Source organism: Gymnoscopelus braueri (genome assembly GCF_963280865.1).
Source record: "Gymnoscopelus braueri genome assembly, chromosome: 21".
Taxonomy (NCBI): Eukaryota; Metazoa; Chordata; class Actinopteri; order Myctophiformes; family Myctophidae; genus Gymnoscopelus; species Gymnoscopelus braueri.
In genome coordinates, this window is record NC_137623.1 from 29,745,497 (window position 1) to 29,805,254 (window position 59,758).

At 40.5% G+C, this 59,758-nt stretch overlaps 1 protein-coding gene across 1 annotated transcript; it reads left to right on the forward strand.

The window, feature by feature from the left end:
- Window positions 1–14,419: 14,419 nt before the first annotated feature.
- LOC308077305 (nuclear GTPase SLIP-GC-like) lies at window positions 14,420–39,150 on the forward strand. Its single transcript, XM_080417933.1, has 18 exons — window positions 14,420–15,365; window positions 24,895–24,972; window positions 25,089–25,122; window positions 26,121–26,208; window positions 27,828–28,059; window positions 28,340–28,603; window positions 28,824–29,036; window positions 29,141–29,319; window positions 29,479–29,572; window positions 29,956–30,049; window positions 30,162–30,283; window positions 30,468–30,811; window positions 30,925–31,042; window positions 31,320–31,428; window positions 35,004–35,137; window positions 35,484–35,565; window positions 35,720–35,828; window positions 38,081–39,150. Exons 1-18 carry the CDS (start codon window positions 15,120–15,122, stop codon window positions 38,502–38,504), a joined length of 2,964 nt encoding a protein of 987 aa, XP_080274059.1. The 5' UTR covers window positions 14,420–15,119; the 3' UTR covers window positions 38,505–39,150.
- The last annotated feature ends 20,608 nt before the right edge of the window (window positions 39,151–59,758 follow it).

Here is a 59,758-nt window from a genome sequence, read left to right on the forward strand (position 1 = left end):
TAAAGCCAGACAAAAAGAGGGGTTTCTGGCAGAGGGAGTCCTCCCCTGTTCTTGGGTGGCATTCAGGTCTCTGTGAACACTTAGCGCATGGCTGAAAACACTGGCAGCCTGCAGTCAATACAGCGGCACTAAAGCAGTAAAGCACTTCCAACTGTAAACAGACACTGACGGAGCTGGACCTGAGCTGAACCTCACATACCCCTCTGAAAATGCAGGAAGTGTGGACTGGAAGGGGGATTAAGTGGAATAGAATAGAATAGAATAGAATAGAATAGGATTAATGTGATATTGGCTAGAATCAATAAGTGATGACTTCTCTGGCAATGATATGACACTGCATTTGGTTACGCTTGAAGTGGCTTGCTCTAATCCATGTAATCAATTTGAGTTCTGGAATGGCACACACAGAGAGACACAGGCACGCACGCACGCACGCACACACGCACGCACACAGAAATAGTGAAAGATAGAATAGAAACATAGAAAGATAGAAAGAAACAAACTGATCCATGGTATAAAAGAGGATAGGAGAGAAGAGAAGAGGAGAGGAGAGGAGAGGAGAGGAGAGGAGAGGAGAGGAGAGGAGAGGAGAGGAGAGGAGAGGAGAGGAGAGGACAGGACTACTGGCCATGAGGAAGAAGAGAAGCCTAATTCTTGATATACTGTATCACTGCTTGAGTATGAATGGACACCATTTCCATGTCCAACTTTATCTAACTGCCGTAATCACAGCTGATTTAATACACTCACTTTACAGAGATCTTCAGATTACTGTAATGTACATAATTCGAGACCTGGCTTCCACACTCTGTGCACACACAGATATTAATGAGTAATTTGTGTGTAAATGTTGTGAGTGACCCTCAGCTGTTCTCAGGACTGTGTGAGTTGCAGCATCTGGAGGGATGTGTTCCCATGTCCCACAGTCAAAACACATGTGCTAGAAGACATTCCCCTGCTGCTGCTGGGAGGGGCGCCTAGGGGCATCTGACAATGACTCACTTGCAGGGGTGGACAGTAACGATTCGAAGTAGGCTACTTGAGTACTGTACTTGAGTAGAGGGGAGGGTAAAGCAGTTTCCCAATCGGTGGGTCAGGACCATTTTGCGGGTCTGTAGGTGGCGCACTGGAGTAACAAAATGCTTTTCACCTTCTGGTGGAAATTTGTTTTTTCTTGCCAAAAAGTGTATTTTAAGTGGAAGGTGGGGGGCTGAGAGTGTTCCCACCAAGGAGAGTAGGCTTTCAACACTTTAAACCCGTCTTTGTTTTGGTGTGTATAGCGAAAGTGTATTCTTTATTTTTACTAAAGTTGAGAGACTGCGCCACCGGCGGTATATGAATAGAATGCCTGAAGAGTCACATAGCGTTAAGGAGTCCTAACGCTATGGACCAGAGCTAGGATGTGAATAAATTTCAATTATTTCAATAGATTTTCAAAAAGATTTGAACAGAAGAAAACTGTTTTTCAGTAAAAAAATTCCATAAATAAAAAACAACAGCTTTTAAAAGTAGTGAAAATAGCAGATCTAGCAGGTCACAACGCATCACGATGCAACGCGTTGTGAGCTTGTAGATCAGCTATTTTCAGTAGTTGTGGTCCCAGGGACTCGGGGAGCGTTTGGGTTTCAAGCTAAAAAGTTTGGGAACCACTGGGGTAGAGGAGACGAGACAAGTCTTAATAAGATAAGACAAGATCAGATGAGAGGAACTGAAGAGAAGGGGAGTTAGTGAGGGATAAGCTGAGGATAGGAGGCCCAGAGCTTGTAGATCGGCTCATTTCACTATATTGGATCCCGGGGAAACACTGGGATATAGGTGAGACATGACGTGACGTGGCGTGGCGTGGCGTGGCGTGGCGTGGCGTGGCGTGGTGTGGCGTGGCGTGGCGAGACGAGATAAGTCGAAGAGAAAGGGAGTTATGTGAGATATACGCGGAGGACAGGAGGCCAAGAGCTCCGAAGAAAGGGAGTGAAAATGAGAGATGAAGAGACAGGGGGTGAATGACTTCATGTCTGGTATGAGGATGGGGGGGGGGGGAGATCAGGAAGTGAATGAGAGGAAGAATGAGAGCGGTTGAGGAGTATCACTCAAACTTTTATAGACTTTTATTTTTTTACATATTTTATTTGTTGTTTACACACGCCCCACTTAAAGACATGCACGCACACACTGGCCAGCACTGCACATGCGTGCACGCTTGGCGCACATGTGTGTACACGTAATACCAGCACACAATTATTATTATAGATGAAAGGAGGCCAAAGCTTGGTTGGATAAAAAGGTGGGAGGATAAGGATGATGAAACATGTTATAAGCCAGCGACCACATGGAGTTGGAAAAACACTAGGAAGCTAATGTATAGATAACAGAAGTGAGGAAGAGAAGATGCCAGGAGCTTAAGAAAAAGAAAGAAAAATGAAAAGCAGAGATGAGAGCATAGAAGAGGGCAAGAGTTGAAGAGAAAGAAAGAGATGAGTAGAATGACGAGAGAAAATGAAGAGGATTGGGACCACTCATTCACTTATTAAACTGACATTTTGTTGTATGTCAGAAAGACGATGGCCACATTCAGGGCAGGAATTTCATGGAGGCCATGAATACCATGGCCACCATGCCCCCTCAGTTAAGCCCTCATGCCCCAGCTTATTTAACCAGTTTTTAGGTACCAGTTTTTGTTGAGAGTCTGAATTCTTATTGGGCAACATCAAGTGAAATAATATGGCAATAGCACTGTGGAAAAATAACACAAACTACCTTGATGGTTGGTGCCAGCAATGTTATGTACATTGTTTCAATATGTGAAAAATGGAAATAACATGTACCAGAGATGTTAACTATATTTCATCTCTCTAATCATCAGGACATCTTTGTGTCTGAAAGAACAAGAATGCAAAGTAGGCTACAGGAGCTGAGAGAAAACCAACAAACTTACTGCAATACTGCCACTATGAAGAAATTAAAAACAGCTATCTGGCTGAAGAAGTGTCTGAAAAAGGTAATTTGAAAGCTGAACTCAATGCAGTGGTTGTGTGGAGAATTAACCTGGCTCTGCTAGATGAAAGAATCTTGCGACACACATTTTGTTTCACAGCCAACTTGCAGGGTGGTAGTGAAACTCAATACCGCCCTCATCTGGCAGGTCAGGTTAGTGGAGAATATCCAATGAGTGCAAACTTTGATTGATTGATTGATTGATTGATTGATTCGTTGAATACTTTATTTAGAAAGACATGGTAAAAGTACATGGAAGTACAATTCACAATACCAGGTCCTCTAAACTGGATCGCTCATAAAAGCACTTGGCTTATTTAAAATGAGATCCCTGTGCACTCAAATCATGATGACATTTAAGAAGACATACAAATATACACTACTATGCAGAACGTCATACAATCAGCTTACAGGTTACTGGTATGAAAAACAAGAAATATGTACAATAGACAGTTTTAGGAGGAGGGGAGGGGGGGGGGATAGGTTAAGACTTTGACAGGGGCCAGTTTGGAATTGCAGCTTCTTTAGGGCAGTTTTGAAAGTGAGTAGGGTTTTACACTCCTTTACTGTGGAAAGTGAACTGACTTTTCACTTTCAATTTGGGTCATGTTATCGTCTACTCAGGCTTTTGGGAGCACCCTGGACAGTTATTAAGATTTTTTGCATCTGCGTGGTCTAAAGTGGGTACAATGCCTTAAAGGTTAATAAATCCTTTCTAGGCTCTTTCATTTGATTAGCTGTGCATTTGATTGGTTCATTTGATTGATTGCAGCCGAGCCAGGGGTCACGCCATGCCAGCTTGGACATTTTCATTTATATTATATTTTTGCCACAGACATACAAAATAAGTGATCAATAATTATTTACCAGAAATACATAATGAACTCCTAATGTGCCATATTGTCTATGCCAATGTGCTACACATTTCGCAATGATAGTATATCTGCATTAACCACTGAGCCACAAAGAAATATAAGCCATTGTTTTAAAAGCCAATCTACAAGCTCATTTCATCATGATGATGTTGAGAGATTGTAGATCTGGTATTTTCGAAACATTTCAGAAATGTTTCTAATTATTTATTTACTTGGCCTATAAATGGGGGTGCCAGGATTAAAGAAGTTACCGATTCTGAAGAAAACCTTAAGACTGCCAGGAGGCTAAGACAGGCATTAAATGTGGCATGATGGAAGTCTATTCCGTATTTGGGATTTCAATAATTGGGTCTTAATAGTGCAGTGCTTCCATCACACATTACATGAGCAAAGGGCCATTTAGGTGCAGAGGTGAATGGGTGAGTGGGCCGTGTCATATGGTTATTGTAGAGATTGCTGGCTTTTCAGAGGACGAGGAAGATAAGGAACAATGGAAAAAGAAATGTCAGAGTCAAAAACATCATGCACCTGTATGTACATGATGAGTGATTAGATAATGATAAAGGGCATGACAGGATTTAAAAGAATACAGTGTCAAAACTACTTTAAAGGGGTAGTTCACCCCCAAAATAACTTTTTTTCTATTGATTACTGACCATCTGGAGCCTTGAATTCATAGATATTTTTTTGTTTTTGTCACATTCCTAAGCCAATAATTTGATTATAATAAATGTGTCCCCATTGATTCCGGTAGGAGACACAAATGCATTTGTGTCTCCTACCGGAATCAATGGGGCTAAATTTATTATAATCAAATAATAAAGGAAGGAATGCGACAAAAACAAAAAAATATCCATGAATTCAAGGCTCCATGGGGTGAGTAATCAATAGAAAAAAAGTTATTTGGGGGGTGAACTACCCCTTTAATTCAAGGGCTCCTAACTTTAATCAGAGGTGAGCAAATTTATAACTATAAGCTGGAGGTCTGATGGTGATTGTGGACCCCCAGGCTGTGGATCAAGGGTTTCCACTGATTATGATTGTGGATGTTATTATAGTTATATATTGTTATTTTTGGACACTTTAAAACACTTTCTCTCAACGGGTAAGATCTTTTTCAACAAAATGTACTTGTCCAGTTCTGCCCTCCTTTGCCCATCCTTCTGAACAGATCTGTTTTTGATCTTTTCCTACAGCTAAATTGTCTGACCACACCACATACAGTATGAATCCATTGTCTTAAATTGTTTCTCCAACAAAGGATTAAACACACATTTTGCTATTGTAACCAGGTAGATCTGTTACTATGGCAGCATCAGCCAGGTGCTCCTCGTTTCAAATTTAGGGTGGGGTTTATTGTCACAGGAGATAAAAGGGCTGAGGCTGCTTTCATTCAGCAGATCCCCTAGCTTGCTGTAAGGTTGGTGTACCTGAGGAGAGGAGGACAAGAGCTGGAAGGCATGGCTTTTCTAAATGTATCGGCATATAGGCCGCCTGGTAAATTAGTAAGTGGCCACTCACCTTTGCAGCTAAAAGTGGCCCTTTTGCTTCTGCAATGTAAGATGGAAGCACTGTCTGTACTGGTAAGGCCCAATTATTGAAATCCCAAACATGGAATATACTTGGACCATGCCACATTTAATGCTTGTCTCAGGACTGCCACCTGCCAGTATACAGTGGATAACTTCCCAGTCTCCAGGTTTTCTAAAGTAAAGTAAAGGCGAGCTAACCAACCTTGCCATTATTCACCTGTTTCCTAGGCTGTGTGTTTTCCACTTCCTGTCGATTTGATCCAATGAAACTGGTCAGATGTAGCCTGACACTCAGCCTGAATTTTCATTTAGTTTCACTCCATTATTAGTCCGGGAGTCATGGGGCTTAATGTGGTTTTGTCGGTTAAAGTTTTTTTCTCAACTCCTTTTTTTTTTTCTTTTTCTCAACTCCTTTTTTTCTCAACTCCTTCCGCTGCGTTCGCAAAAACACCTACTGAGCCCCGTCAGTAGGTCAGTATCTCATCTCCTTAGACCAATCAATAGTCTGATTAAACGTGATAATGTCCCATTCAGTGCATTGACAGCATCCGAAATGTCTCAAATATTTTTATTTTGTTTGGTTAATAAAGACACAAATGTAACTCCATAGGACCCCCCAAGTTTGGGAACCACAGGCCGACTATAACAACAACATAAAAAATAGCAGATCTACAAGCTCATAGTGACGCGCTATGAGCTTGTAGATCTGCTATTTTTTTATAGCTAAGGTATAAAATATATGGTTTAAGTGGTTAAAATGATTGTGACACTATATTATTGCTGGGGACCCCCCTGGGTGTTTCACAAGGGGGAGGGGGCTGTCACTCAGACTCCGAGTGACCAATGGAGAGGTGTCTTACATCTTTCAGTGTAGGACCAGGGGTCATCACCATGCCAGCTTGTGATGGACACTTCATCAATATTTTATTTTTGCCACGGACATAATAAGTGATCAATAATATTACCAGAAACACAAAGGCCTAGCCCTAAATGTATACAGTACTAATGGACTCTTGATGTGCCATAGTGTCTATTCTATTCCACTGCACTACACATTTTAAAACAAGCCAATTCTGGGAGAAAAGCCGATCTACAAGCTCACAACACATCACAGCATGTTGTGAGCTTGTAAATCAGCAATTCACCTGTTTCCTAGGCTGTGTTTTCCACTTCCTGTCGATTTCATTGGATATCATTGGTCATCTGACCTAGCCTGGCTCCACCCCCTGAATCCTTTGCCTAGCATTCAGGGTCTGGTGACGCTTTCGAAGGCGGGTGTTTCTCGGTTGAAAATCTGTACGACGAATCGGGATCGGGACAATCCAGTATGAACCAATGGCGTTGGTTCATAGTGGAGTCCCACTTTGGCCACGCCCCCATCTCAGAACTCCGCTGCATTGAGAGGGCTTTCAGACTGAATATAGTCCGGGAGTCAAAGGGTGATTTTTGGCTGAACGTGGTTGAACTGATTCTTGCTGCTGGGGGTCCCCTCTTAAGGATTCAAGAGGGTGCCCAGTGAAATCCCTTGGGCATTTTTTATTATTAACCCCTTAATGCCCAAAACACTAAAAATTCACCCAAAATAGACTTCTATGGTATTTCATGCAAAATACTTGATCTAAATGCTTAAATCTGGTGTATACAGTGTGTATCCATGTAAGTGGATGTGTACAGTGCATTAGATTTAATATTTATGCATTTTTTAATATTAACCCCTTCCTGCCCAGAACAACATAATCTTTAAACTGTGATATTGTACATGCACAGAAATCAAATCAAATCAAATGCATTAGATCTGCTTTCTACAATAGTGGAACTTGTTTCCTTTTGGATGAATGCACATTAACCCTTTCAGGCCTTCCATCTTGAGCATCCTGCACAAAAATATCTACAGAACATATTCCCCCCCAGGGGAATATGTTCTGTATGTATGTATATATATATATATGCCGTTATATATATGCTATATATGTTATATATGCCGTTATATATGCCGTTTTTATTAATATATTATCAATTAATAACACATTAATAGCACATTAATAGCACAAGATAAACACAATTCCTACATGTGTAACTTGTTCCTGCTTTTACCTAAAACTTTGGGTACCCGTGAGGCAGGCCCGTCCGTCCGTTCGGGCGGGCCTTGAGTTTATTGGTTCCGACCGGAGACGCCCCGTCCCGGGGCCAGAGCCCGAGGGGGGAAAGACCAGAGACGATGAACGCTGTACGCCCGCCGGGCCCAGGATAACACGTAAGGTTTACAAGGCCCACAGGCCCACCGCCCCCCACAGAGAGAGAGCGACGGGGCAGGACCTGAATGACGATTGCGGGATTTTGCGATGGCCGCGAACGGCCACCACAACCATGCCTGGGCTTCGGCTAGGCGCACGGACGCTCCTGTGCGAGTTCAACAAGGCCTTTGGGCCCGAAGCCGGAGGGGAAGGCGGCTCACGACACGGGCGATACCTAGCCCCCCGCGAGGAGGAGCCAGGCGCACCGCGCCACCGCCGACACCCGCCCGGCCGCGGACCGCATATATATAGCATATATATAACGGCATATATATATATATACATACATACAGAACATATTCCCCTGGGGGGGAATATGTTCTGTAGATATTTTTGTGCAGGATGCTCAAGATGGAAGGCCTGAAAGGGTTAATGTGCATTCATCCAAAAGGAAACAAGTTCCACTATTGTAGAAAGCAGATCTAATGCATTTGATTTGATTTGATTTCTGTGCATGTACAATATCACAGTTTAAAGATTATGTTGTTCTGGGCAGGAAGGGGTTAATATTAAAAAATGCATAAATATTAAATCTAATGCACTGTACACATCCACTTACATGGATACACACTGTATACACCAGATTTAAGCATTTAGATCAAGTATTTTGCATGAAATACCATAGAAGTCTATTTTGGGTGAATTTTTAGTGTTTTGGGCATTAAGGGGTTAATAATAAAAAATGCCCAAGGGATTTCACTGGGCACCCTCTTGAATCCTTAAGAGGGGACCCCCAGCAGCAAGAATCAGTTCAACCACGTTCAGCCAAAAATCACCCTTTGACTCCCGGACTATATTCAGTCTGAAAGCCCTCTCAATGCAGCGGAGTTCTGAGATGGGGGCGTGGCCAAAGTGGGACTCAACTATGAACCAACGCCATTGGTTCATACTGGATTGTCCCGATCCCGATTCGTCGTACAGATTTTCAACCGAGAAACACCCGCCTTCGAAAGCGTCACCAGACCCTGAATGCTAGGCAAAGGATTCAGGGGGTGGAGCCAGGCTAGGTCAGATGACCAATGATATCCAATGAAATCGACAGGAAGTGGAAAACACAGCCTAGGAAACAGGTGAATTGCTGATTTACAAGCTCACAACATGCTGTGATGTGTTGTGAGCTTGTAGATCGGCTTTTCTCCCAGAATTGGCTTGTTGTTTGTGGTTCCCAAACTTGGGGGGTCCTATGGAGTTACATTTGTGTCTTTATTAACCAAACAAAATAAAAATATTTGAGACATTGCACTGAATGGGACATTATCACGTTTAATCAGACTATTGATTGGTCTAAGGAGATGAGATACTGACCTACTGACGGGGCTCAGTAGGTGTTTTTGCGAACGCAGCGGAAGGAGGCGCGCGCAAGTGGAGCTTACTATGAAACCGTGCTCGGGTTGTGTCTCTGTGTCTCTGTGTCTCTGTGTGCACTGTGTCTCTGTCTGTGTCTCTGTGTGCACTGCCTGCGTGCAGCTCCTCTGAGATAAGTAAATGTCCAATTTAGACGTACCATACATCAAATGAAAGGTCTTTGAAAACTGAACACACCTGTCAAGGTTGCGTTTAAGCCCGCCCCTTCCCCCGGAAGCCACGCCCCGGAGAAGGCTCCTAAAAACTCCCCATTGAAACCCCATGTTAAATGAAAAGTGCCCGAATCGCTCCGAAACTTTTTCTACCCCCCCTAAGTGGGGGTCTACGAACAAATACTTCGGGCTCGGATTTTGGCTCCGCCCCCCGGAAGTGGGTGAAACAGGCACTTCAAACACTTTGTTGAATTGTTCAAAAACATTAAAAGTTTTTTTTTTGTGAATTTCTATTTTTCTAAGATGCTCATTTTAACGCAGAATTTTTTTGTATTTTTTTTGTATTTCTTTATTGGTTACTTTTTTTAAAATATTTTTTTTCATATTTATTTAAATTTGTTTGCGTTCGCTTCCCGCGTTCGCGCGTCTTACTTGTGTATAAAGTATAGTTTTGGACCGCGACGGGGGTGCGCCATCTTAAGCGAACTTGAGCCACGAGAGGCACCACGAGCAAGCTCGTTGCGGTGCCGAACGTTGCGAAGTTCGCTTGAGCCGACTCAGCGCCGTCCGAGTCATGTACGGATAGGCACAGAATCGTAAATCATGTTTTGGGGTGAGCGTTTGCCCCAACTTTCATCAACCCACAGAATAACGACAAAACACCAATCAATCAATAGTCTGATTAAACGTGATAATGTCCCATTCAGTGCATTGACAGCATCCGAAGTGTTGGTGCTATTGCACATGGTACCTGTACACACAATTGCATCAGGTGAAGACAACAAGACAGCTAAAATAAATGATTTCTATAGCTGCCTCAATTCCGTGAATATAGCAAAATGTGCTTTAAAAAAAAACATGTTTTTTCTTCTTTCTTTATTTAAGACAACGTAGAGTGTATGTGGTGTGGTCAGACAATGAAATGATCAAAATCAACGAAATGCGAGGGACCACAGAGAAAAAATGGGGCAGGAAAAGAGCAAAAACTGAAGGCATGTCATCTGTTCAGATTAGAGGTCATAACCATGTGTAACCCATATGGAATATGGTGTCACTAATTCTGTTGTTATTTTATGGTGTCACAGATGCATGTTGCTGTCACTATAAAGGGTTAACTTGAAATGTACATCAACACCTATACACATGTTGACCAGTAGAGGGCACATCTGCGTTGTTGTCACTCCATTCATTCTTCACTGATCCTCTCTAGAGTGAAGACAGACAGAGAGAGCTCCTGCCTGTTTGTTAAAATATAAAGAATTAAGCTAAAATTCTGGTAAATTCTTAACCAGAGTTGCAGTCTCTGAGCAGTAAACCAAGTGCTGCTTGTGAGAGCCCGGTTCCAGTGACGTTTTACTGTGTTCTGGTTGCTGAGAACTCCAGTAAGTTTGTTCTTTAGCTTAGCCACATGAAGGAAGCCATCTTGCTAACTACAATGAGTGGATTTTGTCAGAACAACAACACATAGTGTTCAGAATTCATACTAAAACCAATTGGAGTAATGTGATGTTGTTGGAGAAAGTTTACAGTTTACATTTTACATTTTGATAACTTTGTATTATTTGTGTTTATCAAAGAGATGTTTTGCTTAAAGTTACTGTGTTCAGCCCAATACAGTAGAACTTTATTCATGTCATGCTGCTAAAAGGGAATACTTGACTCATGTCATGTTGTTAAAAGGGAACAATTTATGCATTTAATTTATTTATTTGATACAGTTAAAAGTGTAATTCATTTTATTTCATGTTGCTTAAAAAGTGATCATTTAAGTTTAAAAAGATAAAAATCCTTTACTGGATGTCATTTATTTCATGCATTTATGATGTCATGTTTGAAAAAGGTGAAGCTGTTAATAATAACAATTAATTTGGTTTTGCCAATTAATACTGGACAAGACCGAGCTGATGTTCCTCCCGGGGAAGGGCTGTCCGCACCGAGACATGGCCATCACCATTGATAATGCTGTGGTGACCTCAACTCGGACTGCGAAGAATCTGGGTGTGACCCTGGACGATCAACTGACGTTCTCGGCAAACATCGCATCAGTGACAAGGTCCTGCAGATTCCTCCTCTACAACATCAGGAGGATTCGCCCCTTCCTCACGGAGAAGGCAGCCCAGGTGCTCATCCAGGCTCTTGTCATCTCCCGCCTGGACTACTGCAACTCCCTCCTTGCTGGTGCTCCGGCATCTGCCATCAGACCTCTGGAGCTTGTTCAGAAAGCTGCGGCTCGTCTGGTGTTCAACCGCCCCAAGTTCTCCCACACAACCATCCTTCTCCGTTCTCTACACTGGCTCCCCGTAGCGGCTCGCATCCAGTTCAAAACCCTGGTGCTAGCCTATAGGGCAGTGAAAGGAACAGCTCCTTCTTACCTCCGGGCTATGGTCGATGCCTACACCCCTGCCCGACCACTTCGGTCTGCCACCTCGGGGCAACTGATTGCCTCGTCACTCAAGGGTCCTTCTGGCCGATCCACACGGTCACGACTCTTTTCTGTTCTGGCCCCACAGTGGTGGAATGAACTTCCCACTGATGTCAGGACAGCAGAGTCACTGCCCATCTTTCGCCGCAGGCTGAAAACCCACCTCTTCAGGAAACACTACCCTTCCTCTCTGCCTGACCTACTTGTTGTTAACTAGTTGTACGAACGCTTGTTTTCTATTGTTGTATTGTTTATTGGATCTTGTTTAGTCGATACACTTATTTGTTTTAGCTCATGCTCATTTGATTTAGCTATTTTGTCTCATCTGTTTAACGAAATAGGTAGCTGATATATTGCACTTTTACCTTAGCGCTAGGTATACTCTTGGTTGCTTGTTTTTGCAGCATAAAGACTTCTGGTGATTAGTAGTTTTCGTTCCCTACCTATGTTGAATACTTATTGTAAGTCGCTTTGGATAAAAGCGTCTGCTAAATGACTGTAATGTAATGTAATGTAATGTAATGTAATGTAATGTAATACTGATGTTCAAGTCTAACAGACTTAAGGAGCACAGTGTGAACTGAACAGTATTCATAATTCATATCCATGAGTAATGGGTTTAAAATGAGTAACTGATTTGATTTCTAAAAGAAAAGTTAATATGGTACCATATGGAAGAGATTTAACAGAAAAAGTGTATTATAACTGATTCTTTCTATTCTGTACTGCTATGTGCAGATTGTTTTTTTGTGATCCTGGTGGAAGTCTGGTTTCAAACCAAGCTGAGTGAGATGGCGAGCTAACCCAGTGAGAAACAGCCTGCAGAAGGAGCGTTTGGATGCAGTGTGGCCAGCTGCATTGGTTCTGAGATTCTGCAGAGTGACTGACTGAACTTGACTGAGCTGACTTAACTGACATACATCAGATTCGCAAGTATTGAACTGAACTGAATCAGGATTCAAAGATTCTCATTCCTTGGATAAGGAATACAGTACACACCAGTGTCTGCTTTACTACCCGGGTAGATCTCATACAAAGACGATTTAAAGGACATTTCTTCCATTTTTATTTTATTCTATCTTTGATTTTCCAAACAAGAGAGCTCTATTTTATTTTATTTTTGGGCGTTAATTTTCAATTTAAAACCATACTGTTTCATGCTTTGTTGTATTTTGTATTTGTGTAATAAATATGCCAGCAGCTGTTCTGTGTTAAAAGTACTGAAGTCTCCTCGTGAGTATTTCACCCATACTGCTCAGAACCTAGAACTAGTCCAGTGGGCCAGCCTCTACTGTACCAGAGTAGGGGCGCTACACATGCAAGCTTGTGATGGACATTTCCATCAATATAATTTTTTTGCCATGGACATGCAAAACGAGTAATCCGTATTACCAGAATCACATAGGTCTAGCCCTAAATATATTGTCATAGTGCCATATAGTGTCTACTCTATTCCACAGCGCTACACATTTTAAAACGAGCCACTTATCAAATAAATATTATTTTAATTAGTTGGGGGGGGGGGGGGGGGCGATCTACAAGCTCACAACACATCACAGCATGTTATGAGCTTGTAGATCAGCAATTTTCTTTTCTTTTTAGCCTATACATGCCCAAAATCTAAAAATGGGATGTCAGGGTTAAAGTGGTTAGCTATACTTCCGCAAACCTGGAGACTGGGAAGTTATACACTGTACGAATACTGGAACAAAGGAAAATGGACTTGAGAGTCAAAACAGGTAATTACAGTACAGTACACAATGAGTGATTCATAGGGCATGGCAGGATTGAAAGTGTGGTATATACAGGACTTAAAGTAGATATTAAACACGAAAATATTAATACCAGGTTGTTTGTTATATCCGTTGGGTTATTAAAAAATAACTAGGCTGATTTCCCACTAAAACCTCACTGCCAGCCAAGAGGGGCTCAGTTTGCCTATAACAAAGGACTAGTCAGTCCTCACATTTACATTGAAAGGTGTGGAGGAGCTTCAGAGACTGAAACACTTTGTTAGGGAAAACAGATGGTGGCCACTAATGCAAATAGTACAAGTATGTATTCCTTTCCTTCACTGATTTCCTAGGGAAGCAGTTGTTGGAAGCCATAAAAGTAGTTTTGTAAGGAACATAAATAAGATATAATAGAGTTGAGTTCAGTAGCGTATGGTGGGTTCTAACGTTGACCAGGCCAGATTCTTAAGTCACAACAATAATGAAATGTGGAGCTATTTCTGGCCTCTCTTTATACTGTTTACCTGGCAAGAGAACCGGTTTGACGGGGAAACCGTTTTTTAATGGCCACTCATTAACAATTCGGCCGAATGCAAATAAGCCCGATTCGAAAACAAAGGCGACTTTCTGTTGGCTACAACAGAATAGGGTGAGAGCTGCTAACGTCGTTATGTTGATTTTTTTCCCCTGGGGGAGCTGGGTTTTACAGACCGGGCCATGGCCTTGTTGGCCCCAATGAGCGTACGCCTCTGGTTGAGTTGTGGTGTTTCAAAGCCAGGGAGAACCTGTTTTTCCCTGACTATGAAAAACCACAGGGCACCAGGCTTAAGAATTTGGCTAATGTAAATGAGTTTAGCCATTTTGTTTGCAACTTTTTCTAAGTAGATTCAGGAGAAACATGACTTCTAATACTAAATAATATCCTTTATTGTTTTCGTTTACCCTTCAAAAGTATTTATAGGAATTAGGTGAATAAAACTTAGATAACTTAAATAGTCATGGAAATTTAATTGGATATCATGCATAAAGTCTATTTTCATTGTAATCATTTTTATTCTGTTTTATTTTATCATTCTGGGTTAACATAACATATTTATATACTGTCTGGACATTTCTTGAAGTACATGAATTTTGGAGTAATGATTGAATTATGAGTTAAGTTATAGCTTTGCAAAATAACTGATGTAAAGATATTGTTATAAAGTCTTGTGCTAATTCATTCCTTTGAAAAACCAGCTGAGGTGAGAGGTGGAGTTGCAGTAGATTAGATGCAGTTTACCTGAAAGTTATTGGCCTGTGAGAAAGTAAAGGCGTGTCTAAGTCCACTGTTAAAGAAATGGAGGTATACCCTACTGTTATGTATAAGAGGTGTGTTTGGTGTAATGTAATTTGCGCTATTCTTATTTGAGTATGGAATGGTTTTGCCTCTATGACAATAAAGACATTGTTATAAACCCACTTCTGCAACTGGAGCTTTGTTCATCATTTTAACATTCAGGAGATAATATTGTTTTCGTTGGATAAACTTTGACCATTTACCACTTTTAAATTGAGTGACTGTCTGTAGGCTATTTACATTTTACTCTGCATGTAATCACGGGTAAACGGGCGGACAACGGGTCCATTATTTGACGGACCGGCCGGTCTGGTTCGTATTTTGAAATAATCACGGGTGACGGGTCGGTCTACGGATCTGATTATTGACGGGCGGGCGCGGGGGACCGTGCAGGACTCTGCCAGAGAGAAAACAGCAAGATGGAAAAATCTAATCCAAATCCTGCATCGACAAAAATTTCTGCTAAAGACCGGGCAAAGCAGTACCCCAATGTCTTGCACGAAAGTAGGGGTAAACTATTCTGCACACCGTGCAACGAAGTGTTGGACCACAGGAGAAAGTCGTCGGTGACGCGCCACTTAGCTAGTGGGAAACATTCGAAAATGCTTTCTGCTGCTGCGGACAAGAAAGTCAAACAACTCACGTTCACAGCTACAAGAAACGAGGTGAGTAGCAGTAGCCTACAAGATTGAAGCTGGTCAGATAACGAACGAGTAAATGAAAACAGCAGAATAAGGCGGAGGTGTGTGTGTGTGTGTGTGTGTGTGTGTGTGTGTGTGTGTGTGTGTGTGTGTGTGCGCGCACACAGTGGAGTAAAAGTATAGTATATTATACAATACTGTTACTGTTACAAGTAAAAGTCTGGAATAAAACATTTACTTGAGTAAAAGTACAAAAGTTTTGGTTTCAAAATGTAGCCTACATAAAAATTACCAAAAGTAGCCTACTCATTGTGCAGAATGTCCCATTGGAGAGCATTAGTTCGGGGGGCTGTACTGTGACGCAAAAAGAAAAGAATTTTTTTTAATGTTATGTAATTTAAACATTACAAAACACAAAAATGAAGTAGGCCTACACTACATAGTAATGCAGTAGCCTATACAAAGGAAAATATATATTAACAGCTTTGAATAAGTTGAGCCTATCAATGAGAAAGATACTGTACACGTGGCTTTATTTATTACATATTGTTTATGACGAGAGAAAAGCTGTGTTTTTCATCAATGCATAATATGGAAATATGGAATATGGCAACATTTTAACACCATAGACAACAAACACAGCATGACTCTGGTGTAGCCTACTGTGCAGAATGAAGTAAAAAGAATAATGAGAATCTGTTATTGAATGCATAAGAGAGCTAAATAACACAAATTCTCCTTAAACCTACACCTTATTCAAAGGAAGACTCAGAGCATAACAAAGGAAACTGTTGATGTGGGATTAAACAAAATAAATCGATATCAGGATTTAAGTGTTTCCATTTTAACTCGGAGACACAATGTGTCTTACTAGGAAAATATTACAAATGGTTGACAAGTTTGTGGTGTTACACTATGAAAGTATATATATTTAAGTACTGAGATAACAGGTAGTTGAAGTCGCGATATTGACGAACGGGAAAGGCTCAGGGTTGTATAGAGTCCGTTGCAGTAGCCTAATCAAGATGGGGAGAGACAAAAGCGTGCATGATTTTTTTCCAGGTCTTGAGAAGTGAGAATTGATTTTATTTTTCCAATGTTGCATAGATGGTAGAGGCATGACTGCGTAACTTTTTTAACATGGAACTCATAGTTCATCTGATTGTCGAAAAAGACACCCAGGTTCTTTGCTGTCTGTTTGCCCTTAGTTACCAGTGGAAAGGGACAGCCGGAATTGCATTATTATAGTTAGAATTAGAATAGTGGTGGCTATTCATAAATGGCAGATCTAAGCTCACTGCCTGCACTAAGTGACGCACGGCGAGCTTGTACATCTTCAATTTTTTATTAAAAAAATTAAGTGTTTGAGAATAATTGAACATTTGTTTGATTGATGTACTTTATTTAGTAAGACATGAGAACAACAGTACATGGAAGTACAAATTCACAATACATCTGCTATTTTTTATTAAAAAAATTAAGTGTTTGAAAATAATTGAATAATTGAACATTTGTTTGATTGATGTACTTTATTTAGTAAGACATGAGAACAACAGTACATGGAAGTACAAATTCACAATACAAGGTCTACTAAACTGGAAGACTCATTAAGCACTGAGCTTGTTAACACAAATCATCTCTTCTGGGGGTCCCTGGCACAAAAAAATCAGAAGGGGGTCCGCGGCCAAATATATATCAATTTGGGGGTCCTTGACAGGAAAGAGTTTGAGAACTACCAATTTAGAAGGCATTGGTAGAATGGCCTTCCCAGTTTAAGTGGTTAATGTGGATATTAATTCACCTGTATCATAGGAGAGCATATTGCAAATGTTTTGATGAATAAATAGATTATTTGCCATTACATTGTTATATAATATGACTTTATGAATTTATGAAATACATAACTAACTAAGACAGTGGTTATATTGTAACAAACCTGATATTTAGAAGTATTTAGAAGTGTTTTTTGTAGTGAGAGTCAGCTTCTCACTACAATTTTCTTTTTAATTCCTATTGAGAATCTGGCTCAATCGGTCCGTCTAAAAACAAGCTAGTTCATAGGCCTGATCACAGTTGTTTATACATCTCATTAATCCCTATACCCCTCTTTGATTAGGGGACTCTGATCCATTACATAACAATTTGAAATAGGTAAAATACCAGTAGATAATTAAAAAAAACCTGTTCATATAAGTACACTCCCTTGACTTTCTGTCATAAACAGGAATGCAGTAATAAATGCAAAATTCAAATTACATGACAAAACAAAACAGAAAACAGTCAAAGAAATAATCAATTAATAATCTTGCACTTCTCTGAATGCACAATCACAGACATAAGACTCAACCCCAAATTTCAAGTTCATGACGTTTATAAAAAACAGCCCAATAGCAGTTCCTCGTTTAACCCCTTGGGGTGTTCTGTCTGTAGATTGTGTATCCAAAGAGCTTCTCTCTTTGTAAGAGAAGCCTATCTCTGTTACCACCTCTCTAAAGGATGTACAGTCTCAATGCCTTGAAACCTCAAAGAACATACCTTGTGTCCTACTGAATTAAAGTGTCTCGCTACCGGGGATTTCTTATCCCTATTTCTAATATTTGATTTGTGTTCACCAATTCTTATTTTCAATTCTCTCTTTGTTTTGCCTACATAACAGAGTCCACATGGACATTTCAACAGGTAGACCACATATCGTTTTGCATGTAATTCTACTCTTGATATTAATCTTTTTGCCAGTGTGAGGGTGCAGCACTGTGTTACCTTTAATCATAGCGTTACATTGAAGACCTGAACATAACAAAATTACCTGTAGGTGGGTCTGACATAAAATGTTTAGGATGTACGTAACAGTCTGCTCTGACCAGTGAGTCTCTTCAATTTTGGGCACGTTTATGTGCAAACATTGGGGGCGTTTTAAACACGTGACCTATAGCCGGATCAGTAGATAGAATGTACCAGTATTTTTGGACAATCTTCTTAACTTCATTACAAATTGGAGAAAAAGTGGTAGACAGGACAATTTTAGACTCTCCTGCCTGTGGAGGTTTAGAAGTCAATAAACTGGTTCTGTTGATGTTACGTACCTTGTGTAAACAATCATTTAAGACCTTTTATTATAGCCTTTGGCATTGAGCAATAATGAATTTTACACCCCTTTGAGTTTTGACCCTACTTTAAAATATTCTCAAGAGACAAATTCTTTTTTAAAGAGGGCTTTTGATGACCAGCTTATATCAAAAAAATAATTTGGCTTTATGCGACAAGAGCATCCTGTACGCCCGGCCTGTATTCTACACTCTCCCTAAAGTACATAAAAGTTTAATTGAACCGGTTCCAGGACGCCCTATTGTGGCAGGGACACAATCTTTGACAGAACCTATGTCACAATATATTGATCTACACATCAAACCGCTGGTATCAATTTTGCCCTCGTTCTTGAAAGACACCACTGATTTTTTGAATAAATTGAATTCTATTCAAGATATTCAAGCGACAGACATTTTCTGCACTATGGATGTTGCTAGTCTTTATACCAATGTTCCCCATAAAGAAGGCCTCGAGTAGCCTGGTAAACCCTCCCTCCGGAAATCTCATTTCCATTTGATTCCACTCCTGAAATAAAATACAAATGAGATTTCTGGAGGGAGGGTTTTCAAATGTTTTGAATCAGAGAGAAGTACAGACTCCCTCGACTGAGTTTTTGGTAAACATGACTGAATTAGTCTTAAACAAAAACAACTTTAAATTTGAGAATGCTTTTTACTTACAGTGTCAAGGGGTGAGTATGGGTAGCCCGTGCTCACCCAACTATGCCAATTTATTCATGGGCAAATTTGAAGAGGATTTTGTGTATCACAATAATCCGTTTCCTCTCTATTTGAAATGTTGGTTTTGATATATTGACGATGTCTTCCTCATATTTTCAGGTACAACGGACCAGCTGGGGGGGTTCCGTTTGTACATAAATTCTAGAATGTCCTCCATAGATTTCACTTTAGAGTTCAGTCGGGAGTCTGTTTCGTTCTTGGATGTAATGGTTAAAATGGACGAACAGGTGTCCACTTCTGTATACAAGAAAAAAACGGATAGAAATAATTACTTGCACTTCTCCAGTTACCACCCACCTGGTTTAAAGAAGGGCCTACCCTATAGCCAGTTACTGAGGGTTAAGAGAATTTGTAGCACAGACACTGCTTTTGAAAAGCAAGCAAAGGATCTAAATCAATGTTTCAATGCCAAAGGCTATAATAATAAGGTCTTAAATGATTGTTTACACAAGGTACGTAACATCAACAGAACCAGTTTATTGACTTCTAAACCTCCACAGGCAGGAGAGTCTAAAATTGTGCTGTCTACCACTTTTTCTCCAATTTGTAATGAAGTTAAGAAGATTGTCCAAAAATACTGGTACATTCTATCTACTGATCCTGCTATAGGTCACGTGTTTAAAACGCCCCCAATGTTTGCACATAAACGTGCCCAAAATTTGAGAGACTCACTGGTCAGAGCAGACTGTTACGTACCTCCTAAACATTTTATGTCAGACCCACCTACAGGTAATTTTCCATGTTCAGGTTGTCTTCAATGTAACGCTATGATTAAAGGTAACACAGTGCTGCACCCTCACACTGGCAAAAAGATTAATATCAAGAGTAGAATTACATGCAAAACGAAATATGTGGTCTACCTGTTGAAATGTCCATGTGGACTCTGCTATGTAGGCAAAACAAAGAGAGAATTGAAAATAAGAATTGGTGAACACAAATCAAATATTAGAAATAGGGATGAGATATCCCCGGTAGCGAGACACTTTAATTCAGTAGGACACGAGGTATGTTCTTTGAGGTTTCAAGGCATTGGGACTGTACCTCCTTTAAAGAGAGGTGGTAACAGAGATAGGCTTCTCTTACAAAGAGAAGCTCTTTGGATACACAATCTACAGACAGAACACCCCAAGGGGTTAAACGAGGAACTGCTATTGGGCTGTTTTTTATAAACGTCATGAATTTGAAATTGGGGTTGAGTCTTATGTCTGTGATTGTGCATTCAGAGAAGTGCAAGATTATTAATTGATTATTTCTTTGACTGTTTTCTGTTTTGTTTTGTCATGTAATTTGAATTTTGCATTTATTACTGCATTCCTGTTTATGACAGAAAGTCAAGGGAGTGTACATATATGAACAGTTTTTTTAAAATTATCTACTGGTATTTTACCTATTTCAAATTGTTATGTAATGGATCAGAGTCCCCTAATCAAAGAGGGGTATAGGGATTAATGAGATGTATAAACAACTGTGATCAGGCCTATGAACTAGCCTGTTTTAGACGGACCGATTTCTGTGTTACACCCCGGTCCCCCTACTTAAATATCCCCAAATGTTTGCATTATCATACACACTGAAGAAGGCTTGATGCCGAAACGCGTCCGTGTGTGCTGTGTTGTCCGTGCTGCATATGAAATAAAAGTACCAGAAGGACTTCGGAGTGCTGGCTATTACTTTATCTACTGTGAATCTTCGTGAGCCGTGCACCTGTAAACCGCTTCATACACTGAGAGTGCTCGTTGTTATTTTCTATTGTGACTTTGTGTTTCCTACCCGATACATTAGCATCTTTCCCCCGGTAATCAATTATTGGCTTAGGAATGCGACAAAAACTAAAAAATGTCCATGAATTCAAGGCTTCATGGGGTGTGTAATTGATTAAAAAAATTGTAGGCCTACTTTTTTAGGTGAACTACTCCTTTAAGGGTGCAGGGATTAAGATTGGTACTACATTCTGACCAATTCATTAATTAGAATGATTTGATTTCTTGTTATGAAAAGTCTTTGTATCTGCCTTATAATTGTGCAGTATTCAATTTAGATATTTGCATGATAAGTTTATTGTAATGTCATGAGACGTTCATATTAGTTCAAAGGCATATTAAAATAATTTAGCTTAACTGATCATAATGTGATGTTTATTTTCTTTTTACCAGCTTGCAAAGCACGTTGGTCTAAGAAGAGACTGACCAACTAGTCATCCTCGACATATTCGCCGTTTTCAATCATTGGCTGTCCTTTAAGCCAATGGGGATACTTTCCCATACTCTGAACGGACGGTCTCGTCCTCCCAAGCTATGGTACTAGACACGCCTCTCGCCTCTATGGCAGTGTTGCCAGATTCTGCGAGAGAAATAAGCAACAGGTCTAAGCCAATGAGGAGCCACTAGCAGTGTTGCCAGATTCTGCGAGACAAATCAGAGAAAACAGAAAGCAAGCTGGTATACATGACTGAGTCATGTCTTGCTTAGATCAGTTTTGGACTTTGAAGAAAAGACCTATTTTGAAATGGCCAAAATGTATATTGTTTTGAAGTGGTTACTGTATGTTTTGTAATAATAATACAAATCTACAAAGTAACCACTGTAAGTCAACGTCACATGAAGGTGTCTTTTATTGGAAAACGAGGTACATTTACAGCAGGGGTGGGCAGCATTTATTTCCAGAGGGCCGTACTGACATCGATAAAGTGAGTGAAGGGCCACACATTTCACAACAATAATCCGTTCCATAGTTTTGGGCACTTGAATGTGGCTTGTTTTCACCAAAAAGCAAAAGAAAGCAGAGAAATTAGTTTTTTATAAATCATATAATATTGAACGAAACCAGCTTCATTTTGTTGTGATTATGTGATTTCTGGTTGTACTCTTCTTGGTTGATCCTGGGATCATTCACAGGCTGCGGAAGAACACACCCTCTATCGTAAACCACTGAAAACAACACATGACGAGAATCTCGTCATTGACGGTCTGAGCCTTGAAGTGAAATGATGAGAAATCTTGTCATTGGCAGTAAATGAGTTAAGACCTTTTAATACCAAATTGTCAAATGTTACTTAAGAAATTAATTAATTGTGAAAATAGCTGAACTAAAAGCTCACAACGCCTCGCACTGCGGCTATTTTCACAATATGTAGCTGTGGCACCGAGTCAAGCTAAATGTAATGCCTACAATTCCAAGTGCTTGTCAGCGTGGGGGGTCCCCAGTTAAAATATGATTATATTGGGGGGTTGCGGCCTGAAACTTATGGGAACCCTTGATGTATTCAAGGGTGATGTATGCTGGAATGTTACTGTATTGTTTATTGGTGCCTCTATTACAAGGTAATGTCGACTTTATTTGTGTTGAGTGGATTGGCCACTAGGGATTTTGTGAACAGTTGGTCAAACTGACCCAATAGACATATGGCACAATATACAGTACATCTAACCAATGAAGGCTCTGTTCCATTTGGTGTAGCAGTGGATCTCAAACTTTTTAATTTCAAGGACCCCCATAACTTTGGTTCCATTTGTATAATCTTAGAGTTACACAGCTGTAAGGGGCCATTTGGAACAACCCTCATAGATATTTGTGGTCCACGATTTTGAGCCATCAGAAATCAACTGTGCTTTGTGTGCTTCCAGGCCCACCCAACTAGAAAGCTATCATGTTTTGATTATAAGAGTTTTCTGCTGCAATCGTAGGAGTTTCTTAGCTCTCATGTCTTGCAGGATATTTTCCTAAGCCTGAACTCAAACACAGTAAAATCCAAAATGTTTTCATTTCACAGATTTTGTCCTTTGCAATTGAAAACATACACTATACGATTATAAAATAATGGTGTTGTGCATCTCAATCTGCATAATATTATTAATATTATTTTGTGAATTGTGTTGTTTTCATTTGCTTTTAACTAATAATATTGAGGCCTTGCCTTTTGCCAGGCAACAATTGTAAATAGTTAAACAAAGGTTAACCAAAGAAAGGGAAAAGGAAAAAAAAGATTATTATCAAAGAATAGAGATAAAGGAGTGCTGCGTGGGTCCGTGATTATACCATAATGGAAACAGGTGCTCTTTGGAGAGGGTTGAATCATATAGGTCAAAAGCATTCCTTTCCTTTATAAACATGCAACAACTGCAGTGCTGAGCACCAGCAGCAGGCTGTCGGTAATGAACCCACACTGACATTGTCAGATCATGATAAAAACTTTAAATGATTATGATGGGTTTTAATGGTTGTAATCCGACTACTATCGGAATCGGATCGGGAAGGAAAAAATGGCATCGGGACATCTCTAGCAAATTGCAAATAGCGCACAATTAACAGAGCAAATCCTAAACCTTCAATGAATTAAGGACATCCAAATAATGCAGAAACTTACTGTTGACTTCTTCTTATTGTTAAGAGCTTGTAGATCGTCTATTTTCAAATGACCAAAATGTATATAGGGCTGAAGTGGGTAATGTATGTTTTGTAATAATAATTAAAATCCACAAAGTAACTAGTAACTAAAGTTTTTAAATAATTGTAATGGAGTAAAAGTAAAATATGTGCCTCTGAGATAGTGGAGTAGAAGTAGCCTACTGAAAATTGAAAATACTCCAGTAAAGTAAAAAATACCTCAAAAATATACTTAATACAGAAGTAACCTATAGTTACTTTACACCACTGGCTTTACCTGATGAAGGTCCAAGCGACTGAAACCTTGTACCTCTAATAAACCTATTGTGGCTGTAAGTGAAGACACTGTGTGCGGGATTCCTCTTTTTGCCTTTATCAAAATATACTTAACCCATTAAGACCTGAGGCCGATTCTACAAATGCCTTCTAAATCGGTAGTTCTGACTCTTTCTATATATGAAAATAGCTGATCTACAAGCTCATTTTGTGGTTAATGTTTGTTTGTTTTGTAATATGTGATGCCCCACTATATTCTACTTGTCATGGAAGTGTCTTGTCTACTAAAGCTAAAAGTATATTGTAAAAATGAAAATACTCTCCAGGAAAGTAAAAGTACCTAAAAATGTTACTTGAGTAGGCCTACAGTACTTGAGTAAATGTACTTTCCACCACTTCCTATTAATGTGATTTACTCTCAACTGCTCCGGTGCCATTTACAGTTTCTGTTGTGTGTACCAGAGTATTGGGAATTCAACATGGGGGGGATTCAATCAGTTTAACCACTTTAACCCTATGTGTACATTGGCCTTTTCTTTTCTTTTAAAGACGATCTACACGCTCACTACGCGTCGTGTATCGCGTATCTTCAAAGAATATTGGAAAAAAATTGGAATATTTTTAAACTAAAATCTTGTATGGGGTCCATGGCACAAAATCTTTTCAGATAGGGGTCTGTGGCCAAATACATTTCAATTTGGGGGTTATTGACATGAAAACGTTTGAGAACCACTTCACTAGAGGACTGGGCATTATTATGAGTGGGCACTGAGAACAGGGCACTTTCACGAAGTGGGGTCACTGGAGAACTGGCTTCTTTTACAAAGTTCTTTATCTTAACTAAAGTAAAATATACCTCGAAATTGTGCTCAAGTACAGTACTTTTAGTAAATTATTAAATAATTTAGTTGCTTAGTGTTTTTAAAAGCAAGTACTCTAGTACTTGAGAGCAACTTTTTAGTTGAGTAATATTTGAGCAGGAGTATCTATACTTTGACACAAGTACTGCAGTTGAGCACTTTGTCCACCACTGCTAATGAGTGCTATCCTGTATGTTTGTTTTGTAGTTTCAGCTCAAGATGGCCAGCAGGGAACCGTCCATCGCAGGTCCATCGCTGTCCACAGCCACGTCAGCAGTGCCAGTGGTATCTAGTCAAATTCCCAGATAAATATAATGAACAAATATATAAATGTGGATACAATATGCATATATACTTTCGTGAAATGCTCAGTTAACACCTGTGTTTACTTTCACATTCAGGCATCTTCCTCTACCTGTAATATTGAGGTTCAAGGTAAAGACCCTCATATATCTTCTCAACAATACAATATCAAAAGTTACTCACTAAGAGCTCTGTTCTAATTGTGCATGTGGTGAAATGGGTTGTATATTTGGGTGTTTTGCAGGATGGGAAAAATGTGGGACTCAGGTCGTAACTTTTCTGGAGTAATAAAAATAGTTTTATTAGAAGAAGTTTACAGAAGTTACAGATTCAATCTGGCTCTGTTACAGTTGTGGACATCATGGGGAACCGGGGGAACAGTGCAAAAGTCCTTTATTGCGAACGCGGAAGGAGGCGCGCCTCCGGCGCGCCTCCGCCGCGCCTCCGCCCAAGTGGAGCTTACTATGCAACTGTGCTTGGGTTGTGTGTGTGTGTGTCTCTGTCCGTGTGTTCACACTCTCATTGGCTCGCGCCCCCATGTGACTCACTTGCGTGCACTGCCTGTAAGCAGCCGCCAGAGTGCGCCAGAGTGCACCACCAGGAATGTAGACGATGCTCTGATTAAAATACACAATAGCCTGCAACATGCCTAAACCAAACACATTTCACAAACTCTTCTGGCGGCCCTGTTCTCACTAATTTCACTGTACCACCCACTTCTCTACAATTGCTCATTCCTTTCAATTCTTCTTATTGTTATTTTCGAGCTGCGTTCGCTTAATAATAATTAGGTCCAGGTCCAGGGAGGGCAATGTTGGCTCATAGTTATCTGATTCTTCTCCTTCTTCGTTGAAGGGGGGATTAATGGTGGGCTCAGGGGAGTGTGGTGTTGCTGTAGGAGTAGGATATTTCATCGTACCTGGCCCTTATATCTACTGTATGACTTCCTCTGCTGCCACTATCCATCCTGAGCTCCTTTTAGTTTGCTGTTGTATGTGCAACATTGGAAGCACATAAGCAAAGGTGTACCTACGCCTCAAAATTGTACTGAAGTACTGTACTTTAGTACATGTACTTAGTTACTTTCCACCACTGGCTGCTGCACAACTCAGGTTTTGATTCCTTTACAGAAAATGTATTAGCTGAGGTGAAGGACATCATGAATGATGTTTATAAGAAACTCAATCATCAGAAGACAGAGCTCAACACATTTCTAAAGTGAGTATACTCCAACTAATGACTCCTTTCCACTACAAAGGGTTAACCCAGAACCTTCCATTTTCAGAGCATGTTTATTTTATTGATCAATCAATCAATTGTGTTCTGGCTTGGATTAATGGAACTAATGTAATATACTTTAAGTTATTGTTCAGCTACGGAGCCCCTGAAGGGACATTACTAGGTAGATTGTTTTAAGGGTAGGTACATTTTTTTAAAGGGTCACTTTATATTTAAAAGCTGGCGGTTTATGTTTTGTGGTATGGGGGAAAAAATCGTAGGTTGGCAGAAAAAAAGAGGAGGCTATTAAAAAAAATGTTAGGGGGTGACATTTTTTTTAAAGGGAAGGAATTTTTTGGGGGGGGTTACATTTTTTTTTAAATAGTTGCTTTATTATTTAAGGGTGTATAAAATAATCTTTTTAGAGAATGACATTTTTGTAAAGAGGGATGTTTTTTTTTATTTAAGGAAAAAAAAAAGTTTTTTTTCCAGTTTTTTTTTTCAAAGTGAGTGTTTTTTTTTCAAAGTCGTGCGCACAACCTTGAAAGTCGTGCGCACGACTTTGAAAAGGTTGTTTCATCTTCAAAGTTTTTTTTTTCAACGGCCGGGAGTCCACGGGGCTCCCCGTGGCGGCCGGTGGTCCACGGGGGTCCCCGTCTCTACACACCCTGGGGTGCGCGGGGGTCCCGGCGGAGTTCCACGGGGGTCCCCATGGACCACTGGAGCTCCCGACACTCAGCTGCCCGACCCGTCCGAAGGGCCACTCTTCTTGGGTACCAGATGGGACGAGTGCCCCCCTCCCAGCTCTGGAGGTGTGCCTCCGAGTACTGCCTCTGAGCACCATCCCTGGATGTTCCATCAGAAAAGTAGAACATTCTTCAAAGTGTCGGGAGCTCCAGTGGTCCGCGGGGACCCCCGTGGAACTCCACCGGGACCCCCGCGGACCCCGGGTCGTGTAGAGACAGGGAGCCCCGTGGACCCCCGGCCGCCATGGGGACCCCCTTGGACCCCTGGCCGAACCACGGGGACCTCGGTGGAACCCTGGCCGCCACCCCCACCACGGGGACCCCTGTGGACCCCCGGCCGTTGAGAAAAAAAACTTTGAAGATGAAACAATACTTAAATACCTAAAAAAAAGAAATGGAAAAAAATCTCCTTTTGAAAGAAAAAAAACACTCACTTTGAAAAAAAAATCTTTGAAACAATTTTTTTTTCTTTGAAAAAAAGTCTAATTTCAAAGTCGTGCGCACGACTTTCAAAAAAATCTTTCCCCTTTTAAAAAAATGTCACCCCCTAAAATTTTTTATAGCCTCCTCTTTTTTTCTGCCAACATATGGATTTTTTCCCCATACCACAAAACATAAACCGCCAGCTTTTTAAAAAAAAGTGACCCTTTAAAAAAATGTACCTACCCTTAAAACAATCTACCTAGTAATGTCCCTTCAGGGGCTCCGTAGTATCACAATGAAAACTCACTTTTCAAGGTTATAAAGAAAAAATATGATACATTTTTAAACATATTTTTTGTTTAGATATTAATGTTCAATTAAATGACAAGGTACATTCAATTAAAAGTTTAAAGTTTTTTTGTCTTAGTTTTTTTGTGTTTTTCGCAACAGGGGAAAATTGGAGAAGAATTGGGAAGATTTGGAGAGCAGCAAAACGGAGCTGGTGGGTGTCTTTGGTAAAACAGGAGCTGGGAAAAGCTCTCTGATAAATGCCATTATCGGTGAGAAGAATCTCCTGCCTTGTGGAGGTGTCGGCAATGCTTGTACCTCAGTCATGATTCAAGTGCAGGCAAATATGACAGACAAAAACTACATAGCAGAGATCGAATTCATCCCAGTAAAGGTAAAAATTAACATGTCCTTTCCTTAGATAAAGCATGATATTATGTTATAAGCATTGGTTGGCAAAGTATACTCACCCCCAGTACTCGAGTCAATAGTATAGATAGCATACTCCTGGTCAAATATTACTCAACTACAAGTGAAAGTTGCTCAGTCAAGTTTGTACTTGAGTTAAAATACTGTACTTGCTTTTAAAAATGGTAACATCTTCATTTGTACAAAATGTTGCAACAGGACTGCAACAGATTTTATTGATTTCTATCTCTCTTTAAAAAAAATAGGAATGGGAAGAGGAGTTGTGGTATTTCAAAAATAAATCTGCCAATGAGGAAGGTGCATGCAACGATGACGACGACGATGACGACGATGACGGCGATGGCGACGATGGTGACGACGACGATGATATTAAGGAAAAGTTCTCAGCACTGTATGGAGAAGAAGGTTTTAAGAACTCTGCAGATGTTGAAGACTACATGACCGACAAGAATTTTAGAGATATTCCAGAATTTCTCCAATCCAAGCCGAAGACACTTATATGTAAAAACGTAAGTTGATTTCTGACCTCAACGCCAGAGTGAAAAATGTTGAGTGTTATGGTTGTACAGTAGATAGATCATCCATCCAATGTGGTTGCATTCGTTCACTGTTAAAAAAAGATATTTTAAAGGATGAATGAATGAATGAAATAATAAATAAATACACAAATACACAAATAAATACATACATTAGTACATAAATGTTCATTCACCTGAATGTGTGTTACAGTCCTCAGCGTTATCTGAAGAAATTGTAAGGTACACAAGGCATGTACCGGAGGAAGACACTCAAGACAGTGACGGAGGAAGACAGTATTGGCCACTTGTGAAGTGTGTTACCATTAAGGTACCAAATGCCAGCAAACTGCTTCAGCGTTTTGCACTTGTGGATCTTCCTGGAACTGGAGACTGTAACAAGAGCAGAGATGAAATGTGGAAAAAGGTCATTTAAATTATAAATGCAAATCATATCATGAGAATGTATTCATTTAAATACTATATACAATATGTATAGCTGTGTAAGATTATTCAAATATTTTCTCCTAGATTGTTCGAAATTGTGCTGCTGTGTGGATTGTGAGTGTCAAAGATCGAGCCGTTTCAGCGAAGGAACCATGGGAGATCTTAAACGAAACCATCAATCTCATTGGAAACGGTGGAGAGTGTCAAAGCATCTGTTTCATCTGCACCAAATCTGATGTTCTTGGCGATTCAGACGAAGACTTGTGAGTTTCTTTTTTTGCGCGCAATGTACCTTTCTTTCTGAGAGGGTACCACATTGTTTGCTAAGAATGCCTCCCTATCAAAAACATATTAGATTATAGTTTTCAGTGGTAAAGATGAAAATGTGTTATAACCCAGTACAATTTCACATTTTCTTCCAGGTCAAAACTTGATACAGCAGTTCGTATATTGCGAACCAACAAAATAGTCAAGGACAAACTGCTAAAGACATTTGAGAAAAAGTCGTCCATCAAGGTACGTTTTACAGACATTAAATAATAATAATAATAATACATCAGACTTATGTATATAGCACTTTTCTAGTACCCAAAGCTTTACAAAACAGCTTAAAAACTATTTTATTAGGAGCAAAAGAAAAGAAGAAAAAAAACTTTAAAAGGCCAAAAACAATAAGCTAAGAGGAAGAAAGGGAGATTTGGTTTGGGCTAGGCAGGGAAAGCAAGTCTATAAAGGCCATATTTTGCAGCACCACATCGTTGACTCTGCTCACCTGTTTCCCCCAAAAAGTGTATCTTACACACACTCACTTGTCCAATGCTATTGTCCACACGGCATACTGAATAATAATGATATTATTATTGTTGTTATTATTTTATTTTTTATTTTCTTCGTTTCAGAAACATTTCCACGAAAAAAGTGACTTTTTCCAAGTGTTCTCAGTCAGCTCCAAAGAGTTCAACAAGCAACACTATCTACAAAAAGTAGACACTGGTAGGAAAAGACTTTCCAATTTACAAATAATGTGTAGTAGTATGGATTTAACAATTTGCATCACAGTGAAAATGCATTTTACTACGATTATGACATAAACATAATTTTCCAGAAATACCCAAACTTAAAAGATTTCTGGAAGATCTCAGTGGCCGTCACTCAAAGACCAATAATTATGTCAACGGAGCCTATGGAATACTTTCTCTGATGAAAGGGGCGAAAACTCTAGGAACGGTAAGAACACACACACACACACACACACACACACACACACACACACACACACACACACACACACACACACACACACACACACACACACACACACACACACACACACACACACACACACATACTCTCTCTGTCTACATGTATTATTCTGGTTCTATATTGTTCTGAGTGACACATTTGATTTCAGGACTCCTTCAAAGCAGAACTGTGCAAAAAGACTTCTGGACATCTGGAAACACAACTTCAGGAATGGTACAATAAAGTCGATCAATCCATGACAGAGTGCTATGAGACGTTTGAAAAACGCCTCGATGAAGGTGTTTCGCTGTCAAAAAAAAGAAGTGAGAATGTCTTGAAGCATGCCACCACAGGAAAACAAGGTTGCGGCCATCATATGAAATTGAACTCTTTAGTTCAGAACAACGGCAGTTACAAACCAAAAAGGAAAAAAGGAAGCAAAGTGAATCTCAATGAGAGATTATCTAAATACATGAGAGAAAAGATTGATCCAGAGTTTTCCAAGACCTTCCCGTAAGTACCTACTGTCAGCAATCATAAAACCATGTCTACCTTGCAGCATATTAATTTAATAAAACAGGGAGAGGAAGGATGTGTATAAAAGGGCTTCCTTAACTCAATTTCAGGAATGAAGGACGATCTGGACCCATCAAAGAGGCCATCAATAAATTCACACTTGTCACAGAGAGCCTGAGTGACAAGTACAAAGCGATTGCATTGCAGATGACATTTCTTAAGACAGAGGTACAGTATAACTACACCTCATTTTGATGGGTTGTCTCTGAAGTAAAATAAAGACACCATTATTAATTATTTATTTATTCATTCATTCATTCATCTATTTATTTACCATGACAACAATAGTTCTAGGGAGAATCTATTATTAATTGGCAACTGAATTGGCAACTGAAATGTAGCTTGATTTATAATGCTTCATCTGATGGAAGCCAATTTCCATGAGTAAAGTGTAATTGGAGTGTTCAGTTTATTAGTTTTTCTGTTCTTTTCTTCACTTGATCAGGAGGAGAAATTAAAGACGAAACTTGTCAATCACATCCGTGAAGAAAAGAAAAACATCTACTCCAGTCTAGAAGAGTCAATCCAGAAATCCATGCAGCCATGTTATGCCAGTAAGCCATGTTTTCACTATACAATGCCAGTATATTACCAGCTAAAACATTTGCACAACTTAAGACCTCTACACACTGTACGATATTTGACCCGATTTCACTATCAGGGACATTTTTGGCTGTTCGCCGACAAAACCACCGATCTCAGTTAAGATCGGGCATTCCTCGGCGAGGTGTTGATCGCGCAGTGTGTAAGGTACTCCGAGAAGAAACGCCCCGATAAAGTACGGTCGGCGAGGGGTTCCTTTTAGATTTCAAACTTGTTGGATAATTGTGGATATCGGCCCCGATCTAGTGCACGCTACAGCCAATGAGAGCACATTACAGCCACGCACCGTAGCTAGTCCTCCCGCATAGAACCGCAATATTAGCGTCCAGACAGTCCAGTCCTGTATTAGTTAAACGTGATAAAACAGATTGTTAGAGTGAGCGAGCCTGCTCGGCGATGGGGCTGTTTATAATTAGAGAGGAATAGGGCTTGCAGACAGAGAGAGAGAGTTCTGTGTGTGTGTGTGTGTGTGTGTGTGTGTGTGTGTGTGTGTGTGTGTGTGTGTGTGTGTGTGTGTGTGTGTGTGTGTGTGTGTGTGTGTGTGTGTGTGTGTGTGTGTGTGTGTGACGCACGTATATGTATCTCTGAACAGTATTGCCAGGTTTTGCGTGAGAAATAAGCAACCAGGTCTATGAAAACAAGCCCAACAAAAGCGACTATAGGCTGCATGAGCACTTTAAACCTATATACAAATAAAATAGCTGATCTACAAGCTCACAATGCGTCGCAGCTATTTTCAAAGAAAAAAAACAACATTAAGAAATAAAGCCAAATAAGCAACTACACTTTGGAAATAAGCTAAAAAGAAACGCAACCACCAATATTTTTTACAAGCAACTCGCTTGTAATAGGACACGGCAACACTGCAGCTGATCTGAATTGCACCCTGGTTGACTTTTGAAACGTTTGTTTCAGAGAGGGAGAGCGAGAGAGAAATACAGAGAAATTGAGAATTATTTAATGTCAGTCATTAGCGTCCTGTCTCGGTCTCGCGCATATATCACGGGAGCCTTTCACGTTTTCGTGAGACGTTTGGAATAAAAACAAATGTATGTATTGGGTCGGGATCACATCGTGGTGAAATATCTTGCAGTCAGTGAACCCCTGTCGCCGACCAATCAATCGTGCGAGAATCACAACGATATATTTAGCCCGATTTCAAGAGAGAAACTTGTGCAATGTGAAATGCTTAATGATCTGTTCACTCGCCGACCATTTCAAATATCGTACAGTGTGTAGAGGTCTTTAAGCTGTGTTTTCACTGCAGTGCCAGAATCTTTCCAGCAAAATAATTAGCATAACTTGCTGGAATGGCAATGGGAGAGACCGTTTTCACATACCCACCTTCCTTGGCAGTAAAAGTAATGGGAGTGCCTGATAAGCGACCATTTTCATTTGTTTATTTAAGTACTTTATACTCGCGCAAGGTGACTGAAAGTATGCAAGATTTTTGTAACTTTAATCCATTCATCAATCCATCATTCATTATCACAGGGACGCAGGGTTAACAGGTGGAGTTGGCAGATCTGTTTGTAGCCTAATATCTCATGACAACATACAATTATCTTGAAATGTCAACTTAAATCGCTCGTTCTTTTTGCACTGAGTGTGCACTCACCCTTCCCTATAGTATAAGGTGTACCAACGCCGCGTCACCAAAAGTTCGCCACGCCCCCTTTTCAATGCTACAACCCTTGAGGGGTCAGACTGTACATAGAAACGGGCTTAAGACTAGAGAGTGAAGGTGGTTTGTGTTTGTAAACATTAACTTCTTTGCCGACTACATAGTGATCAGTGCACACTGTACATGTGTGGCTGGTCTATGAGAAAGCTGTTCACATGTTGCAGCTCTCATCTTAAAGATTGAATACAGTGTGAGGCTAACAATGTATTCAAGAGAAGAGACTAGTATGGCTTGGATCTCAGCTGTACGACACAAAGAATTTCGTTCAACAACCTGCCCAAGTACAGCCGTGTTTGTTCACGTCATTTTCTCAAATGTACATTTTTACCAAAAACATGAAACTGCTATTTTGTCTCTGCTAACTAAAATAAAAATATAGGTAATATAACTAGACTAGGATAGCCTAGGGCGGTCCAGAGTGTTTTCTCTCTCAAACGCTCTGACAGGCACGCTGCTACTACCGTGTGAGGTCTCCAACTTTAATAAAAAATAAACAAAACTATTACACTATTCACCGAAACAAAGGCAGTTTTGTGTTGTTGAAAGTTTCGGTGAGTAGCGAAATAGCTTTGTTTATTTTTATTAAAGTTGGAGAACTCGCACGGTAGTGGAATGTTCGGTGACAGAGCAGCGCGCCTGTCAGTGCGTTAGAGAGTGAAAAAAAGTCACTAACACTCTAGTCTGGACCATCCTAGTTACGTTACCTAGTTACTTTCAGTTAGCAGAGAGAAAATAGCAGTTTCATGTTTTTGGTAAAAAAAAATACCTGTGAACAAACACGGCTGTACTTGGGCAGGTTGTTGAACGTTAATTCTGTGCGTCATACAGCTGAGATCCAAGCCAAAGCCATACTACATCTATTTGAGCTCTGTGATGTTGCCTCCATGCTGGAAAGCTGACAAATTGTACTCCTTTATCTACCACATTACCTCGACCCGACCTGCTATGGCACTTATGAACTGAGCAAGTCCTCACCATTGTGACTGTGAGTAAAAAAAAAGAACACGTCGGGTCACTGTTTACAAGCTGTTTATGTACCCTCGGACCCCAACCCTCCGGCCCCAACAATGGCCGCCGCTACCAAGTCACACATGTAGACGCCCCCTTTAGGATTTTTTGGTACACCCTATAACGGAGCAATTTGGTACTTATACCATAGTATTTTCAGAGTCATGTCATTGCTTTGAAGCATTTTTGTTACTTAACAGTTTTGGCTACAGGTAGGCTACAGGCCTGTCACACGCTCTCTCTCTCTGCAGTTAGTGAGATTCCAGCATTACATAGCCTGAGGGGACGGGACCTTCTGATTGGTTGAGACACCGTTTCAGACTGAAACTTCAAAATAAAATGCCCAAAAAGCCAGTTTAAAATCATTTACTGTTGACTACTTAAGTGTTTAAAGTATACATTTGACAGCATTTGTACTAGTTGAGTAATATTCAACCACGAGTATTACTGATACTTTGACTCAAGTGCTACTTTGTCAAGGAGCAGCAGGATCAGGGCCCACTTGAAAATCTCAAAGCGGCCCACCCATCTGATTCGATCAATTGATTGATCATTAAAATGACTGTCAGCCGCCGTCATTTTAATGATCAATCAATTTAATGATCAATCAATCAATTGGAAGGTTGTATACTTTGTAATTATCCATCTGTATCACCATAAAAACTAACTTTTAAAAGTTTTAAAGACATTTTATTTTCTCTTTTTATGCAAATCTTTTATTTTATTTTATATTAATGTTAAAATAAATTAAATTCAAAGCTAAAAGTTCAAATGAAAATGTAATGAAATGAAATGATTGAAATGATTGAACTGTGTTTGTTTGTTGTACTGTAGAAGCAGCAGCACACAGTGGAACAGGCATGGTGGCCAACATGAGGCAGGAAATGGAGAAGCATCTCAATGATTCAAAATCCACCATGTTTAAAGAGGCCAAGAAAGACATGCTGGATGACGTGGCACGTCTGAAGGTTTGTTAACACGCATCTATCTCAGGAAAATACCAAATTCCAACTGCTCACAATTTTCTAATGAAGTTATATGCTCAAGTAGTAGTGGCAGTTATTTCTTCTTAAGAACATCTGGGGAATGAGGGCCAGGCCATGACTATTGATAGCCAATGACGTGTGTGTGTGTGTGTGTGTGTGTGTGTGTGTGTGTGTGTGTGTGTGTGTGTGTGTGTGTGTGTGTGTGTGTGTGTGTGGGGGTGGGGGTGGGTGGGTGGGTGGGTGGGTGTGTGTCTCCTTGTAGAACATAATAGACACATCTAGATTCATACATTTAATTCTGGCACTGAACAGTTTATCTTCATTTCAGGATATGTTGTTGAAAACACTCAAAGAAGATATGCAGACATCCATTGACCAGTCACTCAAGAAAAGTGTCAAGTCGGTTCCAGGTAACAGAAAGATTTTATTTGATTTATGGAACACTAGTTGATTTATTTCATAATCAACCAGTGGTGTATATAGTACAATTTTATAATTGATGTTACAAAATATATTCATTTGGATACCATATAGTGAAATAAATGTGAAACAATGTTGTTACAGATGTTACTGAGCAATATGAAAAGGTGAAGATATGCCATGAAAAACTGGAAGAGGAAAAAGAGAGGACTGCACCCCGTATGCGCCCCGTCAGAACAACTTCCGGGTCTAAGTGTGTGTTTTGCCAATATGCGCAGTGCTGTTTTAACTGATCTGAGACTAAAATAACGACTAAAGTGTCATTCTACCGCTTTCCTGGCAACGACAAAGAGAAGAGGAAATCGTTATTTTATATGTATATATAAATATATATATATAAATAAATATATATATTTTATAATAATATATAATAAATATGTATATAAATATATTTATATTAGCCTACTTTTTATTGTCTATGATTAGCATTAAGACCATTTTTAACCCTCAATAGAGCACCGAAGTCTGACGTCACTGCCGCTAGAGGGCGCTGTTCCACTGGTTCGTGGCTTTAATTTTCGAACACAGTTCTTATATGAGGCGATCTAAGATTCCCCAATGAGGATTTCAACACAAAAAATAAAGCCACGAACCAGCGGAACAGCGCCCTCTACCGGTGCTCTATGGTTCCTTTCTGAAATAGGAGGTTACTGTAAAAAGATTTACGGGTTCCGACATGTTTGTTTACAATGAAGAGTGGACTGCGCTTGGTTCCTCTTGGACAAAAAGACGTCAGACTTAAAAAACGAATAGCTGCTGCTAGTTAGCAATGCTAACATGCTCCAGCTCTGCTGCAAACTTGTTAGCATATGCCATAGACATAGGCCTATGTGATAGGATACATATTGTTGTTGTTGGGGGGCACGGTGGCGCAGTCGGTAGCGCTGTCGCCTCACAGCTAGAAGGTCCTGGGTTCAATTCCCGCCGGGGAGGCTGTGGGTGCTGGGGGTGTGTCTTCTCCTCCGCGTCATCAGTGCCCATACTCTAGGTGGGGTTGGCGAAAGGGCCTCTCTGTGTGGAGTTTGCATGTTCTCCCCGTGTCTCCTAGGGTAGGTACCCTCACAAAAACATGCAGTAATCCTGGTCTCTATACTGCCTCCCCCTGGTCAGCCGGGGCGCCTGATGGAGGCGAAAGGAACTGGTTGGAATAATGTGTTCCTTCCACGTGCTACGTCCAAGCGGGGAAACTCCCCCCTGTCAGGTGATAAGAAGCGGCCTGCTCACTCCTCATGCATTGAAGGAGGCATGAGCTCAGTCTGGGCTCTCCCTAGACTGACAGAGGGAGAATAGCGCCCAGGATTACATAGGCAATTGGCACTGGGTGAAAAAATGGGTTACAAAATCGTGGGATAAAAAGTTAGAGAAAAAAAATGCATATTGTTTGTCATGTTCATTAATAACGTTATGCCCTTATTTACTTATAAGAGTTTAGAATATTGTAATCTCATGGCAGTCTCAATACATGTCGCTTCAAACCTCCCAAACCCTGAACATTTTTTTATATATTTTTTTTATCCCACAATTTTGTAACCCTGGTGTCAATTATCTAAGTGCTCCTGGGCGCTGCACTTCCCCCGCCAGCCTAGGGAGCCCAGAGCAGAGCTCATGCCTCCTTCAATGCACGAGAGCCAACCTGACAGGGGGGAGTTTCCCCGGTTGGACGTAGCGCGTGGAAGGAACACGTTATTCCAACCAGTTCCTTTCCCCTCCATCAGGCGCCCCGGCTGTCATGGGGGAGGCGGTATAGCGACCAGGATTACTACATGTTTTTGTGAGGGTATTAACTACCCTAGGAGACACAGGGAGAACATGCAAACTCCAGGGGCCCTCTGTGTCCAAACCCTGAACTTTGACGTTGGGGTGCAAAACAGTGCACTAGCATCAGCCAATCAGAGCACAGTGTGATATGAGTAGGCGAGGATTAGGTTTAAGAGAATTGAAAAAGCAAGTGAGGATACACACACTTTGGATGTAGGGCATTGACTGATGACTGTAGACCTCAAAAGTGACCGCGCACTTTTATAACGGCACTGACTCCAGAAGAGAATTTCCAACTCATTCACTCCATAGACATGTCTGTAAATCCTTATCTAAAGACTTTTAAGCTTGGAAGCAAGCCAACCAGCAGTGAGTCAGTTTATGTGTCTTACACGTTTATGCTCCAGCAGATGTGAATATAACCAAATCATAGGAGACGCATGCCAGATTCATAGACAGGGGCTATAGCCATTCTATTCTACTATTAAAAAAAAGCTTAAAAGAGGGTTTTATACTCTGACAGAGATGCTTTACTCCAACCAAAACAAAGACTAGATTATCCAATAGATAGATTTTCAGTCTGAAATATTTTCCATTGGCAAATTAAATCAAACATGTCTTAATCAAACATTGGGATGTGTAGGAACTCCATGAAACGTTTAAAGACAAGCGTATTGTTGCTTTCAGACGGAGCCCACCACGTACTGGACACCAGCCCTGTGGAAACTGCTCCTGTTGCCCACAATCTGCTGATCTTGAAGAATTCACCAATCCTCACACCAGACAGATTGTCCACCTGGAAACCCTGACAACATGTGTCACAAAGGATGTGATATATGCAATCCAATGTCCTTGTTCCAAACTGTATATAGGAAAAACATCTTGCCAATTGAAAAGAAGGATAATGGCGCATAAGAGTGATATAAGAGGCAAGGCTGGCTCTCTAGGAACACACTTCACCCAGTGTGGCCATTCAGAAAATAATCTTAAATTCTGGGCGATTGAAAAAGTACAGGGAGTAGATTTGTATAGAAAACTTAGCGAGGCAGAAGCACGGTGGATTAAAGACCTAGATACTGTAAATACTGGTCTAAATGAGAATAAGGCCTAGGCAGCGTTGCCAAGTCTGCTTATTATGAGTGACTTTGGGCTTGTTTTTCTGTAAAGTCGCTTATATTGGTAGTTGTGGGTTGTGGTTCTTTGGGCTTGTTTCTAAAGTGTAGTTACTCATTTGGGCTTGCTTCTTAATATTGTTCAGTGATTCTTCATGTCAAGGACCCCCTAAATTAATAAGTATTCATCTGAAAATATTTTGTGCCAGCCAGGGACCCACACAAAATATTTATGTATTCAGAATGTTTTTAAAAAATCCACATTCTTCACATTTTCTTGAAGATTTTTTTGTAAATAGCAGATCTAAGCTCATAAGCTATTTTCAAATAGCAGATGTATATATGTTTTAAGCACTTAAACTGATCTTGATGCTGTATACTAATTTGGCTGTACGTGCGTGGGTGTGTTCATGTGGCCTAGTCGCTTCTTTTGGGCTTGTTTTCGTAGACCTGACCGCTTGTTTCTCTTGCAATATCTGGCAACACTGGTCCTGGGACTTCTGATGTTTTTTATTGATGAGCTCATTATCCTTAGTCTTGATATACTTTGACTGTGTAAAGGGTTTCTTTTCCTTCTATATGTGTATTGTTGTGCATGTACGCAAGTATGGGTGTAAGTGTGTGCATAAAGTATATAGGCCTATATACGTAATACATATGTGTATGTGTCCATGTGTATATGTTACAGGGAGATTGAAGAACCAGGGAGATGGAAGAAAGCACGCTCGTTTTTACCACCCAACCAGCAATTCTGTAGAAAAAGCACTAGAGGGAGCCACGAGCCAGGCTTTCCAACTAAAGTGCACACACATATATGGCCGCAACCACACACACACACACACACACACACACACACACACACACACACACACACACACACACACACACACACACACACACACACACACACACACACACACACGCTCATGCGTTCAATTTAGAAACAACACTAGAGGGAGCCACGAGCCAGGCGTCCCAACTAAAGTGCACACACACACACACACAGTCCACACACACACACACACGCACACACACGCGCACGCGCAAGCCAGGATTTTTTCTTCAATTTGGTTTATTGAAAGCATGATTGTTAAGATACTTAGATTGTGTTCTGGCTTTTGTTTTAGTTTCTCCCTGACACGCGCGCACGCGCACGCACACGCACACGCGCACGCGCATGCACACGCGCACGCGCTCATGCTTTCAATTTGGTTTATTGAAAGCATGACTGTTAAGATACTTTTATTGTGTTCTGTCTTTTGTTTTAGTTTCTCCCTGACACACACACACACACACACACACACACACACACACACACACACACACACACACATACGCACGCACGCACACACGCACACACAGTGATCCATGAAAATAACTATTCTGTCCCTATCGGTTCACAACTCGGACGGCACTGATTCGACTCAGCAGAGCATCGGCCGGTCAGCGCGGGCACTCGCGCCTGGAGGCACGAGGGCGCGCCTCCTCGGCCTCAAGCTCTGCTGAGTCGGCGCGCCTCCGTCATGGACAATAACTATTATCACATGCGTGTGAACGCTTGTTCAGTGTTCCTCTAGCGTAGCTTCCTGGTTGCTACGTGGGGGGGAACAACAAAAGACAGGTCCGCGTCGCATCAAAGCCCCGCCTCGCCCCGAAGCCCCGTGCCTAAAAACGAGCGCTCTGTCTTCAATCTCCCTGGTTCTTCGATCTCCCTGTGACATATATATCTGGATGTATGTTGGTAATATGCTGTACATTTTATTGACTCCAGTGGTGAAAAGTAACTAAGTACATTTACGTTAGTACTGTACAATTTTGAAGTATTTTTATTTTTCATGCCAATAATATTAGATTAGTATTGTCTTTCCAATACTATCGTACTTTTACTCAAGTAAATCTTGAGTACATTACTTTACTTGTAACAGAGTATTTCTTCACTGATTACTAAGATGTAAAAAATTTGAGTGCTTTTTCCATCACTGTTCTCTCTATACAGTATAATATAGTCAACCCCCCTGATTAGTTTTTGGTTTCATTTAAACTATGACTGATTGACTTATCATAGACCACACCTTCACCACACCTGCCTGTGATTATGGTGTGAACCCTTCCCCTTGACTTCCCTGTATATTTGAAATGATTTCACACTTACCATTGTTGCCTGCTGGAAGAGTTTTGCACTTCTAACGCGGTGCCTCCAAGATGTGTAGCCATTTGTATGTTTGTTTGCCTGTACAAAAGTTGTAGAAACACAATTATAGGCTAATGTATATGTATTTAAAGGCATTAAAACTATATTTTGCATGGTAGGCCTAGAGTCTCCCTCCACATCTGTTTTATTTTTATTTTTTTGTATTTAATCTCTAATGCGGGGGTCTTCAACAGGGGGTCCGGGACCCTTAGGGGATCCTCGGAGTTACTACAGAGGGTCCGCTATCTCTGGTCCATAGCATTAGAAGGAGTTACGCTATGGACCAGAGCTAGGGGTCCACCAAATATTTGTGTGATAAGAACTTTTTTTTTTTTTTTATTAACCACTTGAACCCTCAAATCCCTATTCTTAGGATAAATTAAGAATAGCAGATCAACAAGCAAAGAGGTTTGGTGTAGAGCAGACCAAGTACAGAGCTTGAGGGTTTAAGTGGTTAAATGTCTGAAAATACACATTACCTTGAATCCAACATACACTGATGACAGTGCTGTCAAACAAGTCTATGTAAGCTATCTACAAAATCTATGAAAAAAGTTTAATCTGCAACATCATTTTATACAATATGCTTCATCTCTCTCTCAGCTAAGGGGTCCTTGGCCCGAAAAACGGAAGCACACAAGTGATATTGATTATCATTATGTAGTCTACTTGGTAAGCCAGTCTCATAAAGACTGCAGGAGTTCTCAAGCTTGTCCTCTCCAAACTTTCTTTTACATTTCTGAATTTACATGGAACAGTTGAATAGATGCAATTAGTCAACAGACGGGGGTTAACAAAAAGTTAAAGTTAACTTAAAGCTCAATAGTTATAGTTCAGTGACAGAGGTCTCCCTTGCTCTCCAGCTCTTTAATAAATATTAAAAAAAAACATTTTCAGCTTCAATTTGACAGTGTTCCAATTCCAATTGTCCGCTCATTTCTTAGTTTCATCACTTCTTACAAAATGTGTATCTTGTAGGAGTTCTCCAACCTGATTGGGTGAAAATCAGTGGTGGACAGTAACGGAGTAAATGTACTTGAGTACTGTACTTAAGTACAGATTCTGAGGATATGTACTTTACTTGAGTATTAGATTTTTTTAATACTTATTACTCTTACTTGAGTACATTTCCAAGAAAAATATTTTACTTTTACTCGAGTACATTTCTAGAAAGGCTGGAAAGTACTGAGTACTTTTAGGTTGGCAGTTTCTTTTTTCTTCCCTAAAATGCAATTGGCCACACTTCTGCTCTCACACTAGCAGTGTTTCTGGCTTCCCCCTCCGCTCGCCTCTTTATTGAGACATTTAGATCGTGTCAAAGGTCATGTCTCACACAGGATCTGACATGAATTTTGACCAGATGTGTTAGTATAGGAAATCAAAGGTTGTATGGAGACCAAGCAAGTCGACTTGTCTCTGTGCCATCTTGTTTTGACAGGGTGAAGTTCGCCGCTGTGCATGTCGACGTCATCTTGTTTTGGTGAAGTTACAAGGTCCTATAAATTCATTGTGAAAACATTACAGCAATTCATTGATATAGAAATTAAGAAATGTACTTCTACTTTTACTTTAAGTATTTTTAAAAGCACTGTAAAAAATAATGACATGAGATCTACTTAAAGAGGCACTATGTAACTTCTTTTAATGGATAAAATGTAATTTTGTCCGATCTGTATGGTAGAGTATATTAATACAATATAACGTATACAATTGGGGCAGTTATATTTTGTCTCCCTGCTCTTCTATTGAGACATTTAGATCGTGTCAAAGGTCATGTCTCACACAGGTGAGATGTGTTAGTATAGGAAATCAAAGGTTGTATGGAGACCAAGCAAGTCAACATGTCTCTGTGCCATCTTGTTTTGACAGGGTGAAGTTAACGGTTGTGCGTGTAGGTACATATTGAAAATGCAGCTTCCTCTTTGTGACCACATCCTCTTTACTTATGAGCTGGTGAAAAAAATATGTGTAATCACTGTAATCAAAACGCCCTTCATGACAGTTACTCTATCTATGCACTTATTATTATTTTTTTTTTTAGAACAGACGGTCTCAGTTTAAAGTTAGCTCCATGTCCTAATCGTTGAAGCTGAATATTATTGTATCTTGACAAAAAGGTCACAGTTGATGGCCCTGGATCTGAGAATTTGTACCAAATAGATTGTCTTTACCACCAAAGTACATTAAGAACTTGAATATAATGAATGTGATCTGAGTGCAGCTTTGTCAGCGATGCGTCACTCATGTATGACTCCCGTTATTTCCTCATTAGAAAATAATAATCTTTTGAGGCACTGGGGTTCACTTCACGCTGGTCCCCAGGAAGACTAATCTGACCGCGCTTTTGTGGTGGCGGCCCCAGAACTGTGGAACAATCTCCCCCCACAACAGATCTGCCAAGTCCATCAAGATTTTTAAGTCCTTACTAAAAACTCACCTTTTCTCTGGTTTTTAACAACATCCACTCCTAAAAAATCCTATTTTAACTCCTATCTAACGTTTCCTACCTTATGTGTACATAGGTCGGCTGACATCGTAGGCGGCTGTGGCTCAGGAGGTAGAGCAGGTCGTCCAATGATCCGTGGGTCGGCGGTTCGAATCCCGGCTCCTCCTGACCACATGTCGAAGTGTCCCTGGGCAAGACACTGAACCCTACATTGCCTCCAATGATTCGGTCGGCGCCCGCTTGCCACCATTGGTGTGTGAATGTGGGAAAAGTGGGGACGCTGGCGTCGACTGTTCGCCGCTCCACCTCCCAATGTCCCCCACCTGTATGAATGAATGAACCATTGTAAAGCGCTTTGAGCACTTGGAAAAGCGCTATAAAAATGCAATTCATTATTATAGGTGTAAATACAATCTCGTTCTGTGTCTGTGTCTCCTATATGCATACATGTTATATATTTTATACATGTTATGTGTTTTTGTTCTTTGATTTGATGTATTGCTTTGCTTTTACCTGTGCAGCACTTTGGTCAACTAAGGTTGTGTGAACATGTGCTCTAAAATATAAAAATGCCAAGAAAACCAAAGTATGGGTATTTAACACAGAGGACATCATTGCCACTGCCAACGGGACAGTGCTTGAGGTAGTCGAGGACTTCAAAGGACTTTTACTTTTACTTAAGTATTTTTAAAAGCATGTACTTTTGAATACTTAAGTATATTTAAAAGCAATAACTTTTTTACTCTTACTTGAGTAACATTTTGACTGAGCTACTTTTACTTGTAGTGGAGTAAATTTGACCAGGAGTATCTGTACTCTTACTCAAGTACTGGGGTTGAGTACTTCGTCCACCTCTGGTGAAAATGTAACTACTCTCTCATAACATCACATCACATCATCATGATGTGATGTGATGTTATTTCCTGTAGGCCGGTAGGGCTCTGCAGTCCCCTTTACTGCCAGGAGAGGGAGCCAGCTCTCTTAATATTGTTTGAGGAATTAACTGGAGAAAATACAACTGTCAGTTTCACTTCTGGATTACCACATTTATTCACTGTATGAGACACGTATGTGATGTGACTGACAAGTCTGCATGTTCTTAAAAAAAAATTGTGTTCACGTGCCTAGAACTGCTGTAATGGTATATTTGAAGGCATTGGTCCTCTCTAGGTTCATTATAAGATGGCATTATTGTTTCCGCCAGGCCAAAAGGTGATTTGTGTGCAGAACCTCTGCCCCAACATTTTCCACATGTGCCTGTTATAGCGCCACCAGGCGGCCAATTTTTTGCTAAACCATTTTTTTGACAGTACTCCTACAGATTTTGTCCAAACATCACACAAATCGGTACACAGTATCTTTATAGTCATTAAACGATTTTTCATATTCCATCCTGATTGGCTAAGATTGGTTTCCAACGTTTGCAGGAGTGCTCCGTTTTCAACAAAATGCCTCAAACCATGAACACAGTGTGCAATTTACGTGAAACTTTGCACGCATATTCCCACTAGGTCGAGGAAGAAATGCCACTTTTTTTTTCTTCATATAAGCCTCATGGTGGCGCTATAACAGCCGATTTGTGTTTTTACCTATAACTGCATCAATCTGTGTAAAACTTGTGCACTCCCTAGAGGCCAAGGAAAAACCTTTGCCCTGCATTTTTCACATCTGCCTTTTATAGCGCCACCAGGAGGCCGACTTATGTAAAAAAAAGAATGTTATATTACTCCTTCAGATTTTATCCAAATTTCACGCGAATCAGTACACATGATCTCTGTAGTGATCGAGACGGATCTGTATTTTTCATATTCCATCCTGATTGGCTAAGATTGACATCTAAAGTTTGCAGTAGTGGCCTGTTTTGAACAAAATGCCACAAATCAGGTTTTTGCGGAACAAATGCCACGCTTTTAACATTGTCCTATTATAGCACCACCAGGAGGCAGATTTTTGCAAAACATTTCTTTTTTATATTACTCCTACAAATTTTGTCCAAACATCATGCAAATCGGTACACATTATCTGTATAGGAAAGTGATCAAGACGGTTCCGTCAGATTTTTCCATCCTGATTCCGAATTCAGAACATTGCTGGCCCACAATAACCTACCTGACCTGGCGGAGACCTGTGCTCCGAGGAGCACTTTTCCTAGTTTCGCTCTGTGTCTCAGATGTCGGCTGTGGACAGTACAGAAACCTGCCCACCAGTGACAGGTTTGATCATTTCAAATAAGATTTCAAACTTGTATTTTATTTATCAATGTAAGAACAATGGCTTCTATTTCAGCATGATATCTTTCCACGAATAGAAAGATCGTAGTTTCTATTGGCTTGGAATCCCCATTGAAGATGTCATTGGTAAGCAGGTCCACAGCCCACCAATGAGAGTGGGTAGTGAGGAGAAAATGGGCACTATTTGACCCCAATGATTCCGAAAAAAGAAATTTTCGGCAATGCAGATTGCTTGCCAGGAAGTGTCCCTCCCCCCTTTACTCAGACCAGGTGAGTGGTAAATTAATGAAAATGGTGTTGCCAACTCCAACATTCCCAAAGACGACAGCACTATTTCACCCCACTGATTCCGAAAACAGAAATTAAAGGAGGCGGACTGTTTTTAGAAATACATTTTTGCTTGCCAGGAAGTGGCAAATGGTAAATGAGTGGTAAATTAGCCAGTAGCCTCAGTGATGAGTACAGAGTGGAGCAGGCCGTCAGACCAACTGAGTACAGCTGGGTTAGGGGTTTTGGGAAGGTATATAACAACCTCTCTTTCCAAGCTCTCACACTCTCACTTTCCTCCCTTGAAACAGGTTCTACTTGGGGTTGCTACCTGGCCTGTTTTGGGGCCTAACCCTTTTTTGTTAAAGTTGCCTTACACCTTTTAATACAACACTGAACACTCACACAGCACATTTCATACATCCGTACACTGCAGACATGGCTGATTACTGACTTGCTCACATCTCATACCAGGTTGTTTTGATTATTGCTTCATTTCTTTCATTTAGAACAATAAATATAAGTTTAAACGTTTGACTTTTGTGTGGACTCTCCGGAAAAATAAATTAAAGGAGGCGAACTGTTTTCGGCAATGCAGATTTGCTTGCGAGGAACTGTCCACCCCCATTTTCCCAGACCAGGTGAGTGGTATTTTAATCAGAATGTCTATGCCAACTAAAAATTTGCCCCAAAGAGACAATGCCAGCACTATTTGACGCCACTGATTCCAAGAACTGGAATTAAAGGAGGTGTATTCATCAATACAGCTTTGCCAGGAACTGTCCACCCCCCTTTTCTCAGACCAGGTACGAGAAGAAGGACCGATGGTGGCTGCCAGACACACAGGTATTCCCCCAGACTCACAACCATAGTAAGGTCGTAACAGATTTGTGTAACACAACTGAGTAGCTTTGCGATGATAAGGAGTTGAAATGAGGTACTTACTGTACAGTAACATCTGACACACGCTCGACAGTATGGACCTGTAAGCTTCGCTTGGAAAGACAAAAGAGCCAACACCTGTTCACCTGGTATGAACTTCCGGCCCCCAGCCCGACGACCAAATGAACGCTTCACTTTAACTTTAGCATTTGAAATGACCTCGTTAGCTTATAAGAATCTACCCAACTCACCGGTGGTGGTGGCACATTTGCCCACACGAGCCCCCCCGCATGCACGTTTCCCAGGAGAACATCGACCCCAGCCATCGGCAACAGCGTGCGCAACGTCACTTCCACCTCCCCCTGAATCAGGCCACAGTCAAGATTTATTTTGTGTATAGGAGAAGGGATTATGGCCATGCGCATACCACGGCTCAACATGGCAGCCCAGTAGCAGACTGAAGAGAATGGCAGGCATATGTATCAAGCGCCGCTGTGTCTCGCAGAATTGTAACAGGAACTTTTTCATTCGAACCAGCAAGAGGGATAAACCCCCTTTCCACAAACGGTCCACATGTCTCATCTACACTGCCAAAACTCCTCTCGCTCTCATGTACAGTAATTAAGTGACCTACGTCCGACCTCACACTTGACACAGGCGCAACAGCCGATGCCGACTTCACATCCATTGTGTTTTTTTGTTTCAGTGAATAACTGCCTTGATGTGCCCCATCTTCCCACAGTAATGGCATAATTAGAAATAATTTGTCACAGGCTCACTCGCCCACTCGCCCCGGTGAGTTAACATATACTGATCGGCCAAAGCGGCCTCTTCTGCCAACGTTTTAACCTGCTGTTTGGTGATATAAGTTACTATACGAGCCTAAAGGGTATTTTGAACTGCTCCAACAAGATTAAGTCACATAACCCCTCACAAGTGTTCCCACCTACAGACATGTGCCAACGGTTAAAGTTGTTTACCAGTTCACGTGAAAACTCCAAATATAACTCTTTATCATCTTTTCTGCTATTCCTAAATCGCTGCCGATAACCCTCAGGCACCATCTCGTACACTTTAAGAATAGCAGCCTTAACAGTGGCATAGCTCACACTGTCCGTGACTGATAAGGCCGAATAGGCCTCCTGCGCCTTCCCAGTCAGGACACACTGCAGCATGACGGTCCGCTCCACATCAGGCCATCCCCTAGATTTTGACAGTCTTTCAAAGAGAGAAAAAAAGTTTCAGGGTCTTTCTCATTGAACTAGGGCATTAAAAGTAGACTATTAACCAAATCAAAAGGACGCTTCTCAGAAGCTAAACCTCCCTCGCCTTCCAAGTTCCAACTCCCTATGATCCATTTTACCTGCTTTCACTAGCTCTAATTATTTCTCCCTTTGTAAATTAAGCTTAGCCTGTTCTGTTAAGTTTTCCAATTCAATCTGTTGTTTCTATCCATCTCCAACTGTATTAACATTAGTTATTTTTGCTGTTCAAAAGAAAGCTGCAATTGTATTTGTATACCTTGGATTGGTAACGGCACCACAGCGCAGTCTCTCTCCCCCGTTTCATTCCCCAGTAATAAATACATCAATATCCTCCAAGTTAGCACTTCATCGGGACGTAAGGTAGTAGTAGAGACGCCAAAGGTAATACTTTATAATGGTCTACAATTCCTAGAAGCTCATCTTTTGTACATCCATCCAAAAATGTCTCAGACTGAGCCACAAAGAAATCTTTGATTTGAGCTATAGTTTAGCCCCTGGAACCCCCTCGGACCCCACTTTGAGAACCAATGGTTTAATGCACTGTTTCCCAAACAATGGGTCGCAGACCTATTTTTACTGGTCGTGACTAAATATGTTTTTGTTTTCCTATATTTTAAAGAAGTATTAAAATAAATGTAAAAAATCTAACATTTCTCCAAAGACTTTCATACATTTTCAATTAACTAAGAAATTCCATTAATTAAAAAAACCCTTTGAAGAATGTGTCCCCGGGACCCAAACTAGTGAAAATAGCAGATCTACAGCTATGCGTTGTGAGCTTGTAGATCGGCTAGCCTATTTTCACTAGTGTGTAGCGGTTGAGGAGTATCACTCAAACTTTTATAGACTTTTTTTCTTTTATTTGTTGATGACTTCCTATCTTTGGTTTAATTAAGTGTCTTGTTTGGTTTGATACTTATGTTTCTATTGCTCTTACTGTTTTGTTGTTCTTTATTTTATATTATCTTATCATATTCTTTTTACACACGCACCACTTAAAGAAATGCATGCGCACACTGGCCAGCACTGCACATGCGTGCACGCTTCGCGCACATGTGTGTACACGTAATACCAGCACACAATTATTATTATAGATGAAAGGAGGCCAAAGCTTGGTTGGATAAAAAGGTGGGAGGATAAGGATGATGAAACATGTTATAAGCCAGTGACCACATGGAGTTGGAAAAACACTAGGAAGCTAATGTATAGAAGTGAGGAAGAGATGCCAGGAGCTTAAGAAAAAGAAAGAAAATGAAAAGCAGAGATGAGAGCATAGAAGAGGGCAAGAGTTGAGACTCTTATTGGGCAACATCAAGTGAAATAATATGGCAATGGCACTGTGGAAAAATAACACAAGCTACCAAGGTTGGTGCCAACAATGTTATGTACATTGTTTCAATATGTGAAAAATGGAAATAACACGTAGGCAGACCAAGGTCTCAGTCAGGCCTATTTTGGGAAATAAACATATTATTATTAATTTATATTATTTCAATTAAACATTATTTGATTTGATTTGATTTGAAACACTTTCTTGAGAGTCACTATATTAACAAAAGCCCTGGCTGTTGATAGACAAATTGTTTGCTGTGGGGATTTCATCTCTCTAATCATCAGGACATCTTTGTGTCTGAAAGAGCAAGAATGCAAAGAACAGGAGCTGAGAGAAAACCAACAAACTAACTGCAATACTGCCACCATGTGGAAGAAATTAAAATTGAAAACAGTTATCTGGCTGGTCTTAAAAAGGTCATTTGAAAGCTGAACTCAATGCAAATCTCTGCCAGGAGTGATGTGCCGTGGCAGACCTGTCACTCTTGGTTCAATAAAACCCTAAAGTCCAGTTTATAGACGACATACACAGAAATTACCTTTTACATGCGCAAGGCATCTTTATTGACAAACAAGGGAGATTCCCTCTATACTATGTGAATAAAAGAACAGCAAATTAATGATATTAAAACAATACGACCTGATATATCACGAAGGCAAATCGCTCCACATCTAAGTCTGCATGCAAACAAGCGTTCGGTTGAGCGCCTGGAGAATTCTGAAGTTCTTATCTATTACATTCAGTATATCAACGCTGTGGCTATCAAGGGCTAGTGTCTTCTGACTGCACTCTATAAAGTAAAGGTTGTTGGCCCAAGGTTCCACAATGGACCATCAACCCCTCCTTGGGTACTAATTTAGTACCCACAACAACACAAGATTAAAATCTAAACAGTACTTTATAGAAATTATCCACTAGCATATTTCATGTTTAAAAAAAATCAGGTCCCATTTTTTTCTTTTTGAGTCATGTGAGCCGAGGAAAACCCTTTTCTTTGAAGGGGAAACTCTGAACTAGGCTGGGGCAGTCCCAAACCTACCATCTGGACATGAGCTCTTATTGGGGACAATTACATCATTTGATTCCATATCGCATTGCTAAACTTAGGGTCCCTCAGTGGGGCATTCCCACTGAGTTTTCCTTTACAAGCAACTCTTCTAACATGTGTAATATATATATCTATATATTTTTTTTAAATTCTCTTGTTATCTCTGTGTGCATTTTTGGTTTCTTCTCCAATTCCTCTTGTTGAGGTGGTCACTTTTCCGAGCCCGGAGGAGGAGGTTCCGACAGAGCCCAAGACTAGCCCCCCCCCCCCCAACCCATCCAGCGCCATTAACGAATGTACTTGGCACTGAATGAGCTAAGAGACGGAGGTCCCACTCCCGAGCCCCCGGGTCCGTACCCTCCTGGGGCCTGAGACCGGAGCCCCCCGTATTATACACAGGGGCCCCAACCCCCAAGCGCCAGTCAGATCCGTACCCTCCTTGAGGTCGAAAGTCGGGGCGTAGATATCGTGCAGGGGTGTTCTTCGTCAAGTTCAGCATGGGGGCCCAGGTGGCAATATAATGTTTCTGTGGTGTGTATTGGGATCACTCTGTCACTGCTCTCTTATCACTTGCCATTTGCGAAGGGCAAGACAGCCTATATTTAATGTGCCTAAAGCTGCCAGGGAGATCGCTACGATCAGATTACGTCCCCCAACATTACTATCAAAATCAAAATTATTATGTATTCTGGGGTCGTTCAGTGGCCTTGGGCAGCATAGATGTACTCCATCTGATTAATCACCGTGATGCATGGTATGTTCCTGTCTGGCTGAGAGTGATATTGGTACTAATCAGATTAAATGTGTAGTGTCCCTCCTTTATCTAAAAAAATTGGGTGGGGGTTTGATGGTGAGTCCTTGATCTCTGTATGCAATGGACTGTATTTATCACTGAAGTGTCTCTGTAATGGTCACTCTGCCATAAGTCTAAGCACATTCATTTAACAAAAATTAACGGCAACATTACAACACTTCGACATGAAAGTTTCTACAAGTATGAACTTTAGTCACTTAACATTATACTATGTATCTCAATATCAATATGCTATTATACTATACATATGCTATCTCCCTCCTTGACCTGACACCCGGCAGGGCAAACAGCATAGGAATGTGCAGAGGCCAGGGTGCCACCCTCCTTTACCGTGACTAAATGTAAAATGGTTCAAAGACTTATCTATAATTATTCAATCAAATTGATATTGGGTTGCACTTAAAGTTAATAAATTAGTTAAATTTCATTCCACTTTTTTTGACATACACAACAACACATACCGTGCACAACATGTAATTGGAAACACAACAAAACAACTTTCCTGTGCTTTATGCACAGGTCAATTGACATTATTCTCGGGCAATTCTCTTCTGCAACCCATGACCTGTTTCAGAGAAATGGAAGGTTAACGACAGCATAAACAACCTTAATCACACCTTGGTCAATCAGTGGTCACATGGTAATTGAAATAAACGTTAGGTCAATGATGAGCAAGATATTTGGATACATTTTACACCGCATGGTTGCTGATGTAAAGTATGACCTCTTTTGAAGGTAGTGTAGTTTTCAGCCAGTCCACCGCAACTGGCAACATAGTTTCGCTTTCAGTTAAACAGAACAAAATAGCATGACAGAAGCCACCACGTACACCACCCCGAAGTGTGCACCCTTCAGAGGCTGTGGACCGTGCAGCTCCGTCTGTAGTCATAAATGTTCTGCCAAGCATCACCCAACGTGCTCGTGAGTCTCTCGACAACACCACTTAACTCAAGTGCAACAGAAATCAACTACCTTTCAATTCACGTAACTAATTTAGATAAGCATTTATGATATTTTGGTATCTTGTAAGAGCCTAAATGTCCCCAGTAGGTATGATATCTATTGTTTATGTTATAAACTTATCTTGCTATGGTTCACCCTGTCCACCCTGCCACAGTGTGATCAATTTATCGCTGCAAAAATCCATACTCTGCTAATGTTGGAATGCAACCTATTTATGTTTTCAATGCTAATAACTTAATTATTAATTAGTAATATAATATAGTAATATAATAAATAATTAGTAACATGTGCCTTCATAGTTTCAGATTGAGACGTGCATGCCTCTGAAAAGCCACTAAATTATTTATGTTAAATCATCAAATGAGTATATTAAAGGGGTAGTTCACCCCCAAAATAACTTTTTTTCTATGTATTCCTCACCACCTGGAGCCTTGAATTCATAGATATTTTTTTGTTTTTGTCACATTCCTAAGCCAATAATTTGATTATAATAAATGTGTCCCCATTGATTCCGGTAGGAGACACAAATGCATTTGTGTCTCCTACCGGAATCAATGGGGCTAAATTTATTATAATCAAATAATAAAGGAAGGAATGCGACAAAAACAAAAAAATATCCATGAATTCAAGGCTCCATGGGGTGAGTAATCCATAGAAAAAAAGTTATTTTGGGGGTGAACTACCCCTTTAAGGGCTGTTTTAGTGACTGCACTCTATAAAGTAAAGGTTGACGGCCCAAGGTTCCACAATGGACCATCAGGAGGCAGGTCTGAAGTTATCAGTATGGGCATATTGGGGGGATCGGTGGTAATGGAAAGTCCTTGTGCAGTGGTAAATGTCTGTGGAGAATGTGTGGAGAATGTCTGAAGAGTGCAAAATGACTGTGGAAAGCGAACTGACTTAACTAATCAAATGGTGTGGGGAATTTGACAGGTGTGGGGAATTTGCCAGATCAAGCTTAGGCTGGGGTTGCCATAGCAATCAATTGGCTCATTTGGACCACAGTCAGAGCCTCTTCTGGTGGTTCTAGACAACCACCTATCCGACCAACTTAACGGCGCACACTCAACTCCTCGGGTCATCTGTGTGCCTACGCGTGTGCCTAAATACGACTACAGACATACAGAGATTATGTGCATTTTATAGGGTTTTAAGTCGTTATGGCAGATTGGCCAGCTGCTCTGGTTGAATACAAGAAAGCTCGCCCCAAGAATGCACGCCCCGGGTCAAATCCGGTGACCTCATGGTCGCCACCAGGTATTCCTAAACGTAACCTCAATTCCTAAACGTAACCTCAGTAAATCTATTCCTAAACCAAACCTTATTCCTAAACTTAACCTCAGTAAAACTATGCCTAACTCTACTTTTATTCCTAAACTTAACCTCAGTAAAACAAATACAAGAATAGAAGAACCACTGGAGGCGAGCGGTCCGCTTTTTTTTTGTTGCCGACAACTGATGTTTGGACATTTCCACCCCTTTCTCATTTCTTTACAAATATAATGAGCTCCAAAATCCAGTCGCGTAGGAAGCCGGATCAACGTCGCAATCACGCTTGCAGAAACAAGATTTTGTTGAATATATCTGTGTTCACTGCTGGAGGTTTCACTTTATAACCAAGGGACAAGTCCTAAATGATTTGTTTCATCACTTCCTAATGACCCCAGTGTAATGACCTTTAAGTCTAAATTTGTATCTTGGTTTGTATCTTGTACGAGTTCTTTAACCTGATTGGGTGAAAATGTACTTTCTGAAGAGCTGAATGATGTGATGTCATGTTTGGTGGAACATTGGAGTCAATGAGAGCCAGGTGGACCAGCTTATGAACAAACACTATTTCTGAACGACTGCGACCTTTGTAAAATACTCGGCCAAGAAAAATAAAAGAAGACATATCACACACTGTTTTCTGCTGTGTTGCTTGCTTTTCGATGTGTACTCTCTGTATAATTTTATTGAGGTATCTAAGAGTACTTTTCTGAACTTGAACTGAAATTGCGAGACTGTAGGTCATTGACAGCCTGACAACCAAATCTCGCGATACTGCCGAGACAGAAACGATACATGGCGTTGTTTAGATGCCTCGATAAATGTGTGTACATCAAAAAACAAATTATTATTATTTGTTTTTATTATTATTATTAAATTATTATTATTTGCCTCCAATGCGTGTCAATGGGGCCAGCCTGGCCCGTGGACTGTACCTTCTTCTATCATAGCCTTGTAGGCCTGCAGTGCTCTGCAGTCCCCTTTTACTGCCAGGAGAGGGAGCCAGCTCTCTGAATATTGTTTGAGGAATTAACCTTTCCACATTTCTTCCTCACTGTATGAGACGTGTATGTGACTGACAAGTCTGCATGTTTTTAAGCTTTTTTTGTGTTCATGTGCCTAGAACTGCTGTAAAGGTATATGTATTAGAGAGGCATTTTCAACCTATCTTCATATAATTGGTCCTCACTCAGGTTCATTATAAAATGGCACCATTTCGCTCTGTGCCTCAGAGGTCAGCTGTGGACAGTTCAGAAACCTGCCCACCAGTGACAGGTTTGATCATTCAAACAAGATTTCAAACTTTCCCCCCCTTTTTTTTCAATGCAAGAACAATGGCTTCTATTTCAGCATGATATCTTCCATGAATAGAAAGGCTGTAGTTTCTATTGGCTTGTAATCCCCATTGTAGATGTCATTAGACAGGTCCACACAGCCCACCAATGAGAGTGACTCTCATTGAAGAAATGATGCCATCTTATAATCAGTTTAACCACTTTAACACTAAAGACGATCTACACGCTCACTACGTGTCACATTGTGTTGCGTTGTGAGCTTGTAGATGTGCAATCTTAAAAAATTGGGAAAACTTTGAATATTTTTGAAACAAACTAAAATCTTGTATGGGGTCCATGGCACAAAATATTTTCAGATGGGGGTCTGTGGCCAAATACATTTCAATTTGGGTGTCATTGACATGAAAACGTTTGAGAACCACTTCACTAGAGAACTGGGCATGAGTCTGAGAACAGGGCACTTTCATGAAGTGGGTACTGGAGAACTGGCTTCTTTTATAAAGTTCTTTATCTTAAGCATTAGCCTACGTTTAATTATGTACCCTCTGAGATGTGATGTAATGGAGTGGAAGTAAAAGTATAGAACATTGAAAATACTCAAGTAAAGTAAAAAATACCTTGAAATTGTGCTTAAGTACAGTACTTAAAAAAAAGTTATTTTGGGGGTGAACTACCCCTTTAAGGGCTGTTTTAGTGACTGCACTCTATAAAGTAAAGGTTGACGGCCCAAGGTTCCACAATGGACCATCAGGAGGCAGGTCTGAAGTTATCAGTATGGGCATATTGGGGGGATCGGTGGTAATGGAAAGTCCTTGTGCAGTGGTAAATGTCTGTGGAGAATGTGTGGAGAATGTCTGAAGAGTGCAAAATGACTGTGGAAAGCGAACTGACTTAACTAATCAAATGGTGTGGGGAATTTGACAGGTGTGGGGAATTTGCCAGATCAAGCTTAGGCTGGGGTTGCCATAGCAATCAATTGGCTCATTTGGACCACAGTCAGAGCCTCTTCTGGTGGTTCTAGACAACCACCTATCCGACCAACTTAACGGCGCACACTCAACTCCTCGGGTCATCTGTGTGCCTACGCGTGTGCCTAAATACGACTACAGACATACAGAGATTATGTGCATTTTATAGGGTTTTAAGTCGTTATGGCAGATTGGCCAGCTGCTCTGGTTGAATACAAGAAAGCTCGCCCCAAGAATGCACGCCCCGGGTCAAATCCGGTGACCTCATGGTCGCCACCAGGTATTCCTAAACGTAACCTCAATTCCTAAACGTAACCTCAGTAAATCTATTCCTAAACCAAACCTTATTCCTAAACTTAACCTCAGTAAAACTATGCCTAACTCTACTTTTATTCCTAAACTTAACCTCAGTAAAACAAATACAAGAATAGAAGAACCACTGGAGGCGAGCGGTCCGCCTTTTTTTTGTTGCCGACAACTGATGTTTGGACATTTCCACCCCTTTCTCATTTCTTTACAAATATAATGAGCTCCAAAATCGCAGGTTGTATCCAGTCGCGTAGGAAGCCGGATCAACGTCGCAATCACGCTTGCAAAAACAAGATTTTGTTGAATATATCTGTGTTCACTGCTGGAGGTTTCACTTTATAACCAAGGGACAAGTCCTAAATGATTTGTTTCATCACTTCCTAATGACCCCAGTGTAATGACCTTTAAGTCTAAATTTGTATCTTGGTTTGTATCTTGTACGAGTTCTTTAACCTGATTGGGTGAAAATGTACTTTCTGAAGAGCTGAATGATGTGATGTCATGTTTGGTGGAACATTGGAGTCAATGAGAGCCAGGTGGACCAGCTTATGAACGAACACTATTTCTGAACGACTGCGACCTTTGTAAAATACTCGGCCAAGAAAAATAAAAGAAGACATATCACACACTGTTTTCTGCTGTGTTGCTTGCTTTTCGATGTGTACTCTCTGTATAATTTTATTGAGGTATCTAAGAGTACTTTTCTGAACTTGAACTGAAATTGCGAGACTGTAGGTCATTGACAGCCTGACAACCAAATCTCGCGATACTGCCGAGACAGAAACGATACATGGCGTTGTTTAGATGCCTCGATAAATGTGTGTACATCAAAAAACAAATTATTATTATTTGTTTTTATTATTATTATTAAATTATTATTATTTGCCTCCAATGCGCGTCAATGGGGCCTGCCTGGCCCGTGGACTGTACCTTCTTCTATCATAGCCTTGTAGGCCTGCAGTGCTCTGCAGTCCCCTTTTACTGCCAGGAGAGGGAGCCAGCTCTCTGAATATTGTTTGAGGAATTAACCTTTCCACATTTCTTCCTCACTGTATGAGACGTGTATGTGACTGACAAGTCTGCATGTTTTTAAGCTTTTTTTGTGTTCATGTGCCTAGAACTGCTGTAAAGGTATATGTATTAGAGAGGCATTTTCAACCTATCTTCATATAATGGGTCCTCACTCAGGTTCATTATAAAATGGCACCATTTCGCTCTGTGCCTCAGAGGTCGGCTGTGGACAGTTCAGAAACCTGCCCACCAGTGACAGGTTTGATCATTCAAACAAGATTTCAAACTTTTCCCCCCTTTTTTTTTCAATGCAAGAACAATGGCTTCTATTTCAGCATGATATCTTCCATGAATAGAAAGGCTGTAGTTTCTATTGGCTTGTAATCCCCATTGTAGATGTCATTAGACAGGTCCACACAGCCCACCAATGAGAGTGACTCTCATTGAAGAAATTATGCCATCTTATAATCAGTTTAACCACTTTAACACTAAAGACGATCTACACGCTCACTACGTGTCACATTGTGTTGCGTTGTGAGCTTGTAGATGTGCAATCTTAAAAAATTGGGAAAACTTTGAATATTTTTGAAACAAACTAAAATCTTGTATGGGGTCCATGGCACAAAATATTTTCAGATGGGGGTCTGTGGCCAAATACATTTCAACTTGGGGGTCATTGACATGAAAACGTTTGAGAACCACTTCACTAGATAACTGGGCATTATTATGAGTGGGCACTGAGTCTGAGAACAGGGCACTTTCATGAAGTGGGCACTGGAGAACTGGCTTCTTTTATAAATTTCTTTATCTTAAGCATTACGTTTAATTATGTACCCTCTGAGATGTGATGTAATGGAGTGGAAGTAAAAGTATAGAACATTGAAAATACTCAAGTAAAGTAAAAAATACCTTGAAATTGTGCTTAAGTACAGTACTTGAGTGGATAAATAAATGTTGTTACTTAGTGTTTTTAAAAGCAAGTAGACCGACTCCAGTAGGCCTACTTGAGCGAGCAACTTTGTAGTCGAGTTATGTTTGAGCAGGAGCGTCACTCACACTGTTGTGTGCTACTGGGGTCTGCTCATAATTCCGACATCCCATTATTCCTACCATTAGGTTAGTGTGAGTTTAGGGTTAGGGATAGGGTTAGTTATAATGGGACCAGTCGCGCTACGGCACTGCATGATGCGCATTCTCGTTTAGACAGTGGGCACATTGGACAGATTGTAACGACCTTGATATTTAGACGTTTTAGTTTTGTGAGTCAGCTTCACACTACAATTTTATTTTAAATTAAGTGTGTGTGTGTGTGTGTGTGTGTGTGTGTGTGTGTGTGTGTGTGTGTGTGTGTGTGTGTGTGTGTGTGTGTGTGTGTGTGTGTGTGTGTGTGTGTGTGTGTGTGTGTGTGTGTGTGTGTGTGTGTGTGTGTGTGTGTGTGTGTACAGACCCTCTGTACCAATATACCATTTCATATGTTCACACATATTCATCTTACCAGTGGACACCATATGGATGCTTTCACACAGCATAGAGTATAATACCTTCTTGTCAGGACCTAACTGATTCAAGATCAGATAAACTGAACCTAACACAACATACATTAGATAAAAAAACTTTTAGCAGATAAAACATTTACCTGATAAAACATTTACCTGATTCCATTATACAAGCCTTACATATATCCATCACATGATTGTCACATGTCTGCATTCCACATCTACACTCATACAATAGAACTACTGTTACTACAATCTTGTAGATCTGCTATTTTAAAACAATTATATTTACTGTTACAGTTAACATATAGCATCACATGATTGTCACATGTCTGTTTTATTTAACTGTTTATAATTAGGGACGGGACTAAGGTATGACATCTTTTTTTATGATTCACGTGATCGCAAAGTGACATAAAGTGGATCATCATTCTCTCTGGCATGCGCCATGACGCTCATGGGTGGCAAACTCGCACCGGAAGTTCAATGAAATACACTGACTGCAGTGCAGTGAATGAGAGTCGGCTTATGAATAAACACTATTTCTGAACGATTGCGACCTTTGTCCTATTGGTTCAGGAATAAAAAAGAAGAAATTTCTTGTCAGAATCTAGTTGTATACAAATATTTTATATCAAATATTTTTATACAACTAGATTCTGCCAAGTCCTGGAAAAGAGGCACTGTGATTGGACAGTAGTCAGGAAGCTTGCCTTCTCCAAAATGGCGCCCGAGATACAGACGTCTGTATAAAGGTAGGCGTCTACCTTTATATGGCTATGGTCCGTGCCCTCCCTCTGTCTCATGTGGAATTGTAACATGAGACAATCACACCAGTGCATTCCTCAGATGAACTCCCACAAGCATCCATGATTCACACACTCTGCTGCTAAACTAGATATGAATTCACCAGGCTCATGGCAGGAAAATATTACAAATGTTTGACAAGTTTGTGGTGTTACATTGTTTAACTATGAAAGTATACGGAATAGGCTATTTGACTACTGAGATAACAGCTACTGTAGCCTTTTAAAATCATATTTCATAATTGCAGACCAGGTGAACAATTAAGTTTGAATAGTGTTGCATTCCATAACACTTTATGAAATTATGTAAAATAAATTTCATTCTGACACCCAGATGAAAGGGAACATAATGTTTTCTTTTGGCTTCTGCTCATAACCACTTAAACCAGGGGTATTCAACTAGATTAGACAGGGGGCCAAAATTGGTAAATTAATTGAGGTCGGGGGCCACAAGCCTATGTAAACAAAAAAAAATAACCAAATGTTCATGGTTAACTGTTTAACCGGTAACTGTCAAGAAATTTGTAACCAGTTTATACCAATGGTTGAATGGTTAATATTTATTTTTCATTTAATTGTTAGTGCAAATGCACTTTACCCCCAACCTAAAGTGATGCTTGGAGGCAGATGCACAGCTACCACGTAAGACTGCAATTCCG

Bases quoted from the DNA above. Each gene is read 5' to 3' on its own strand.
- LOC308077305 (XM_080417933.1), top strand. From the start codon at position 15,120: ATGGAAAAATCTAATCCAAATCCTGCATCGACAAAAATTTCTGCTAAA. The intron at 29,037-29,140 runs GTCATTTAAATT...ATTTTCTCCTAG, and splicing joins GAGATGAAATGTGGAAAAAG to ATTGTTCGAAATTGTGCTGC. The intron at 35,829-38,080 runs GTGTGTGTTTTG...TGTTGCTTTCAG, and splicing joins AGAACAACTTCCGGGTCTAA to ACGGAGCCCACCACGTACTG.